The sequence below is a fragment of the Lagenorhynchus albirostris genome, chromosome X (assembly GCF_949774975.1).
Source record: "Lagenorhynchus albirostris chromosome X, mLagAlb1.1, whole genome shotgun sequence".
Classification (NCBI taxonomy): domain Eukaryota; kingdom Metazoa; phylum Chordata; class Mammalia; order Artiodactyla; family Delphinidae; genus Lagenorhynchus; species Lagenorhynchus albirostris.
This window is the reverse complement of record NC_083116.1, coordinates 22,950,144-23,022,232: the sequence shown is the minus strand read 5'-3', so window position 1 is coordinate 23,022,232 and position 72,089 is coordinate 22,950,144.

Sequence of the window (72,089 nt, the reverse complement as noted above, 5' to 3'; positions counted from 1 at the left end):
GGATGGTGTGCAAGGCCTTATTATTACATATATTAGCATCCCGGAAAGTAGCTATGGCTAGGCTTTTTGGTTTCAAGATAAAGTTAAATTTCTGGTATATGAGCCCCACTAGGCAGATTGACTGATATCAAACTCTTCAACATGCCAAAAAACAGTCATTTAAAATACCCTGTGACCTCAGTTTCCACGGTGGACTTCCTATCCAACTGTTTGCTAGGAGCATTGAAAGTAGACATACATTGTCTTCTGTTATACTATCTTCTTGTTAAAGAAATCTTATACATCTTAACATACATCAAAAGCAATAACTTAACTAAACAATCTATCATTTTGATGACACACTACTCTCTGCTAAACCTAACCAAAACTACAGCAGCTGAAAACTACAGAGATCTAAAGAAAATGAAACACTAACCAGAACTCAAGGACAGCACAAGTAGAGACTTTTTAAAAAGCACAGTTCCAGAGACCTTCAAGATGGCAGAAGAGTAAGACATGGAGATCACCTTCCTCCCCACAGATACATCAGAAATACATCTACACGTGGAACAACTCCTACAGAACACCTACTGAAGGCTGGCAGAAGACCTCAGACCTCCCAAAGGCAAGAAACTCCCCACGTACCTGGGTAGGGCAAAAGAAAAAAGAAAAACCAGAGACAAAAGAATTGGGATGGGACCTGCACCTCTGGGAGGGAGCTGTGAAGGACGAAAAGCTTCCACACACTAGGAAGCCCCTTCACTGGTGGGCATGGGGTTGGCAGAGGGGAAGCTTCGGAGCCACGGGGGAGAGCACAGCAATAGGCACACAGAGGGCAAAGCGGAGAGATTCCCGCACAGAGGATCGGTGCCGACCAGCACTAACCAGCCTGAGAGGCTTGTCTGCTCACCCTCCAGCCAGGACTGGTGGGGGCTGGGAGCTGAGGCTCCGGCCTCAGATGTCAGATCCCAGGGAGAGGACTGGGGTTGGCTGCATGAACACAGCCTGAAGGGGCTAGTGTGCCACAGCTAGCCGGGAGGGAGTCTGGGAAAAACTCTGGATCTGCCTAAGAGACAAGAGACCATTGTTTTGGGGTGCGCGAGGAGAGGGGATTAAGAGCAACGCCTAAAGAAGCTCCAGAGATGGGAGTGAGCTACGGCTATCAGCTCAGACACCAGAGACAGGCATGAGACGCTAAGGCTGCTGCTGCCGCCACCAAGAAGCCTGTGTGCGAGCACAGGTCACTATCCACACCTCCCCTCCCGGGAGCCTGTGCAGCCCGCCACTGCCAGGGTCCCGTGATCCAGGGACAACTTCCCCAGAAGAATGCACGGTGTGCCTCAGGCTGTTGCAACATCGTGTTGGCCTCTGCCGCCACAGGCTCGCCTCACATTCCATACCGCTCCCTTCCCCCCGCCACGCTCTCAGGTGACTTACACACAGAGGCGGGGCCAAACCCAAAGCTGAACCCCAGAAGCTGTGTGAACAAAAAAGAGAAAGGAAAATCTCTCCCAGCAGCCTCAGGAACAGCGGATTAAATCTCCACAGTCAACTTGATGTACCCTGCATCTCTGGAATACCTGAACAGACAATGAATCATCCCAAAATTGAGGTGGTGGACTTTGGGAGCAATGATATATATATTTTTCTACTTTTTCTCTTTTTGTGAGTGTATATTTGTATACTTCTTTGTGTGATTTTGTCTATATAGCTTTGCTTTTACCATTTGTCCTAGGGTTCTGTCTGTACTTTTTTGTTTGTTTGTTTTTTTAGTATAGATTTTAGTGCTTGTTACCACTGGTGGATTTGTTTACGGGTTTGGTTGCTCTCTTATTTCTTTCTTTTTCTTTTCTTTTTTTATTACTTTTTAATTTTTTAAATTTTTAATAATTATTTTTTTAATTATTTTATATTATTCTCCTTTTCTTTCTTTTTTGTCTCCCTTTTCTTCCGAGCCTTGTGGATGACAGGGTCTTGGTGCTCCAGCCAGAAGTCAGGCCTGTGCCTCTGGGGTGAGAGAGCTGAGTTCAGAAAATTGGTCCGCCAGAGACCTCCCGGCTCCATGTAACATCAAACAGTGAAAACTCTCCCAGAGATCTCCATCTCAATGCTAAGACCCAGCTCCACTCAATGACTAGCAAGCTACAGCGATGGACACCCTATGCCAAACAACTAGCAGGAGAGGAACACAACTCGACCCATTAGCAGACAGGCTGCCTAAACTCATAATAAGGTCACAGACACCCCAAAACACACCACCAGATGCAGTCCTGCCCACCATAAGAAAAGATCCAGCCTCATCCACCAGAACACACGCACTAGTCCCCTCCACCAGGAGTCCTGCACAACCCACTGAACCAAACTTAGCCACTGGGGACAGACACCAAAAACAATGGGAACTAGAAACATGCAGCCAGTGAAAAGAAGACTCCAAACACAGTAAGTTAAGCAAAATGAGAAGACAGAGAAACACACAGCAGATGAAGGCACAAGGAAAAACCCCACCAGACCAAACAAATGAAGAGGAAACAGGCAATCTACATGAAAAAGAATTCAGAATAATGATAGCAATGATGATCCAAAATTTTGGTAACAGAATGGAGAAAATACAAGAAATGTTTAACAAGGAAGCAGAAGAACTAAAGAGCAAACAAACAATGATGAACAACACAATAAATGAAATTAAAAATTCTCTAGAAGGAATCAATAGCAGAATAACTGAGCCAGAAGAACAGATAAGTGACCTGGAAGATAAAATAGTGGAAATAACTACTGAAGAGCAGAAGAAAGAAAAAAGAATGAAGAGAATGGAGGACAGTCTCAGAGACCTCTGGGCCAACATTAAATGCACCAACATTCAAATTATAGGGGTCCCAGAAAAAGAAGAGAAAAAGAAAGGGACTGTGAAAATATTTAAAGAGACTATAGGTGAAAACTTCCCTAATACAGGAAAGGAAATAGTTAATCAAGTCTAGGAAGCACAGAGAGTCCCATACAGGATAAATCCAAGGAGAAAGATGCCAAGACACATAGGGAACCCCCATAAGGTTAACAGCTCATCTTTCAGCAGAAATTCTGCAAGCCAGAAGGGAGTGGCAGGACATATTTAAAGTGATTCAGGAGAAAAACCTACAACCAAGATTACTCTATCCAGCAAGGATCTCATTCAGATTTGATGGAGAAATTAAAACTTTTACAGACAAGCAAAAGCTAAGAGAACTCAGCACCACCAAACCAGCATTACAACAACTGCTAAAGGAACTTCCCTAGAAAGGAAACACAAGATAAGGAAAAGACCTACAATAACAAACCCAAAACAATTAAGAAAATGGGAATAGGAACATACATATCGATAATTACCTTAAATGTAAATGGATTAAATGCTCCAACCAAAAGACATAGACTGGCTGAATGGATACAAAAAGAAGACCCGTATATATGCTGTCTACAAGAGATCCACTTCAGACCTAAGGACACATAAAGACTGAAAGTGAGGGGATGGAAAAAGATATTCCATGCAAATGGAAATCAAAAGAAAGCTGGAGTAGCAATTCTCATATCAGACAAAATAGACTTTAAAATAAAGACTATTAAAGGGACAAAAAAGGACACTACATAATGATCAAGAGATCAATCCAAGAAGAAGATATAACAATTGTAAGTATTTATGCACCCAACATAGTAGCACCTCAATACATAAGGCAAATGCTAACAGCCATAAAAGGAGAAATCGATGGTAACACAGTCAGAGTAGGGGACTTTAACACCCCACTTTCACCAATGGAAAGGTCAACCAAAATGAAAATAAATAAGTCAACACAAGCTTTAAATGATACATTAAACAAGATGGACTTAATTGATATTTATAGGACATTCCATCCAAAAACATCAGAATACACTTTTTTCTCAAGTGCTCTTGGAACTTTCTACAGGAGAGATCATATCTTGGGTCACAAATCAAGCCTTGGTAAATTCAAGAGAATTGAAATCGTATCAAGTATCTCTTCCGACCACAACGCTATGAGACTAGATATCAACTACAGGAAAAATATCTGTAAAAAATACAAACACATGGAGACTAAACAATACACGACTTAATAACCAAGAGATCACTGAAGAAATCAAAAAATACCTAGAGACAAATGACAATGAAAACAGAACAACTGAAAACCTATGGGACGAAGCAAAAGTAGTTCTGAGGGAAGTTTATAGCAATACAAACCTACCTCAAGAAACAAGAAACATCTCAAATAAACAACCTATCCTTATGCCTAAAGCAATTAGAGGAAGAAGAACTAAAAAACCCCAAAGTTAGCAGAAGGAAAGAAATCATAAAGGTCAGATCAGAAATAAATGAACAAGAAATGAAGGAAATGATATAGCAAAGATCAATAAAATTAAAAGCTGGTTCTTTGAGAAGGTAAACAAATTTGATAAACCTTTAGCCAGCCTCATCAAGAAACAAAGGGAGAAGGCTCAGATCAATAGAATTAGAACTGAAAAAGGAGAAGTAACAACTGACACCGCAGAAACACACAGGATCATGAGAGATCACTAGAAGCAACTATATGCCAATAAAATGGACAACCTGGAAGAAATGGACAGATACTTAGAAAAGCAAAACCTTCGGAGACTGAAACAGGAAGAAATAGAAAATATAGACACACCAATCATAGCACTGAAATTGAGACTGTGACTAAAAATCTTCCAACAAAAGAAAGCCCAGGACCAGATGGCTTCACAGGCGAATTCTATCAAACATTTAGAGAAGAGCTAACACCTATCCTTCTCAAAATCTTCCAAAATATAGCACAAGGAGGAATACTCCCAAACTCATTCTACGAGGCCACCATCGCCCCGATAACAAAACCAGACAAAGATGTCACAAAGAAAGAAAACTACAGGCCAATATCACTGATGAACATAGACGTAAAAATCCTCAACAAAATACTAGCAAACAGAATCCAACAGCACATTAAAAGGATCACACAACATGATCAAGTAGGGTTTATCCCAGGAATGCAAGGATTCTTCAATATACGCAAATCAAAGTGATAAACCATAGTAACAAATTGAAGGAGAAAATCCATATGATCATCTGAATAGATGCATAAAAAGCTTTTGACAAAATTCAACACCAATTTATGATGAAAAGCCCCGAGAAAGTAGGCATAGAGGGAACTTTCCTCAACATAACAAAGGCCATATATGAAAAACCCACATCCAACATTGTCCTCAAAGGTGAAAAAGTGAAACCATTTCCACTAAGATCAGTCAAGACAAGGTTGTCCACTCTCAACACTACTATTCAACATAGTTTTGGAAGTTTTAGCCACAGCAATCAGAGAAGAAAAAGAAATAAACGGAATACAAATCAGAAAAGAAGAAGTAAAGCAGTCACTGTTTCCAGATGACATGATACTATATACAGAGGATCCTAAAGATGCTACCAGAAAACTACTAGAGCTAACCAATGAATTTGGTAAAGTAGCAGGATACAAAATGAATGCACAGAAATCTCTTGCATTCCTATACACTAATGATGAAACTCTGAAAGAGAAATTAAGGAAATACTCCCATTTACCATTACAACAAAAAGAATAAAATACCTAGGAATAAACCTACCTAAGGAGACAAAAGACCTGTATGCAGAAAACTGTAAGACACTGATGAAGGAAATTAAAGATGATCCAAGCAGTTGGAGAGATATACAACGTTCTTGGACTGTAAGAATCAGCATTGTGGAAATGATAATACTACCCAAAGCAATCTACAGATTCAATGCAATCCCTATGAAACTACCACTGGCATTTTTCACAGATCTAGAACAAAAAATTTCACAATTTGTATGGAAACACAAAAGACCCCAAATAGCCAAAGCAATCTTGAGAAAGAAAAATGGAGCTGGAGGAATCAGGCTCCTGGACTTCAGACTATACTACAGAGCTACAGTAATCAAGACAGTATGGTACTGGCACAAGAAGAGAAATATAGATCAATGGTATAGGATAGGAAGCCCAGAGATAAACCCACGCACATATTGTCACCTTATTTTTGATAAAGGAGGCAAGCATATACAATAGAGAAAAGACAGCCTCTTCAATAAGTGGTGCTGGGTAAACTGGACAGCTACATGTTAAAGAATGAAATTAGAACACTCCCTAACACCATACACAAAAATAAACTCAAAATGGATTAAAGACCTAAATATAAGCCCAGACACTATTAAACTCTTAGAGGAAAACATAGGCAAAACACTCTATGACATAAATCACAGCAAGATCCTTTTTGACCCACCTCCTAGAGAAATGGAAATAAAAACATAAATAAACAAATGGGACCTAATGAAACTTAAAAGCTTTTGCACAGCAAAGGAAACCATAAACAAATCAAAAGGCAACCCTCAGAATGGGAGAAAATATTTGCAAATGAAGCAACTGACAAAGGATTAATCTCCAAAATTTACAAGCAGCTCAAGCAGCTCCATAACAAAAAAACAAACAACCCAATCCAAAAATGGGCAGAAGACCTAAATAGACATTTCTCCAAAGAAGATATACAGATTGCCAACAAACACATTAAAGGATATTCATCATCACTAATCCTTAGAGAAATGCAACAAAACTACAATGAGGTATCACCTCACACCAGTCAGAATGGCCATCATCAAAAAATCTACCAACAATAAATGCCAGCGAGGGTGTGAAGAAAAGAGAACCCACTTGCACTGTTGGTGGGAATGTAAATTGATACAGCCAATATGGAGAACAGTATGGAGGTTCCTTAAAAAAGTAAAAATAGAACTACCATATGACCCAGCAATCCCACTACTGGACATATACCCTGAGAAAACCGTAATTCAAAAAGAGTCATATACCACAATGTTCATTGCAGCTCTATTTACAATAGCCAGGAGATGGAAGCAACCTAAGTGTCCATCGACAGATGAATGGATAAATAAGATGTGGCACATATACACAATGGAATATTACTGAGCCATAAAAAGAAACAAAATTGAGTTATTTCTAGTGAGGTGGATGGACCTAGAGACTGTCATACAGAGTGAAGTAATTCAGAAAGAGAAAAACAAATACCGTATGCTAACACATATATATGGAATCTAAAATAAAAATGGTTATGAAGAACCTAGGGGCAGGACAGGAATAAAGATGCTGACGTAGAGAATGGACTTGAGGACATGGGGAAAGGCAAGGGTAAGCTGCGACAAAGTGAGAGAGTGGCATGGACATATATACACTACCAAATGTAAAAATAGATAGCAAGTGGGAAGCAGCCACGTAGCACAGGGAGTGGGAAGCAGCCACGTAGCACAGGGAGATCAGCTCTGCTTTGTGTCCACCTAGAGGGGTGGTATAGGGAGGGCTGGAGGGAGATGCAAGAGGGAGGAGATATGGGGATATATGTATATGTATAGCTGATTCACTTTATTTATAAAGCAGAAAGTAACACACCATTGTAAAGCAATTATACTCCATTAAAGATGTTAAAAAAAAAGCAGTTTCCTTTGCTACACACAACAGACTTAGAAATACGAATTCTAAGTAAACATTCTCCATCTTCTTCCTCCTACAGTTTTTCAGTTTCATGAGCTTTTGCCTGGATGTTTCTAATTTGCTAGAAATATAACATTCTAGAGACCCAGTCTCTTTGGAAATGAGTCCCACCAGGGAGCCATCTAATTTTGCAGAACTGAAAACTTTAATCATTTTACTTCCAACTCTTCTTCAAGAGCTTTAAGCTGCATGAATATAGTAAAAGTGTTAACACCTGTTAGCCATAAAATGGGCAATGCAAAAGATAATCTGTTAACTTCAAGGTATGAATTAAAGTATTGTGCACATTATGTTTTTTGAATGAAACTTTCAAGCTGGAGACTATCATAGAGTTAGTAAATCTCTTAGGTAGGTTTTTTTCTTTAATTGTTTATATAAGGCCATGTTTCCCAGAAGTATTCTCTTGTGGAACACTTGTTCTGTGAGATGCTATGCAGAAAACAATGTCTACTGAAATTCTACTTAGAGGATCCTGCACTGAACATACATCTCTAGGAGATTCAGTGCTACTATATATTAAAGACAGGGCCACAAGCAGCAGTAATAAGACACTTAATCTTGCTGAATCCAGAGATCTACAAATGTATTTCCTTAACCTAATATTCCTCCCACTCACCCCATGTGACTACTATGAAGAACTTGCTATGGAAAATATCAATAAAACAATTTCTTTCCTGAACCAGATAGGAGGCCATTGTCCATTTCAAAGACTCAGTCCTTTCCATATTCCCCAACTAATTTATTCTTCAGATAATTTTTCTTAAGAACAGTGATATTATAGAAATGCTGTCTCCCTTCAATACTGAACACTTATGTCAATGCAATAAAACATAAAGTGATACTACAACAGTCAACAGCTGGTTCCCTCTTCCCAGTACACCAATTAATAGTCAATTCTTTCATTTACTCTTTCATTCTTTCATTTCATTTCAATTCTCTTGACTCAATTTCTATCCTCAAAACAAGGTTTTATCTCTCACTTTCCTTTCACTGCCAAAGTGCTAACTGGTTGCTAGTCCCATCAAATCTTCTCAAAGGATCCACTTGTATCTACTCAAACATGATATGTATTTTCACCTCTGTGCCTCTTCTATTCACTCCAGAAAGAAATGATCTTCTTACATCTTTTCACTTGTTGAATTAACAAACTACTTATTTTTCAGTTTCATACATAACTGCTCTTGAATGTCTTTACTAGTCTCTACTTTCATAATGAATTCCTCATTTCCTTGCATTTTTCATAGAAAATTGCTTATGCAACTAATCCTGTTTAAACCTATATTTAATTTTACTTCATATTAAGATTGTTTTTTCCTATGTTTACAGACCGTAAACCTCTTGAGAGCAGAAGGCCATGAATTATTCTCCTCTGTATTATTTAGAACAGTGCCTTATACAAACTGGCATTAAATACACATTTGCTAATTGAGTCAGTAAATGTCAATAAATTTAAGTTTGAAGAGAGCTTTATTTACTTCCATGGAGAGAAACACATTTAAATTCTAGAATTTTGTAATAATAAAACACTGAATTTACTCAGAACCTGAGTAAATTCTTTCTTTAGGTTGTACACCCTTCTTTCTTTTATTTTTTTAATTCTCACAACCCCAAGTGTTTATTCTAGAGTAGGAGAATATATTTCATTTTCAAACTTTCCATGAATGATCTTTCACTTGAATTATATTTTGAATTAAATAGCACTGAATATTTTTTGTCTGAGTTATGTGATTAGCTTCTGTGATTTCACCAGCTTAAGTTAATACAGGGACATATAGGAGATATAGGGGATAAATGCAAAATGAAAACTTGACCCATAATGATTAAACAGTAATAACCATATGCTCTTCATCACTCTGTCTCTTCTCTCCCCACCCCCAACTCTGGAGTTCAGAATGCTACATAATTAAATGTAATATCAAAAGAGAAAAATAATATCATAAAATACAAGTTCAAATACTCAGGAAAAGCCCCAGTAGGCATCATCTTCTTTATTTTGTCAAAAGTGCTAACAGCAAGAACAACATCAGTAAGAGAAACCCAAAAAGATCAGCTGAAGGCAGTACTGACAATAATGAAAAGAAAGAACACAACGTTCAGGGAGTGGTATTAAGGACCCTAGGTATTTATGGGTTTGGGGATGAAGAAAAATGATAAATGCAAAATTCTTAAAGGGATAAGGGATGTAAAGCCAAAGTTCTCCTAGGTCATTTTGTCCTTCTTCAACTGTCCCATGAAAAGAATTCAATTATGAACATAAAGAGCAATAAACCATAGTCATTCCTTCAACTCAAATCTGAAAAGAATCCAATCAAAAATTAACTGTATTAGATAGCATCATCCAACAGAGTGCAGACAGAAGAAGCAAGAAGAACTACAATCCTGCAGCCTGTGGAACAAAAACCACATTCACAGAAAGATAGACAAGATGAAAAGGCAGAGGGCTATATACAAGATGAAGGAACAAGATAAAACCCCAGAAAAACAACTAAATGAAGTAGAGATAGGCAAACTTCCAGGAAAATAATTCAGAATAATGATAGTGAAGATGATCCAGGACCTCGGGAAAAGAATGGTGGCAAAGATCGAGAAGATGCAAGAAATGTTTAACAAAGACCTAGAAGAATTAAAGAACAAACAAACACAGATGAGCAATACAATACTGAAATGAAAACTACACTAGAAGGAATCAAGACCAGAATAACTGAGGCAGAAGAACGGATAAGTGACCTGGAAGACAGAATGGTGGAATTCACTGCTGCGGAACACACTAAAGAAAAAAGAATGGAAAGAAATGAATACAGCCTAAGAGACCTCTGGGACAACATTAAACACAACAACATTCGCATTATGGTGGTACAAGAAGGAGAAGAGAGAGAGAAAGGACCAGAGAAAACATTTGAAGAGATTACAGTTGAAAACTTCCCGAACATGGGAAAGGAAATAGCCACCCAAGTCCAGGAAGTGCAGCAAGTCCCATACAGGATAAACCCAAGGAGAAACATTCCGAGACACATAGTAATCAAATTGGCAAAAATTAAAGACAAAGAAAAATTATTGAAAGCAGCAAGGGAAAAATGACACGTAACATAAGAGGGAACTCCCATAAGGTTAACAGCTGATTTCTCAGCAGAAACTCTACAAGCCAGAAGGGAGTGGCATGATATACTTAAAGTGATGAAAGGGAAGAACCTACAACCAAGATTACTCTACCCTGCAAGGATCTCATTCAGATTCAATGGAGAAATCAAAAGCTTTACAGACAAGCAAAAGCTAAGAGAATTCAGCACCACCAAACCAGCTCTACAACAAATGTAAAGGAACTTCTCTAAGTGGGAAACACAAGACAAGAAAAGGACCTACAAAAACAAACCCAAAACTATTAAGAAAATGGTCATAGGAACATACATATCGATAATTACCGTAAACGTGAATGGATTAAATGCTCCAACCAAAAAACACAAGCATGCTGAATAGATTCAAAAACAAGACCCATAGGGCTTCCCTGGTGGCGCAGTGGTTGAGAGTCCGCCTGTCGATACAGAGGACGCGGGTTCGTGCCCCGGTCTGGAAAGATCCCACATGCCGTGGAGCGGCTGGGCCCGTGAGCCATGGCCGCTGAGCCTGCCCGTCCGGAGCCTGTGCTCCACAACGGGAGAGGCCACAACAGTGAGAGGCCTGCGTACTGCCAAAAAAAAAAAAAAAACAAGACCCATATATATGCTGTCTACAAGAGACTCATTTCAGACCTAGGGACACATACAGACTGAAAGTGAGGGGATGGAAAAAGATATTCCATGCAAATGGAAATCAAAAGAAGGCTGGAGTAGCTATACTCATATCAGATAAAATAGACTTTAAAATAAAGAATGTTACAAGAGACAAGGAAGGACACTACATAATGATCAAGGGATCAATCCTAGAAGAATATATAGCAGTTATAAATATATATGCACCCAACATAGGAGTACCTCAATACATAAGGCAACCGCTAACAGCTATAAAAGAGGAAATCGACAGTAACACAATAATAGTGGGGGACTTTAACACCTCACGTACACCAATGGACAGATGATCCAAAGAGAAAATTAATAAGGAAAGAGAAGCTTTAAATGACACAATAGACCAGATAGATTTAATTGATATTTATAGGATATTCCATCCCAAAAAAGCAGATTACACTTTCTTCTCAAGTGCACACGGAACATTCTAGAGGACAGATCACATCTTGGGTCACAAATCAGGCCTCGGTAAACTTAAGAAAATTGAAATCATATCAAGCATCTTTTCTGACCACAATGATATAAGATTAGAAGTGAATTACAGGGAAAAAAACATAAAAAACACAAACACATGGAGGCTAAACAATACGTTATTAAATAAACAAGAGATCACTGAAAAATCAAAGAGGAAATAAAAAAATACCTGGAGACAAATGACAATGAAAACACAATGATCCAAAAGCTATGGGATGCAGCAAAAGTAGTTCTAAGAGGGAAGTTTATAGCTATACAAGCCTACTTCAAGAAACAAGAAAAATCTCACATAAACAATGTAACCTTACACCTAAAGGAACTAGAGAACGAAGAACAAACAAAACCCAAAGTAGGCAGAAGGAAAGAAATCATAAAGATCAGAGCAGAAATAAATGAAATAGAAACAAAGAAAACAATAGCAAAGATCAATAAATCTAAAAGCTGGTTCTTTGAGAAGATAAACAAAATTGATAAACCATTAGCCAGATTCATCAAGAAAAAGTGGGAGAGGACTCAGCTCAATAAAATTAGAAATCAGAAAGGAGAAGTTACAACAGACATCGCAGAAATACAACACATCCTAAGAGACTACTACAAGCAGCTCTATGCCAAGAAAATGGACAACCTGGAAGAAATGGACAAATTCTTAGAAAGGAATAACCTTCCAAGAGTGAACCAGGAAGAAACAGAAAATATGAACAGGCCAATCACAAGCAATGAAATTGAAACTGTGATAAAAAATCTTCCAACAAACAAAAGTCCAGGAACAGATGGCTTCTCAGGTGAATTCTATCAAACATTTAGAGAAGAGCTAACACCTATCCTTCTCAAACTCTTCCAAAAAATTGCAGAGGAAGGAACACTCCCAAACTCATTCTATGAGGCCACCATCACCCTGATACCGAAACTAGATAAAGATACTACAAAAAAAGAAAAGTACAGACCAATATCACTGATAAATATAGATGCAAAAATCCTCAACAAAATACTAGCAAACAGAATCCAACAACACACTGAAAGGATCATACACCACAATCAAGTGGGATTTATCCCAGGGATGCAAGGTTTCTTTAATATAAGCAAACCGATCAATTGCGCAAACCATATTAACAAATTGAAGAATAAAAACCATATGATCATCTCAATAGATGCAGAAAAAGCTTTTGACAAAATTCAACACCCATTTATGATAAAAACTCTCCAGAAAGTGGGCATAGAGGGAACCTAACTCAACACAATAAAGGCCATATATGACAAACACACAGCAAACATCATTCTCAATGGTGAAAGACTGAAAGCATTTCCTCTAAGATCAGGAACAAGACAAGGATGTCCACTCTCACCACTATTATTCACCATAGTTTTGGAAGTTCTAGCCATGGCAATCAGAGAAGAAAAAAAATAAAAGGAATACAAATTGGAAAAGAAGAAGTAAAACTGCCACTGTTTGCAGATGACATGATACTATACATAGAGAATCGTAAAAATGCCACCAGAAAACTACTAGAGCTAATCAATGAATTTGGTAAAGCTGTAGGATACAAAATTAATGAACAGAAATCTCTTGCATTCCTATACACTAATGATGAAAAATCTGAGAGAGAAATTATGGAAACACTCCCATTTACCACTGCAACAAAAAGAATAAAATCCCTAGGAATCAACCTACCTAGGGAGACAAAAAACCTATATGCAGAAAACTATAAGACACTGCTGAAAGAAATTAAAGATGATACCAACAGATGGAGAGATATACCATGTTCTTGGATTGGAAGAATCAATACTGTGAAAATGACTCTACTACCCAAAGCAATCTACAGATTCAATGCAATCCCTATCAAATTACCAATGGCATTTTTTACGGAACTAGAACAAATCATCTTAAAATTTGTATGGAGACACAAAAGACCCCGAATAGCCAAAGCAGTCTTGAGGAAAAACGATGGAGCTGGAGGAATCATTTTCCCTGACTTCAGACTATACTACAAAGCTACAATAATCAAGACAGTATGGTACTGGCACAAAAACAGAAACACAGATCAATGGAACAAGACAGAAAGCCTAGAGATAAACCCACGCACCTATGGTCAACTAATCTATGACAAAGGAGGCAAAGATATACAATGGAGAAAAGACAGCCTCTTCAATAAGTGGTGCTGGGAAAACTGGACAGCTACATGTAAAAGAATGAAATTAGAACACTCCCTAACACCATACACAAAAATAAACTCAAAATGGATTTGAGGGCTTCCCTGGTGGAGCAGTGGTTGAGAGTCCGCTTACCGATGCAGGGGACACGGGTTCGTGCCCCGGTCCAGGAAGATCCCACATGCCATGGAGCGGCTGGGCCCATGAGCCATGGCCGCTGAGCCTGCACATCCAGAGCCTGTGCTCCGCAATGGGAGAGGCCACAACAGTGAGAGGCCTGCGTACCGCAAAAAAAAAATGGATTCGAGACCTAAATGTAAGACCAGACACTATCAAACTCTTAGAGCAAAACATAGGAAGAACACCCTTTGACATAAATCACAGCAAGATCTTTTTTGATCCATCTCCTAGAGTAATGGAAATAAAAACAAAAATAAACAAATGGGACCTAATGAAACTTCAAAGCTTTTGCACAGCAAAGGAAACCATAAACAAGACCAAAAGACAACCCTCAGAATGGGAGAAAATATTTACAAATAAATCAATGGACAAAGGATTAATCTCCAAAATATATAAACAGCTCATGCAGCTCAATATTAAAGAAACAAACAACCCAATCCAAAAATGGGCAGAAGACCTAAATCGACATTTCTCCAAAGAAGACATACAGATGGCCAAGAAGCACATGAAAAGCTGCTCAACATCACTAATTATTAGAGAAATGCAAATCAAAACTACCATGAGGTATCACCTCACACCAGGTAGAATGGGCAGCATCAGAAAATCTACCAACAATAAAGGTTGGAGAGGGTGTGGAGAAAAGCGAACCCTCTTGCACTGTTGGTGAGAATGTAAATTGATACAGCCACTATGGAGAACTGTATGGAGGTTCCTTAAAAAACTACAAATAGAATTACCATATGACCCAGCAATCCCACTACTGGGCATATACCCAGAGAAAACCATAATTCAAAAAGACACATGCACCCCAATGTTCATTGCAGCACTATTTACAATAGCCAGGTTGTGGAAGCAACCTAAATGCCCATCGGTAGACGAATGAATAAAGAAGATGTGGTACATATATACAAGGGAATATTACTCAGCCATAAAAAGGAATGAAATTGGGTCACTCGTAGAGATGTGGATGGATCTAGAGAATGTCATACACAGTGAAGTAAGTCAGAAAGAGAAAAACAAATATCCTATATTAACACATGTGTGTGGAACCTAGAAACATGGTACAGATTAACCTGTTTGCAGGGCATAAGTTGAGACACAGATGTAGAGAACAAACATATGGACACCAAGGGGGACAAACCACCATGGGGTGGGGATGGTGGTGTGCTGAATTGGGCAATTGGGATTGACATGTATACACTGATGTGTATAAAATTCATGACTAATAAGAACCTGCAGTATAAAAAACAAACAAACATAAAAACAACTAATACTGAACTTTCTTTGGGTTAGTTGTATGGAAATATGTTAATATAAATGTTTCAGACATTACATGAAATTTCTAAAAATGTTATATGTTCTGGTATAATGCTATAAGTCATAATTCTAGTTATTACTTTAAAATGTATATCTCAGAAATAACTAAATTTCCTTGTCAATTGCATTATTATGCACTTTCATCAAATCTTTAACTGTGGTCATTTTTAAGTCTTTTGTCATTTATAGACAGTTCTGGGTGTATTCTGATGCTTCTGCAAAAATATTCCTATTATAAAAGGGTTTCATCTTCAAGGAATTCATGGAAAAGACTCTGACAAGTACAGGTTTCTGGTAACTGACTATACTGGTGAACTGAATGAATAAGCATTTTCAGAACTCTAATGGAAAAGTGATGAATTCATAAAAGTGTTAACAAAAGATCAAGATGAAAAAAAAAACTAATTACATGAGATTGAGTGAACTGATGAGGATGATTATAATTTTTGTGACTTTCTGTTTGAATAAAAAATAAAAATACCACAAGGACTCAGAGGCAAAAAATATACAAAAAAATTAACTGTAAAACATAAATTCAAATTTTGAATACACAATACCCAACGGACATTAGTAAAAATAAATGGCACACTTTCTACAGTCATCATACATTGAAGTGATATAAAACCAGACAGAATATTCTAGGAAAGATATCTAACAAAACTTACACTTTATACACTTTGATTCTCTACTCCTCAAATATTCTTCACAGAGAATCATTACAAGTCCCATGTGTGATAAGCTCATTTTCCCTTATAACTCTGTCCAAAACCCCCAAGCCACCAAAATACAACATGGTTCCCAAACTCTAGGAGCCTACGATTAAAATTTAAAAAACAAACCAAATCAAAACAACAATAACAACAACAAAACACTTTGCAAAATTCTGTTTTTTGAAGAAAGGACATTCCCCAAGACGAAACATTTTCCCACTCAGTATACAAACATTGGTCCCAAAGTGCCAGCATGCTGAAGCCCTGGGAAGGCTGCCCCGGCAGCAAAATAAAACCTCTCATCTCCCTGTGGGTCACAGAACATAAATAACACCAACACAGAACTAATAAGTGGACTCATTTACCCTTTGCTGTGGCTTTCAGGAAACCTTTCATCAAATTTATTGCCAGAGCTGCTGCACATTATTGTGCTCTTTATTAGGCATTCTTCTCCCTGAAGATTAATTCAGGACTTTATGAAGCTGCGTGTTCCAGAGTAATAGATGATTGCAAGTAAGTTAAGAGGTGTCACATTCACATCACTATAGACACATGAAATTGTGGTCAAATATCTGATGACATTCTTAACATAGTATATTGGCTTAAAGTTGACATGACAACTCTCTTTTTGGACCAGTGCCAAAATGGGAATATTTAGGGACATTCAGTTTCAAAGGAGATGGATAATGCAGAATAAAAAGAGTTGTAGTATGTTCCCTCAACTACATCTATAAGATGACTATACTGTACAAATTTTAGAAAAGTATTCTGTCAAATCACAGGGTCTTGTTTCTCATCTCCCTCATATCATCTTTGCCAAAAAACAGGACTGAACTGATAAAAGTATATGTTTTATACATTTTTCTATGACCTAACTTCTATGGAAATGAATTAACACTGGTTTAACTTATACATATAAAACCAGCTTTGAATTTACAATAACATGCTGACATAAATAAAACTCTGAATTTGTCTACATGACTTCAAATTGAATCCATCCTTCCATCCATCCATCCATTCAGTAACTATTAAGTGCCTACTCTCTGTTAGGTACTCTTCCAGGTACCAGGGAAAAAAAGCTAAGTTGAGTTGCTGGTTTAAGGTCTATGTAACAAACAAATTGAAGGTTGATTAAATTGACCATTTAAATATTATTCAAGTATCTTTGCAAACAGAGCTGTATCTAAATCACAAAGCATAATGTCAAATAGACGTTTAGTAAATTCCAGTTAGCATATTCAGCATAGAGAAGCCATCTGTGTTATCTACACCTCAAAGTGGACTCTTGATAATGTTGCTTGGTCAAATTTACTGAAAACTCAAATTGCCTGTTTTTGTTTTATAATGCTTGGGATATCTGAACTCCATGTCAAAATGGTGTTTATACAGTTTTACTAAGATTAATATCTATAGGGCATGCTCTTCATCTGTAGTGCAAATAAAAACAGCATGTACTTCTCAAAGCACTTACCATGTGTCAGACACAGTTTTAAGTTCCTTGTATATTAATCAATGACTCTATGAGTTAGGTACTTTTCCCCTCATTTTACAGAGGAGGAAAAATGAGATAAAAGTTCACACAGCTAGTGAGAGTCAAAGGCAGGACTACATAGTAGGCAGAGGCAGAACTGTTAGACCTTATGTTATGAGAGAGAGAAAGAAGTGAGAAAATTTCCTATATTTTAGTTTGGTTTGGTAACTTTGAACTATAAACCTTAAATATCTCCTGAATTACCTACAGTCATGATTTCTTGAGAGCTTATTCAAGGTGCCCTGTACTTAAAAGGCATTCATTTGGAATGGAAGTAGAAATGTTTTTTAACCATTCTCCTGAAAAAGATTGCTTTACAATTGTCAGTGGTGGAGGGCATGGAGTTTTATTACATATGTCAGCTTTCCTAACTAAATGGATACAATGATGGCTCTGTAATTCTAAAATTCGAAGATTCATTCACTCACAATTAGAAAAATAGTACCTGGTAGTGAAAATTATGACCACATAGATAATACAAAATAAAAAGTATAATTAAGGGGTCTAGAAATGGACTGTCATTAATTAGTTTGAAATAAAGTCTTCATTATTTTTCTTGATTTGGCTTCACCAGTTATAGTGGGCGACACAAACTGGCTGGTTGTGGGGTTTTTTAGAATTATTATTTTAAAAGTTTCTTTCTGTAAGCCATTTTCCCCTACAAAAAAATGTTCCATTGTTTCTAGAGCAGTTTGTTCACTGCCCAACAGGAAATAAATAATAAGCCTGGACTCTCATGTTAAAAATAATGCAACTATATAGAACTAGGCTATTTCTACATGGAAATATACTGGATCAATAACTGAAAAGCCTAAATAAGTCTACTCTTTTAATCTTTGTTTCCAGATTTACCTACAGGTTTCCCTCATATTATTCCCACTGTAGTGTGGAAAGTTTTTTAGGCTATACCATTCTAACTAGTTCTTTAAAAGCTTCTCTTGGACAGGGTTACTAGCAGAAGATGCTTGCTACGCTATGAATACAGTAGGGTCCCTTTTAGCTTTATATTAGTATTATTATTTAGTTAGTATTTTCAGCTATTTATGGATCAAAGTAGGAAAATTTGGAAAACTTTTTTAAAAGGCTTGCATATTTTAGATCCAACTACGTATTTGCATATTCTTAGGGTGTTGGATATTTCTCCAAGCCTGTAGTGACACAGCAAAAATCAAAAACAAGCAAACGAACAAAATCTTAGAAATCCTGGAAAAGAGGACATATTTTTATAAAGGCCTATAAGTTATTCTAGTTGATAAAAACATCCTTTGGGTATAACATTATAAAGGTCTGAAATGTGTGAAGCAGCAACAAGATTTTAGAGATTCATATGCAGAAATGGAGAATACAGAAATCAGTTGTTATACTAACTCTTAATTGCTATGGCAAATGAGTTAATCAAATCATGTCCACTAAATTGAAATAACCATTTGATAATAACTCATCACTTTTGTCCTTCAAAAGGAAGAAGAAGACATATGCTACTTGACTTGTGGAATGGCAAGATAAGGAGCTCAGCAGAAAGCAGTGATGAAACTGGATAAATTTATCAAAACCACATATTTCAGGACTCTGGAAATTGACCAAAGGCATATAACATATTAAGAAAAGTTTATTCAAGAAAAACAACTAAACCTTAATAAGGACAATGGGAGTATATAGCATTTTAACCTGGGGCTGCACCAATCTTCAAGTCCCAGATCCATTTTTGGTAGCTCTACAAGTGCAAAGTAGACTATGAGGACTTGGCAGTCTCATGCTGGAAGGCAGCTCTCTTGATTTAGAGCAAAGAGAATAAAAATTCATGCCCCGAGGTATTGTCAAAGCCAGCTGTAATCTTGCTGACAAACAATCAGGGAAGGTTATTCATCCCTAGCTGAACATGAAGCTTTGTGTACCCAGAAAGAACTGACTTTACAAGGACTGACTGATTCACTGACTGAAATTAAAATGTGTACCCCCGTCAACACTCAGATACATTAGCAAAGTGTGGAAATCTTATTAACTTAAAAAGCTGAAACATAAAGTTTGAGCAATCACTGATTTGCCATTAAGTTATGCTGATCCAGAGGTAACCTCTATGAAAACAGTATTAAAAAATAAAAGCAACAAAATACTTTTTAAAAAATAGAGCAGAGACATCAATGACCACACAGTACATGGAATACAGACATACAGAATTAGCCTAAGCAAGATACCAAACAAATAGATCAAACAAAGAAAAACTAGTAACAACAACCAAAAGTCCATAGAAGGGATCCAAATCCATAGATACTAAGCTAAATTTTCTAAGATAATCAACTTCCAACAAAAATTTCCATGACATGCAAAGAAATAGGAAAATATGACCCATACTCAGGGAGAAAAAAAAGCAGTCAAGAGCAACTGTCTCTAATGGTGTCCAGATGTTGAACTTAGTAGAAAAAGACTTCAAAGCATCTATTATAAATGTGTTCAAAGAAATAAAGAAAACTATGCTTTAAAAATTAAGGGAACATGTTTTGACAATGACTCAATAAAGAATATAAAGACAAAATTTATTTTAAAAAATACCAAATGGAAATTTTATATTTGAATAGTACAATAACTGAAATGAGAAATTCACTAGAATGGCTCAATAGCATATTTGCGCTGACAGTGTAAAGAATCACTGGAGTTGATGATAAATCAATAAAGAGTATCTAATCTAAGGAACAGAAAAAACAGAGACACGAACAGAGCCTCAGAGACCTGAGGACAACACAAACCATATCATCATATGCATAATGAAATTCTTAGAATGAGAAGAATGGCAGAAAGAATATTTGAAAAAATAACAACCAAAATATTTACAAATTTGAGGAGAAATATTAAACTACACATCCAAGAAACTCAACTGAATCAAAATATTTATAAACATAAAGAGACTCATGCCTAGAGACATGTAAGTAAGGGGTTGAAAGACAAAGACACAGGGACGTTGTAAAACAACTATACTCCAATAAAAATTGAAGAAAAAAAAAGACACAAGGACTTCCCTGGTGGTCCACTGGTTAAAAGGCTCCATGCTTTGACTGCAGTGGTCATAGGTTTGATCCCTGGTCAGGGAAGTAAGATCCCACATGCCACGTGGCCAAAAAAAAAGAAAGAAAAACAAAAGACAAAGACACAGAGAAGCTCTTAAAGTGGCAAGAGAAAAAAAAAAAACTTATTACATACCAAAGTAAGATTAACAGCTTACTTCTAATCAGGAACAATGGAGGCCAGGAGCAGTGGGTTGGCATAGTCAATGTACAGGAAGAAAAATACTGCCTATATCCAGCAAAATTTTCTTTCAAAAATGAAGATGCAAAGAAGACATTCCTACATAAACACAGTTTGAGAGAATGTGTACCTACCAGATCTCCTTTGCAAAATATACTAAAGGAAGTCCTTCAAGATAAAAAGAAACAGCATGACACAAAGACATAAAGAGCACTGGTAAAGGTAAACATGTAAATATAAAAGAGTGCAAATGTATATTTTACTTTTTTCTTCTCATAATTATTTGTAATGACAATTGCATGAAGAAATAATTATAAAACTATACTATTGGCTTTATAACATATAAAGATATATATGACAATAACACAGAGGAGTGTGGTGAGAATAGAGCTACAATGGAGAAAATTATATACATTTACTGAAATTAGGTTGGCATCAATCTAAAGTAGATTGTAATAAGTAAAAAAGAATATTGTAAGCTACTATGTCCTAAACTGTGCCCCACCCCCCAAATTCATGTGTTAAAGCACTAACCACCAATTTGACTGTATTTGGAGATAGGGAAGGAATGATTTTAGGAACGATTGAGGTTAAATGAGATAATAAGAGTGGGGTCCTAACCCACTAGGATTGGTGGCCTTAAAAGAAGATGGGAGAGATATTTCTCTCTGTCTCCATGTGTACACACTGAGGAAAGACCATGTGAACACACAGTGAGAGAGTGGCTGTGTGCAAGCCAGGAAGAATGCTCTCCCCAGAACCCAAACATGCAGGCATCCTGATCTCAGACTTCCATACTCCAGAACTATGAGAAAATAGATTTCTATTGTTTAAGCTACTCAGCGGTATTTTGTTATAACAGCCTAAGCCAATTAAGACATACACCCTACAGTAACCTTAAGAAAAATAACTGAAAAAAATAGTAAAAGCAAACAAATAGCAAATTAAATTGGAATTAAAGTATCACAGCAAAAATAATCTATGCAACAAAATGGAAGTCAGTGAAAGAGAAAATGTAGAAACAAAAGGATGTGTAATATATAGAAAACAAACAGTAAAGTATAGACATAAATTCTCAACAAAATACTGTCAAGCTGAATCCACAAAACTTTAAAAAATATTACTTAGAATGACCAGTTATCTCTGGAATATGAGGTTGTTTTAGCCTCAAATAATTAATGTAATATACTTTATTAATAGAAAAAAAGGACAAAACCACATTATTTTCTCAATAAAGAGAAAAAAAGCATTTGACAAAATCTGACACTAATTCATAATAAAAACCCTCAACTACCTAGTAAAGAAAGGAAACTTGGTTAACCCAATAAAAGGCATCTATTAAAAACTTAAAACCAACATCATGCTTAATGGTGAAAGACTGGTTGCATGCTGTCTAAGGTTGAGAAAAAAACAAAGATGACAAAGATGTTTGCTTCTGCCACTTCTATTCAACATTATAATGGTGATTTTAGTCAGTCCAATAAGGAAAAAAAAAAGAGAGGAAAATAAAAAGCATGCAGATTAGAAAGAAAAAAACAAAAAAGACTTCATTGGGATGATTCTGTATATAAAAAACCCTAAAACAATACACTCTTATACACACACACACAATTAGAACTAAAACATACATTTAGAAAAGTTTCAGGATACAAGAACAATGTATAAAAATCAAATGTATTTCTATATACTAGCAATAGACTATCTGAAAATAAAAATAGGAAAATAATTTCATTCAAAATATCATGAAAAAAAAATACTTAGAAATAAACTTAACAAAAGAGCTGATAGATTTATATGCTGAAAGTTACAAAACACTGCTGAGAGAAATTAAAGATGATCTCAATGAAAGGAGAGAAAATTCATGTTTCTTATTTAGAGGCTCACATTGTGAAAATGGGAATTCTACTCAAATCAATCTACAGATTAATAGTGATCCTTATCAAATGAAGTTACAGAAACCTGCAGAGTAGGGAAATCAAAACTCTATCCATTCACAAACACAATGAATAAGCTGGAAAACTGTCAGAATCAAGTTACTCAGAACTCGGGAAGTCAATCAAAAACTTACAACAACCAGGGCAGTGCTTAATGAAGAAAAAAACCATGATGATTTCAAGTAAGAAAACTCTGTGACATTTTAACTTACCCTGTTAACATCCCCCCATTCTGCATTCTGCTTTGAAGATAACCACCTACATTCATATTGCAGAATACAGGTATCAGAGGAAGTCATAAAGGACTTATTCTCAAAGAATTCTGGTTCTGTGTTTTGATCTGTCTGGTGGCTCCCTAAGAGATGGACTAAAGGGCTTAAACTAATTTTTCCTGCCACAAAGCCCTCCCAAGGCTGAGGCAGCATTCTGGGCAGCATTAAAGTAAATTTATTAGCCACTGTTGCTAGGGGCAAAGGATAACAGTCAGAATAGGAAATAGACCAAAAAGCTTGGGAGGAAAGAGGATAGAAAAAGACATGCTTCCAGGAATAAGAGCTTTGAAAAACACCTGCATATCCCAGGGAATGTAGATGGCCATAGGCATGTCCAGTGACAGAGACATGCTCACAGAAGACCTGAGAAGACACTAAGCACTCAACTCTGACTTACCTTACCATGCAAGCAGGAAGTAATGGCTAAGGCAGAGTTGTAAACTGCCTGGCTAACTGCTTTGTTAAGCATTAAGGAATTCCCCAATACAGACCCAATCTGCAAACACTAGGAGAGTTCTATTTTAAACTTTCCTTTTCTTTTCCTTCTCTCTCTTTTCTTTTCTTTCCTTCTCTTCTCCTCTCTTCTTTTCTTCCTTCCTTTCCTTTCCTCTCCTTCCTTTCTTCTTTCTTTCTCTTTCTTTCTTTCTTTCTTTCTTTCCTTTCTTTCTATCTTCCTTCCTTCCTTCCTTCCTTCCTTCCTTCCTTCCTTTCTTTCTGTCTTTCTGTCTTTCTTTCTGTCTTCCAGGAGTATCAAGTAATCTGTCAAATCACTAGCTGGTACTAAACTAATGGGACAGATCCTTCAGTGGCTGCATTCAATAAAGACTACAGATTTTACAAAATTAATACAGAAAATTCACTAAACAAACAAACAAACAAGACACCCAACAATCACAGAACAGCATATAACAGCCCAGGAGAAAGGGGAGAATTTAATTTCTAGAGTTTCCACATTATAATATTCAAAATGACCACTTTTTTTTTTTTTTTTTTTGCGGAGCACAGGCTCCAGACGCACAGGCTCAGCGGCCATGGCTCACGGGCCCAGCCGCTCCGCGGCATGTGGGATCCTCCCAGACTGGGGCGCGAACCCACGTCCCCTGCATCAGCAGGCAGACTCTCAACCACTGCGCCACCAGGGAAGCCCCAAAATGACCACTTTTTAATGAAAATTTTTTGACACATGAAAAGAAAAAATAATTTGTGGCCCACTTACAGGCAAAAATATATTAATAGGAACAGTCCCTGAGGAAGTCCAGGTGTTGAAATTACTACACAAAGACATTAAATCAACTGTTTTAAATATATTCAAAGAGCTAAAGGAAGACACAAAGAATAAAAATAAAAAAGGAGGGCTTTTAATAAATTAAATAAATTAATAATTAATAAAATTAATTATTAATCTATATTAATGGACACACAAAGAATAAAATAATTTGTGATAATAACATAAAAAGGGAGGAATGGACCTATATATGAGCAAATTTTGTGTATATTAGTTGCTATTAATTCAAATTATAAATAGATATAAAATAATTTAAGTTAAAAATTAAGATATTAATTTTAACCTCAAAGTACCCAGTAAGGAAAAAAATTTTAATATACAGTAAAAGAAATGAGAAGGGAATTAAAACAGCACATTTGAAAAAAAATAGACACACAAGAAAGACAGTAATAGAGGAATTGGGGAACAAAAAAGCTGTGACATATAGAAAACAAATAGAAAAAGGGAAGAGTGGATACTTGTCAGTAATACCTTAAATATAAATTGATAAAATCCTCCAATTAAAAAGGAGAGATTGGTAGAAAAGAGAATGTACATTATTTGTCAGACTCTTTCATATCCATTATCTGATTTGATCCTGACATGTCCCCTGCAAATTTGGCATTATTATCCCTATTTGAGAACTGAGGAAACTGAGGTTGACAGGCTGAGCAACTGGTCAAGATAAAATAGATACTAGGATTTGAACCCAGGTCTGCCTGATCCCATCCACTATACTATTGAAATGTTTATTTGAAAAATGGAATTTATTGAGGCAGGAGAATGACATAAAATTCCTGATGCCCAATCTGCATCAGGATTTTCTAGGGAGTTTCTAGGCATTATAATTTTTTAGAGCATCAAAAGCGGTTCCAATGTGCATCCAGCGTCAAGAATGACTGCCAAAAGAGGAGTTGAGAGAATATAGGTCTGAGAATCAGGATGCTATGCTTTACTTTGCTCTCACTGTCACTAATTTTCCCTGTGACATCTGGCAACTCACCCAGCCATGTTGCCATGGAGCTTACATATTAAAGGGGGCAGGCAGAAAATAAAAGTTAAATATGTAATCGATATAGTATGGCAGAAAGTTACAAGTTTATGCAGAAAAATAGAGCACGGTTAGGGGACTCAAGGTGTAGAATCAAGTCAGAGCAGGACAAGGGGAATAGGGATTTCATCTAAATAGGAAGGTTACAGAGATCTCACAGAAAAGGTAAATATATATAAAAATGTTAGAAATGTATGAAGCATTATATGAGAATATAAGATAGTTTTATATGACAGTTGTAGATTCTTGATCCAAGAAGGAAAACAAAAGCTACATGCTTATTCTCATTGAAACAGCTATTGAAGAAGATGATATTTAGGTTATAACTTCACAATGTCAATCAATTTGACTTTTTAAAACCACTCTGTTGACCAATTTCCCCCAGTTGTTTGAACCTGGCATGATTAATGCTAACATAATGCTATATAGTGCCTTCCAAATCCAAGCAATTAGTTTGGTCTATCCAGTCCCCAATTAAGTGAAGACAAAAATTGGAAAAAATGATTATCTGATCATGCTTTAAAATGGTAAGTTCACTATCCCACTATGGCTATGCTATGACAATATATTCTGCTAATATTTTATAATACACTCAGTGCTATTTTCTGGCCTTATAGCTTCTGACCATGTCCATATGCCATTGCACTCAAATAACATTGAGAGATAATAAAAATGTGTTAGCTACAGTGCTGTCAACGGATTTTACTATTCATTATTCTCCTTTGTGTGCTACTCCAAGTTTCTGTACTATTTTTTTTTTTGCGGTAATGCGGGCCTCTCAGTGTTGTGGCCTCTCCCGTTGCGGAGCACAGGCTCCGGACGCGCAGGCTCAGTGGCCATGACTCACGGGCCCAGCCGCTCCGCAGCATGCGGGATCTTCCCGGACCGGGGCACGAACCCGCGTCCCCTGCATCGGCAGGCGGACTCTCAACCACTGCGCCACCAGGGAAGCCCCAAGTTTCTGTATTTTAATAGAGTCCATCAATTTCTGTACACCTTATGCATAATTATAATCATATTTGTGAGGTTTCTGAATTGATAGTACAACATTAACTGCCATGTGCTTAAAAAGCAAAAGAGTGTCTTTTTTTATTTGCTTTGTTGTTTTCAGAATTCTAGCTTTTGTCCATTTGCCTCCTTCAAGTAAACCTTATGTTACTTATGTTAGCCATCTGGGTTCCCTGGTGTTCCCAGTCTACTCAGTGACCTTCAGTGAGATCAAAAAGTCGTGTTTATGCAGTTAATACTGGACACGGGTTTAGCTACAGGCTGATATTCTGAGTGGCCTTTAAGGCTGGCTGTCTGGCTTCAGAAGTGAAGTAATCCTAATGTGGGAGAACCATCTGTTACCCCTGAGCTTTTTTCATATTGTTTTTCTTACCTGAAATTTCTTCCCTCATTCTTCTTGCTCATAGTGCTCTAGCCACTTGCTATTCCTCAAACATCTCAAATATGCTCCAGGCTTAAAACATTTATAGTTGCTGTTCCCTAGGCTTAGGAAACCCTTCCCGAGCTACCCACATGGCTAACTCTCCACTTCATTTAACCTCATCAGAGAGGCATTCGTGCACATTCGATGGAAAATACTTCTATCCCCATCCTTTCACTCTGTCTCTTAACCAGGGCAGCTGGCTTGGTCATAGTCTACTGAGCTGTAATATTAAGAATTATATGCTGAATTATCTAATAGGCAGATATACATGCTAAGGGCACCAGAAAAACAGGGTCACCAAAACGCTTTTTTAAATAATTTGGTATCATTAAGGTAGTCACCATGGGACTTCCTTAAACTCATTTTTAATTATATATTGGGGATGGGAATGGGGAACAATTTTCTTTTTAGTTCTTTGGATCCCTAAAAGTCTTACTCTTACCCTAGAACTATGTCACCATTCCTTGACAAACTATATTCCATGCTAAGAGCAAGTAGCCAACATATGTCATAAATCTTATTTAGCCACTTCAGAATGAGCATATGCTGGTTGCTTTACCTTATAAGAGGAGCGCCCTCCCTCAAGATGAAAAAAAATTAAAATACACTTTTCCCCCTGACTTCCTTATTTTAAAGATACCATGTTCAGAATCTTGTTTTATTTTTTTAAAATTATGGTGGTAACCACAAATGCCAATCAGACTCTAGTTAATCTTATTCTAGATTGATTTTGAAGGTGACTTCTCAGGATAGAGCATATACTAACCCTGAGCCGAAAGAGAAGCTAAGTAGCCTCTATCACTGTCTCTCTTAACTGTGCTTGTGTGCCCTATGATTCCAGAGGTTGCTGTTTAATAGTGAAAAGAAGAGAAATTGTGCAATTTAATGTTCTACGGACAACATGGCTAGAGCAGACACATAATCGTAGACTCTGTGAGGTACCTGATACTTATGTAATTTTTCCCATTCTAAGGCACTGTCAATCCCACAGAATTTAGTCTCTTACATTTCCCCCTTTTCATCACCATTCTTTGGAAGTATGTCACATATCACATTCTCCATCCTTTGAAACGTATGGTCTGGAACTATTCAATAGTTGCAATGCGATGATTCTGGGCTGCTGAGCACAACTGATTGGCACATTAAACTGCTAGGAGACTCTTATCTGGGGTAGACAGAATTCTTTCCAACGTACTCCTAAGGGACCCTCCAGTAATGAAAAATAGTAATTCGAAGTCCTTCCTACCTGTCTGTTGCCAGGCAGTTCTAAATGAAGTCTAAATGAAAAACTATTGTTTTTCTTTTCCCACAACCTATATTAAAGCAAATCAAGGGTAAGCCAGTAGAGGTTGGAGAATTTGACTAGACACCCTGATGTTAGCAATTTAAGAATTATTTCAAACTCTATTCATCCCCATATACAATACAATAGAGCAATTTCATGGATGCAGTCAAGTTATATTTTCTTAAACTTCTATCACTAACCTAGCTCATCAGTTTAAAAGAAAATCACACAAACCCATATACACATACACATGTATGTGTAGTGATTATTTTTTAAATAAAAATTTAGCATTATAAACCTGAAACGTATTATTAAATCTAATGGAACTTTTCATGTTTCCCCACCCATACTCTATCCAGCCAAATCTGAACACATTTTGGAGATGAGGACGTTCTAGCTAATTAAAATAAAATGAGATCCGATCCAAGATTCTGAGTGTAAAGACAGATATTTCTTCAAATAAAATTTGAAGAATTTACATTTGAAAATTGAATCTTGTCATTAAAACATTGTAAACATCATATAGTCTTTAAAATTGATGAGTTTTTAGAATGAATAAATCTGCAGTTGAATGGTAAGCATTTCAATGGCAGTATTTCCAGAGATGAAAGAAAATGATGTTGGACTGGCTTGTGTACAAGAATTGTACATTAGTGTGCTCTAATTGCCTATGGCATTATTTTATTGCTTCTGAATAATTGTTACATAGAGTTGCTTTATACATCTAAAATCCTCCTAAATTCTATCTTTAGAGGTAGCTCCATGCTGCACTGACAAGTGATTGATGGATTTGTTGTAAAACACCTGAAATTTATAAGGCATTATTATTTGGAAACACCTATGAAGATATAGTACAATTATTTTTTTAACGTTTTATTATTTGACTAACTCAAATATTATTTCCTCCAGTTTCTCCTCTACCATTCTAGCTTAACTAATAATAATTTCCTGCATTAAACCAAATGGCTCTCCAGGGATGACTGTGTTGCTTTAAAAGTTCTTTAATGGAGGACAAAAGCTGAGATCTTTTTGATTACAAGTATTTCTTTACTTTACATAGTTCCTTCTCCTAGTTGAAGATTATATCAAATAATTGTTTTGTTAAAATTTATAGTACCTTATTTGGGTTTGCATTCTGTAAGGAACCCATTTGCCAAAACAACAATCCCTTAAAGATTCGACTGTGACTCAGTTTAATACTACTTTTCTATTTTGCAGGCTTAAGACAAGAATTTCAGATTAATGAGCTATCTTTAAGTTAAAGCTCTAAACAGCCTCACATTCATAAGTCTGAAACTGTAGAGAAATCAACAGCCTTTAAGCTTTCTATTAGTAGTATATGACATGTACTCATAGCAGACCAACGACTCAAGATGGACAGCCTGAACAGCAAGAAGAAAAGGTATGAATGGAATACTAGAAGACGTTTTTATAAATTTCGAGAATAAAATCCCATGTTAATTTTATTTTCTATTACAAGTTTTTCATTCAAATGCAACATTCTATATTGATGGCAAGAGAAGTCTTTAAAAATGTATAATAGTTTGTGCTTTCTGGCATTTGGCAATTAACTCTGTTTCCAAACTGCACGCGGGAAAAAAGCAATCATTTTTAATCTTTGAATAGTTGCATTTCAGTTGTAAGGACTAGGTTTATTTTCCAACCGACAGTATGATGGCAATACTATATTTAATAAGATTATTTAATCCATTATATTAAAATGTCTTGCTATTCATAGTCTTAAATCACTGGCACATATTGAGCACTATAATGTAAGTTCCTTTATATTCTTAACTGGGTTCTAGTAAGTATACTTAAATTTTAATCTGTGAATGAATAAAGTGACATGGACATTTAAAAGGCCTCTCTCGGGCTTCCCTGGTGGCGCAGTGGTTGAGAGTCCGCCTGCCGATGCAGGGGACACGGGTTCATGCCCCGGTCCGGGAAGATCCCACATGCCGCGGAGCGGCTAGGCCCGTGAGCCATGGCTGCTGAGCCTGCTCATCTGGAGCCTGTGCTCCGCAACGGGAGAGGCCACAACAGTGAGAGGCCCGCATACAGCAAAAAAAAAAAAAAAAAAAAAAAAAAAACAATAAAAGGCCTCTCTCACATTTCATTTAGAAACAAAATAAAACTTTTTCAAAGTTCAAGGGCAAATAGTAATGGAGAAGCAATAAAAGTAGAGTGTGTTCTTATGTTTTTAATACTTCTTTGCTTATTTATCTGTTTTCTTTTGAGTGAGTATGTTTGTATGGAGGGGGACTGACAAAGGAGCATGTGGTGCCATGATTATATCAATAAGGAAAATTAACCTTGGGCGGGTAAGTAACTCACTTATGACCACACAACCATTATGTGATAGAGCTGAGACTCAAAACCAGGTCTGTTTATTTCCAAAGCCCATGCTCTTCCTTTGGTATAACATTGATTTGCCTTAAACTATGTGCTAACAATCTCAGACATGATGTGTTTAAATACAACTCCATAAAAAGAACACTTGCTTTAATAGGAAGCATATTTAGCAAGTGTTAGTTCCATCTCCCAACAACAGTAACATTAGTATCTGACATCTGTATTAGTTAAAACCATAGCCAAGGATTAAACATATCTTCTAGGTATTTATAACCTCCCCTTAGAGGGCTTAGAGCCAAGCAAGATCCTGGTGAGACTTAGGCCAATAAAAACTGAATCAATGAAATGAATTGAAAGAGCTTTCATAAGAGAAAGACAGATCCAACTCAGTTCTTACACTATTCAGAAGATCCTCAGAAAAACTCTAAGTATGGTCATTGGTATAGAATGTTGAATTTAAGAGAATGATGGGCTATGTCAAATAAATAGCAAAAGTTTAAATCCTTGTCCTGAAAGGAAACATTTGTTGACAGACCCCCTACTGCAGTCAATAGAACAACCTTTATTCTGTGCCATGATATGCAGAGTGCTCCAGTTAGGTACAATTAAGGTGAAACTCGTTTACCTTACAGCCTCTGTTTCTTCATTATCTGCAATATATTTAAGTAACAGGGCTAAGGCTAAAACAATTCAACTATATAGCAATCAGTATTTACGATGAATGGAAAAAAGAAAACTTTCAAACTGAAGATAGTATATTAGAAGACATTATCTGGGGTCCAAGATACAACTCTAATTTCCTTAAAAGGAAAATTATAGCAATTAAGTTACAGCACATATATTTGTATATCAGCTACAACATAGTTAAAATGATTTATTCAGTTCACCAGGACTGATCTTCTTAATAATCCATATGAATCTCTGTCATCATGCATTACTCTGTAACAATTGTTAAAACCCACAGAGGAGGACTTCCCTGGTGGTGCAGTGGATAAGAATCCGCCTGCCAGTGCAGAGGACACAGGTTTGAGCCCTGGTCCGGGAAGATCCCACATGCCGCGGAGCAACTAAGCCCATGCGCCACAACTACTGAGCCTGTGCTCTAGAGCCCGTTAGCCACAACTACTGAGCCCATGTGCCACAACTACTGAAGCCCACGTGCCTAGAGCCTATGTTCCATAACAAGAGAAGCCACCGCAATGAGAAGCTCCTGCACTGCAACAAAGACCCAACGCAGCCAAAAATAAATAAATAAATAAATAAATTTATTTTTAAAAAAAGAAACCCACAGAGGCAAATCAGTATGGACAAAGGAGTGGGAAGCTTAACTTTTATAAGCAATGTGCTTAGATTATTTTGAGGGGCATACCTAGACAGAAATCAAAAGTCTAGTCCAAGTTAGGCCATACTAAGATCCAGGCCTGGTTTTCCAGCTAGGTCAATCTTCTTATCCTTGTTCCCATGAATTTTCTCATCACACATCAATACAGTTTAAAAGATGGTACAGATTCTATTAGTAGTGTACCCAAAATCCTTTGCAAGTAAAATACTGTGTCATTTCATGACCCTCTAATATATCAGACATAGCCTCGTGCTTTTAGCAAATCTCCAGACTTTAGATGCCATGTGAGAAAAAGTCCAGTGAACCCACTAGTGTAATCTCTTTTCTACAGCATATTTACAATAGTCACAATTTGACTACCTTAATACCCAGTGATCATCAAACTGTGTTTTATGTAATCCCAGCCCTCTGTGGAGGAGCCTTGGGATTGGCTTGAGTAGAAAAGGTGGTAAAGAGAGGAGGCAGGACTCCACATCCCTCCGTTGCTCCTGCTTCAACCAGACACTTCTCCTTTTTTGTTTGTTTTAAAAACTGGAGTTCAAAGTAACCCTTTTTTTTTTTTTAAGGTCAGCCGCAAAAATTGTTAGACAATTGCTCTTATAGCCTATGTGTATCTCTTCCATTACTAGTGTCAATCACAACCACTACTTTCTGATATTAAGTTGATCCTATTTGTGGGTTTAATAGAGAAGGCTCAGGCAAGTAATTTCCATAATTTACTAGATGTTAAGAAATTATATAATTATGCAATGGCTCTTCTCTAACCAAAAAAAAATTATCATAGTACATAATCACACAATTCTTTGTGGATAAGCTTAGCTGGACTCTGTAGAACCATTAGTACACTTTAACATATTAGATTTACAAGACAGTTTTAACAAAGATCCAAGATTTAACTGAGCTAAGCAGAGCAAAGCAGCAATAATAAAAATCTCCATTTATAATATCTCAAGAGTTCTTTTTGGGAGTAGATGTGATGACTAATTTTATAAAACAGCTTGACCAGGCCATAGGGTGTTCAGATATTGGTAAAACATTATGCTGGATGTGTCTGTGAGGGTGTTTTTGGATGAGGCTAACATTTGAATGAGTAGACCGAGCAAAGCAGATTGCTTTCCCTAATGCAAAAAGGCTGAACATGCTTCAATCTTGGATAAAAGGTAGCTATTCCTTCCTGACCACTTGATCTGGGACATGGATCTTTTCCTGCCTGAGGACTAGAATTGAAACATCAGCCCTTCGTGGGTCTTGAGCCTGTCAGCTTTCAGACTGGAACTCACACCATCAGTTCACCTGGTTCTTAGGCTTTTGGAATCAAACTGGAACTAAACTATCAGCTGTCCTGGTTCTCAAGCCTTTGGACTCAGACTGGAACTACAGCATCGGCTCTCCTATGTCTCCAGTTGCCAACTACTCTAGAGAACCTTGCTTAATACAGTTCCTTTTACATAATTAAATTTTAGCTAAACTTCATCTAAGTAGGTCAGTGAAGTTCTAGCTCATGCAAAAGAGTAACAAGCCTTAACGCTTCCAAAGTAAAACATGAAGTCACATCATCGTTCATCTCTTTTTTTTTAAGTAGTGCGTTATTGTATATAATGAATGAAAAACAGTTGGATAGGGTTTATTTAGTTCCACAGATCATGGATGTACAGCAAATAGAACTTAATCATAAATTCAGCAGATTCTTTAGAGTTATTTGAGGAAAAATATTCAGTAAATCATGTTCACTTACAAGAAAAAGTCTTCAAAAATCATACTTTGTGTTTTTCCCTACTTCTAAGTTAAATTTTGATCATCCACTTGTAAATATTATGAATTTTATTTCAGTGTGAAAAATATCCCATTCCTTCATTAATCCAATATATATTTATTGAGCAGCTTCTATATGTCCAACATTGTACTACATTGGGTACATACTGGTTAATAAAAAAGATACGATCTCTGCTTTTATGGGCCTTACAGTTTGGTGGGGGTGAAAGGCAATAAGTAAACACACAAAGCAAGAAAAGAATTTTTACTAACTGTGGAGAGAAGAGAGTAAATCACTATTTAAGAATTCTATTTATACTTGTCCTCACTCTTCATGTAAAAATGCACTTAGCTCAAAGACATTCACATAAAGGAAAAAAAATATTTTCTAATCATCTTATTTCCAACAATAGTGCAGGCCCCTGAATGAATACTTGGTTTTAGTGACTTTTCCTTTCTGTCCCATACAGTTTCCCCAAAACCTCCTCTTGGCAACTTTTGTTCATACACTTTGCATGAAAATTACATTTTTGGCCCTATGTTATCTTAAGGGAGATAGATCACCTCTACCTACCACCTTTGAGAACTATGCCAGCAGCAGGCAGATTCCTCATAGGTTATAGCGAATAAACTGTAAGAAGAAAGGCTGTAAGAGGAAACCTACTCTAAAGGATGGCACAAATCTTTGTGGACCAAGTATTCTGCTGTTCACATAGTAGGGGACAAGAAGATGAACCAGAAAGGGATCTTGTCTTCAAATGCCCCTATTATCTAGCAGGGGTAATAAAACAAAAAACAAAACAAACAAAACAAAAACTACATGAACATATTATGCATAAAAAGAGGAGAACATTCCAGAAGAATTTTTCCTATCTGATGTTTTAGATGCCAAAATAGCAGAAACAAGGTAAAGGTGAACATCTCACTGCCCTCCCAACACCTTATAGTAGACACATATACATAAATAAAATAGTACTTCCTGTCCTTTCCTCTTCATTTTTGTTCCTTTCCACAATACCTAAAACTGACCTTCTTATACTTGATAAGGCAATCCTATATTAACATAAAAATGTATTTTATTCATTTATTTAATTGCTATGTGCTAGGCTCAGCTCTGAGCTGGAGTTGGGGATACAGGGGTTTTGTGAGTACCTACGCAGTAACTTTCAAGGATATTTTAGAAGTTCACTGTCTAGTGCTGTGCTGTTCAGTATGGTAGCCACTATATATGTGTGGCTACTAAGCAATCAAAATGTGGCTAGTCTGAATTGAGATGTGCTATAGGTATAAAAATACGTAACAGATTTTGAAGACTTAGTAAAAAAAAAGAAATGTTAAATATCTCATTACTAATTTTATATACTGATAACATGTTGAAATAATAATTTGGACATAATTTAATAAAATATATTAACATAACATCATTTCACCTGTATTTTTTTTTTTTTTACTTTTTAAGTGTCTCTGCTGGAAAATTTTAAATTACATATGTGGCTTGAGTTATATTTCTATGGGACAGTACTGGTCTAATGGGAAGAACTGATAAATAATTATAATTAAGAGTGCCAAGTACTGGAATGGGGTGTATAGAAAAATTTCTCAACAGTAATTAAGACATCAAATATCTTACTCCATATTGCACTCATCTTTATTTTCTTTTTACTGCTACACAGTCATTTATGAAAGAAGACATAAGTACAAAATCCTTGAAAGTTACTAGTGCTTTGCAGAGAGTCCCATGAAAAAAGGAGGGAATCTTCATTAAAGATATTTATTTTGCAATTATCCTAAGTTAAACCGTCTATTTCTGGTAGTTTTGCTTGAGGATCCAGTGTTTTCACTTATAATTTTCATTTTTCATTTTTTGAACAATAAGTATAGTAATCATAGTTAAATTTGCTGTGCATTTGCTAGAATTATTACCAGACACTACAAAAATACTGCACTGTTGTTCATACTCTCTCTTCCTCCCTCTCCTATCTGTTATTTAACATCTCACTCCAAACACGACTATACTTTTAAAATTTTAAGCATGCTAAAATACCACACCCCATTTAGTTTTCTCTCTCCCTCAACTTAGTCACATATCTTGTGCCCAACCTTGTTGGCTCCATTTAATCACTTCCCTATTACTCCTCAACTCATGTTGACATTTACCTCCATCATGCTATTAAAAATGTTCTCAAAATCATCAATGATTTTCAGGTCCCTAAATTCAATTGAAGCTTTCTGTTCTTATTTTACCCAACCTCCAGCATTACTGAGTACTATAAATCACTCCCTCATTCTGGGATCATTGATTATTTTTTATTTATTTATTTTTGCATCATGAAAACTCACTCTCCCAATTTCCCTCCTACCTCTCTGGCTATGACAACTCTGTCTCCTTTGTAGGCTCATCTAATTTATTCCCTCCTATTAAAAGCTGGAGTTTTCATTCTCAGCCAATTTTTCTTTTATTCTATATGTTCTCCTTAGTGAATCTAATTTATGCCCATGGCTTCCATTATCAACTGCATGCAAATGAGTTGCCAATTTCGATTTCTGGCACCAAGGACCAGATTTCCATATCCAACTGCCAACTTGGTCTCTCCACTCTGATATATCAAAAGGACTTCAATTTGAATATGTGCAAAACCAGACTCATAATCTACCACCTACCCTAAGCTGGTTCCCTTCTGGTTTCTCCTAGAAATCTCCAATTGGGTAGATCAGAAAACTGAAATCAATCTTCATAATTCTCTTCCTCAATACCTAATTTCTGTAAATTCTAACTCCCAAATATAGCTTAAATTCATGTATGCCTTTCAATCTCTACCACCGTCATCAAAATAGATCCTTTTAAATGTTTGTTGACTAGATGTAGAAATGAATGAATGTATTAATAATAAAAACAACAAGGTATGAAAGCAGAAAGTGACTTTGGGGGAGATTCAGTAGTATTCTGAATTGTCTGGTTTGTTTCAGTGAGTGCAATAATAAAACAGAAAACTATAAAGTAAGTTTGGTTTCAGGTCATGGTGAACTTCAAGTGCTATGTTTTTGAGTTTGAATTTAATTTTGTTAAGTACTAAGAGGACTTGGTTGCTTTTTTTCTTTATGTTTTGTTTTTATCAGAGGATGCACTGTACTTTGAAAAGAGTATTCATGACATGGTTTGTAACATTGATGGAAAGGAGAGAGATTAATTATCAGATTGAAGTTTAGATGCTATTGAAAAATTATAAGGAAGAGGTAGTGAGTGCCAGAATTAGGGGTTGCAATGCAAATGGAAATAGGAAATAGATCCAAGAGACACTGTACTGGTAGATTTTTCTTTATAGGACTTGTTTATATAGAGGGATAGGAGAGGGAGGAGGAATTAAAGATAATTCTGAGATTTAAACATGGATGATAGCAATAACAAAGAGAAACATTAAATCTGTGTATCCTATTGCCTAATAGACATCTCCATCTGGATATACCACATACATCAGAAAATAAACATATGAAAAAATGACCGTGTCATTCCCCCCAAATATTCCTCTCTTATATCTCCTATATTGGCAAAAGCCATCACCAGCTACCTAGAAACTTCTGGGCCATCTTTGACTCTTCCTTTTACCTGGACCATAATGTCCAGTTACTCACCATGTCTGAGTTTACCTTCTGAACCTTGCTCAGATATTTTTTTCTCTTCTTGGTAATTTCTCACATTGACTATTGCAGGAGACTCTAATCTGTATCCTTGTTTCTCCTATCTCTTTCCAAGCACTTTATGTATGGAAAATGATATAGAGCAGTGGAAAGGACTGGGGTTTGGAAGTACACGGAGCTATGTTCATATATCAACCCTGTTACCTTCAATAAATTACATAACCTCTTTGAACTCGTTTCATTAATTATAAATGGGAGTTAGCTAATTTGGGAGAGTGGAAACACATACATGTAATACATTTTGACATAATTACTGCTGAAAGTTAGTGGTTGTTATGTTTATTACTCTCATTCCACATTAGTCTCATTAACACTAACTAGCTAGGTGACACTAGCCAAACAACATAACCTGCCTAGGTTTTAGCTTCCTCATTTGTGACATTGGGAAATTAATATTTACCTTGAAGTGTTGTTGAAAGGAGAAAAGTAGAGACATAGATTTCAAAAACATAATGCATGAGAAATAGTGAATGCTCAATAAGTGTTAGTTCATTTTCTCCATTTTCAACTTTAATTATTCTAACCTCTCAAATGTCTTCCTTACTATCACAAGGTAAGCATTTTAAACAATCTAAAGGGTTAAAAATGAAAGTTAAAAATACCTCTCCCTCGGGGCTTCCCTGGTGGCGCAGTGGTTGAGAGTCCGCCTGCCGATGCAGGGGATGCGGGTTCGTGCCCCGGTCCGGGAGGATCCCACATGCCGCGGAGCGGCTGGGCCCGTGAGCCATGGCCGCTGGGCCTGCACGTCCGGAGCCTGTGCTCCGCAACGGGAGAGGCCACGGCAGTGAGAGGCCCGCGTACTGCAAAAAAAAAAAAAAAAAAAAAATACCTCTCCCTCTTTCCCAAATCTCACTTCTAAATCTCAGATATAGTTTATGAATGTATATCCCAGAGTTATGCATTTGCATCCATATTAAGTAAACAGGATAATACTAAAGCGGTAGTTCTGCACATTGACTTTTTCATTTAATAATGTATTTTGGTGATCTTTCATATCAGCACAGATAGATTTAACTTATTTTTAAAAGAAAATATAGAAATAACTAATTTTTTAAAACAACATTACTGCATCCATTGTATGGATGTACCATGATCATTTAAATTCCCCTCTTTCACTTCTTAAGGGGCATGTAGTTTGCTTCATTATTCAGCTAATATAAGCAAAGGCATAATGAAAATAAATACTTAGCTTCTTCAAACTTTTGCAAGTATATTGGCAGGATAGATTCCTAAGGTGGAATTAGCAAAATCAAATAGTATATGAATTTAAAATTCTTTGCCAATTAAAAAAATTGAGTTATCTTCTACTTAGATATTTGTAGAAACTCTTTTCATATGACAGAAATTAGGTTCTTTTTCCCTCTTAACTGATTTAAATGAAAGAATGAATAAACAAGTTTCTACTATTTTGCTTTTTTACTTTGTTTAGGGTATTTTAGCAAGCAAAATTCACCAGTGTTTATCTATAAATGTTTGTTGAACAAATGAGTTGATGAACTCTTGATTGAGCTGAATTAACACTAAACTAAAGCCTCATGAGCTCTCCTAGACAAGGATTATTTCCCTTCCCTAAACTAAAAGCCTATAATACTAAACCCTATGGGAAATCTTTCCAAGTTTCTCAAAGGCTCCATTTCACAGACTTGGAGTATATTTAAAACAAAATGAAGTTTCCTTGTTCAAATTTTGTATAGAAGTATTTATCATTAGCTGACATGAAGTTAAAACCGATTATTTATTGGGAATCCTTTCCCTCTTTGACCTCATTCAGACTTGATGGAGACAATCTGTGAACTCTCTTCTTTTATTATGACTAAACACTAAAATTCCTCTGGTGGTTCTGTGTGATTTATGTATGGCTATAAGCATAAGTCATGTAAGACAATAAAGTCTACACCACTTATAAGAATGACTCATATGCTGCCATACTGTATGTGAGATTTATCAAGAGAGTACCACTATTTTGTCACCTTGTTCCTAAACGCATAAATGAATTTTAGATAACACTTATCAGAGATGAAAACAGATAGGCTAACATTAGTTGAGCCTACCGCTTTATAGGTGAACACAGGAATGAAAAGACCTCAACAAAAAGTGTCATAATCATAGGGACATTTTTATCCAAGCAGACAATTAGATCTGCAAAAAAGGTGATAAACTCACTAGCATTTTGATTTGTGGAGGAAAAAAAAAAACGACACACATATTATTCAATAATATGAGTGATTAAGATTAGTGCCTGGCTGGGTTTGGAGGTGGGAGATTATTACAAAATTAAATTCCTTTCTTCAAGAATATATGTTATTTGTGAAATATAATGGTATGTAGTTTGTGTCATTTTTATCCCTAATATGTAAAATCCTTTATACTAGAAGGAGATATGACTTAAAACTGAGTTTAATCACAAGAACAAGAAAGCTCAGATATGACAATATTTAGGGGCTTGCTGCAGGGAAAATGGGTAATGAAATGAACAGATAATTGTACCATTAATTAAGTTTGCTGAACCCCAATCTTCTTGGAGTTAGAGGGTCCAGTTATTGTTTGACTCTGTGAAAGTCCTCTTCACTCATTCCTAGAATGAATAAGGATTTGAAAATGTTTTTAAAACCTCATAACACACCTTAACCCTGTAGATGTTTTCAGACATTGCAAAAACAGGGTTAGGACTCCCTACTTTATCCACTGAGCCCTCAGCAGGACAGTCTTTGCACTTTTAGGCCTTGTAGCTCTATTATTTCTCCAAATATGGGGTCAAGGGGACAAGAAAATTTACTTCCCTGGAAATGTTAGTTCTCTGGAGTTAGTGTGTAACAACTTCTAGAACCTCATTTGTCACACTGGCAGCTGACAGATTTCTTTTGAGTTGATAGGGGCTCCTATTACAAACCTCACTAAACAATCCCATCCCTATTTCCCTATAACTATAGCAGAATTGAGCATTTACCAGAGAGAAGTTTGGCACCAAAGGTAAAGGATTACAACATTGGGCTTCCCTGAAAAGCCCACCTTTTGAGTGCACATCTCACTGCATTTTCAGGTTGTATCTCACATTGGTTTTCAGTGCAGTGATGGTATCAGATGTGGGATATAGAGAGATGAGAGGTGGCACTTGTCTAAGAATCACTGTAGATCAGGGAAGAATAAGGATTTTTTTGTATCAAGGATCAGGCTTTGGGAAAGAGGAAGCAGAGAATCCTGCAGAGGTACAACCCTGTGGGCCTACTGGATCAGGCTTTCAATGAGGAGGGAAAAGTTTCCTATCATCTCCCCCAAGAAAAGGAATTCAATTACAGACACATTTTGTAATGAAATCAAATCTATTTGGGGAGAAGAAAAAAAAGAAATAGGAGAGAAGTTATTTCTCATATTCTGGCTGAAATCTTTGACTGGAAAAAAAAATCACATTAAATATAAAATCTATGTAAAAACAATATCAGGGAAGTCAAACTGCCAAAAGCAAAAACTACACAGTTAAAATAAAAACTGCAGGCAATTTTAAAAATATAAGCTGAACCTTCTTCTTATGATATAGCGTCTAAAAGAGAATTCTGAATTTACATATATATCTATCTATATCTATGTTTTCAATAGGATCCCCAATCTTCACCACATTATATATCACACTGAATTATACATCACATTGTAAAGTAAAACTCAAGCAGCATCCATACAGGTGAGTGTCTAGACACTTCACACTCTGACTTTTCAAATTAAGAATAAATAAAAAATATTCCATCCCAAGGAGAATTGGGCCTCTCATTTTGGGAGATTTCACAGGGTGAGAGGAAGTGAATAGCTGTATATCCACTTTCAAGCCATTCTGAAGATAACCTCAGGAGTTCAAATATCAGAAATTAAATAAATTAGTAAGTGACATACTGATGCATTTTCAAAGGAGACAGTCAGGAAGGTGACAAATGCTATAATGACAAGACGCCAATGCCTGACAACTGGCTTCACTTTTGGAACAAAGGAGAGAGTAAGATCAAGGCAGAAATATGAAAATCAAATAGAAACAGGGAGCATTTTTTAAAGGTCCCAAATTCTACATAAAGCTAGGAACAAGTCACGTGGGTCTTGTTTGAGATTCGTCCATTATGGATCAGTGGAACAGCACAGGTGGCTAGCTTAAGGGGGAAATTCTCAGCATTGGAGTAGCTTCTTTGGGATACATCTTGCTACAGCAAAAATGAAAAGATGAAAAGATTGGGCTATAATTAATCATCAACACCTTAGTATGAACAGCTTTATGGTCATCAGCGCTTTTGTATGAACATGTTTTATGACATTCAATGGCCAGTCAATTACAAATGCTCTGAATGAGATACAAGACAGAAATAGGTTTATACTTTCTAAACTCTCTTCCTGGATGGTCACATCCAATGCCAAGATTTAAAATAGTGCCTATATGCCAATGACTTTCCAAATCTCTATCTCTAGCTCTGACATTGCTCCTAAGCTCCAGATCTATGTTACAATTGTCTTTTCCTTATTTGAAAACTCTACTTGGATCTTAAACTTAATATGTCCACCTTCCACCCAGTTACTCAGGCTAAATAATGCAGGAAACATCCTTGATTCCTTTATGTTTCGAAACTCTGTTTCTTCTAGTTCATCATAAAATGCTGCTAGATCTTCTGGAAAAATACATCTCAAATCCACCTAGATATCTGAAACCCCACTGTCACCAACCTAAACTAAGCCACTGTCACATTTTACCCATGCCTTTGCAATCACGTCCTAATATATTTCCCTGCTCTCACTATTGACTTTCTACAGTACATTTTCCACTCAGCAGCCAGAGTGGCTTTTTTTAAGTGAAATAGATCCTTTCATGCCTATGCTTAAAAAAATCTTCCAGTGTCTGCCCATTATACCAAAAATAAACTCCAAACTCTAAACCATGACCTGCGAGGCCCTTGTTTGATCTATCCAAGTTCTCTGTGTTTTTATTCCTCGAATATGTAAATATCCTTTCCAACTCAGGAAAGAGTTGGAAATACATGCTTTGTATTCTCTCTACCTATAAAACATGTAAATTTTTGCAAGGATAGTTCCTTGTCTGTAAGATCACAAGTAACTGACACCTAATCAGAGAGTTCATTCCTGGCCAATTGAAATCGTCTCCTAGGCACTCTTTATCCCACGCCCACTCTTTATAGCATGTGTTACTGATTTTTTAAAATTTCTTCATTGTTTTATTTGTTTTAATTCTTGCCCCAAGATGAGAACGTAAGCTGCGTGAGAGCAAGGACCTTGTTTGCCTCATTCACTGCTTTATCTCCAGAACCTAGAACAGTGCCTTGCACAATGTAGATATCCAATGATTGAGTGAAATTACGATAGCATATGCTCTCCTTTACCTCCTAATTTAATATTATGCCATCCATATCATTCTCTATCATGTTCACGTCTTTTTTTTTCTTCATAACACATCACTTTATAGCATTTATCATTGGTTGGAAATACGACATTCATTTATTGGTTTCCTTTTTTTTTATTGTCTATTTCCTTTGGCTAAAATGGAAAAACCATGAGAGCAAGGGTCTTATCTGTCTTATTTATCATTGAATATTCAGTACCTATACCTAGAACAGTGATTGACATACAGTAAGAGCACAACAAATGTCTAGTGGTTAAATGAATGAGTTCTGATGAAAAGTTGCAGAAAGAAAAGGTACGTATTTTGGCTCCCACTCTTCAATAGCTGTGTTCCTGCAGTTGAGGACCCAGTAAGGAATAGGTATTTGGACAGTGTAATAAAAACAGTTGAAATTTATAGAGAACATTATTGACTGAAGAAAAACGCACAGCCTAAACGTTGTGAGTTAAGTTATATTCAGGGATCTTACTGAGGATTTTAGCCTGAAAGTCACCCTCTCAGAGAGCTCTGAGGAACTCTGAAGAGGTAAGGGAAGAGTCAGGATATATAGGAGTATTTGGCTGGAAAAAAACATGTAGTCAAATGTCGAAAGATTACTTCTAATCACAAAACACAGACATTTCATGCTAATGATTTTAGTTCTTTTCTATATATGGAAAGATGCAAGAATCTGGGCTCACTGAAATGACTCCTTAGATATGCATCTTAACTCTCTAGGACCAGTATCCATAGCACAGAATGCTTCCTGCTTTTCTCCATTCTGAATGGAGAAAATGGAATGGCAGGCAACATTCTCTGTCCACAATATAATTATAGCAGTCACTGTTATAAGTGTTTTACATATACTAACTCAATGTCACAATAATCCTGTGAGGGACGGTTTTGCTATCAACTCCATTTTAAGGTTCAGGAAAGTGAGGCAAAAAATTGATAGAATAAAATGTCCAAGACTGGTTTCCTATTATTATTACTATTATTATTGAATTAAGCTCTCTCCCTAATTAATAGGCCAGAATTTAAACATAGGCTATCTATCTGGAGGACTCACCCTCTAAGTGACATGCTACAATGCTTTTAACAGGGGACTTGGAACAGCCAAGTCTTAAATAAAAGTTTATTGAGAAATGGATGGATTCACTCCTATGGGCTGCCTAGGCGTGGCTGAGCTCCAGACCCTTGAGAGAGGGAGAAAGGTGGTCTTTATCATCTCTAGGTGGCCTTTAGACCCAAGAACTCTAGGGAAAGATTTTTTTCTGAATCGGCTTATTTCACCCTTGACCTCAGGATGCCCCTGATTCAGATCATCAGTGAAAAACAATTTGAGATACCATCAGTGGAAACATTTGAAAGTCATTGTTTTCCCCTATTCTGAGAAATTGTCAATGTATCCTCTATCACTTAAAAAAAAAAAAAAAAAAAAAGCAAAAAGCCTCTTTCTCTTAGCACCACCTACTTCAGCTTCCTTCCTGTGTGACTTTAGAGAGAATTCTTTCTTGAGGCAAGAAACCTCTGTGTCATTAGCACAAAGTAATCCTTAGTATAATGGGCTTTAATTGCCTTAATTATTTTATATCTGAATTACCGTACACTGCAGGACATTTAGAACCATAATAATAAAATATTTTATTATAGTGGTTTATTGAAGTACTACACTGAATGTTAACTTCTGGGAATCACTCTGAGGTCTAACAGTGCCTGTAAATCATTCTAATCTCACAGCAGAGGTTGAAGGTGCAATAGGATCTTGAGTAGGAAACGAAACATATAAACTTTTCAAATTAATTCGTATGAAAGCCTGGGGCTTTATTCTTACTCTCATCCTGCTTGAGTTATGACAAAGTTTAAATAGCCAATCCAGTCATCAGCCACATGGTAAACTACCTTTAAAATTAAAAATAAATTAATATTTTTATATTTCTAGCATTAAACTAATTATATTTTTATCCTAAGGTATCCCAGCAGCTAGTAAAAGTAAATATCAGCTCCATTATTATTCATCATCAGACGTTAGGTGGACTATTGATCTGAAGGCTACAGATATTAGAGAAAGATTGATTTTTCTAATCCAAGGCTAGAATCCATCTCCCTATAGCCTATTAGCCTATGTCTCAGTTAAGTGCTCATTAAGCAATGAGGATTGTCAGGTTTGGTGAGGGTGGTGAAAGAAAAATGGCAGATATATTATGGATGTTACATCAGTAATCATTATGACATTACATAATGACATTACATCATTATAAAGTTAGATATATTAGATGGGGGAGATAGTTTTTAGTCACATTCCAATATTGCCCACAATTGCCTCTATTGAATGCCATAACATTTTGTATCTATTTATTCAGACACACACAGTACATACAATAGCCTCACTGAAAGGGGAAACAGTCCATGTAAATAGACAAACTGGCCTCAGCAAATGGGACGTACAGAATAAGGACTTCCTTTGGAGCTTGGTCCCTGAGTATGTGACAGTTGGTTATAACCTTTCAGAAACCTGCTCCTGGCCTGTGTCACCTTCACAATGGCTGAAATACCATTGAAGGAAGTAGCATCTATGTCAATCCAAGTTTGATCAAGCAGCACAGAAAAGCTGCTATAGTCTGCTATCTCTTTTAAAAACACCATGGACAGTAATTCAGGGAGGCTGAAGCTAGAAATCTCATTTCAGGCCACATATGTCTTTAAATAGCAGAAGGCTATAAAAGAATCTATGAATAAAAGGTGAACTCAATTTTGCAAACCTGAATTACCTCACAAGTGTTAGACTATGCTTTCATTTGATTGCTCTCTCAGTGTGGTTTTTCTAAGCACCCTGAGCCTCTGTCTTGAGCCAAATTATCACTAGGCCACATTTTTGTTATACCTTACCTTCTGTCCATCCAACCCATGTGATTCATCTCTTTAAGGTCAGTGCAATGTCACCTCAATAAGGAGCTAATACAATTTGGATATATAACAAGGATACAACATTCAGGAAACACTTGTGAGAGATTTACAGTGCCTTACACTTCCCCTGCCACCCACCCCCAAGCCAACCTGATCTTCGTTGTATTTACCTAAAAAACGTATTGTGGATTATTTTGTACTTTAACTCTAATAATAACACTAATTTTCTCTTGCACTTAACATGAAAAGCTGACCCTAAAGCTCTCAGATAATGACATAAGAATCCTCAGTTTGAATGAGCTCATAAAAATGAAGATGAGCGAATAGAAAGTAATGATTATATTGTGAGTACCCATTGTACATTCATCACTCTATTACAAATATTTCATATATTTTTCCCATTTAATGCACATGAAAAGGTTGCCATTTGGTTGTTGTAACCCTTCTTGTTTTAAAGAAGAAGAAACATGCTCAGAAATGGAAATTATTGCCCCAAATCACACAACTATAAAAAATATTAGCTAAGATTTGAGCAAAAGTCTGAGTCTAAACCAACAGTACGTTCTATTTTACCACCTAGCTTGTCTCACTACCTGCCTCAAACTAGCTTCTCTGGTGCCTCTAGAAATCACAAACCACCAACAGATCAAAATTCCACAAAAACAAATTTAGATCAGATGTGAAAATAGCTTAACCTTGTATCTATGGTGACCATCTGATCTGGATAGAAAAGTTTGCATTTAAACAGAGGTCCATTACACAGTAACTATTGCAAAAGTACATTATTTTAACAATCAAACTATACTTCCCAGATCATCTCCTAATCTGGAAGTATCCCAGAATGCTAACACCAATTCAACTGAGTTTTCTTATTCAGAAGTTAAGATAACTACTCCTATACCCCTTGTTCCACCTTAAAAAACAAAACAAAAAACAGTAAAGCACAGGACTCATTTATACAAGAAGAAGAAAATAGTGTATGTCAAGAGGCTTCTTGTTAGGATTAAAATTTTATTCTTTATGCTGCTAGCTTGAAAAAAAAATTTTTGTAATTGGGTGAGTGCACAGCTCAAGAGAAGAGATGAGTAGCCTTTGAGGTACTTACATATTTTATTCTGTTAGAACTATTGTGATAGAATTTAATCTGAGTAATAATGAGGCAGCAGATAAACTTCTCCATTAGAAAATGTGTTACTTTCTTAAATAAGGCTACTTGTTCTAAATTAGTTTTTACATTCTGATTTTGAAGTCACAAATCCTTAGAACACAGTAGCCTTTTATGAAAAAACTATTTCTTTTGCTGGTAAGGATGTTCACCCAACTTGCCTCTTAGGGGTTTTCTTTTTGAGTGGCATAATCCTCCACACTTGACAATGAAGCCTAAGATTCTGTGATTCAGGAGTAATTCCACTGGGAAATTCTTATTTGCATGCAATATTCCTGAGATGAGTAATGCATTAACCCACTGCTTGCACTAATAAACTTTATACAATTTATAGAGTCAATTTTTAATCTGGCAATTCCCAGATTCCATGGCTTGTTGTAGTCAGGGGGAGGGGAGGGCAAGATTTGTAGGAGTAGAAGATTCTGATGGGAGACTATAGCGAGGAAGGATACAGATCTGGGAAAGATGCTTAATTGAGAAGAACAAAATTGAGGGTTGGGATGAGTGAGAAGATGGATAGTGAAAAATAAGGTAGGAAGGTCAAAAATAGCCTATCTACATGCCAGTTGTCAAAGTAAGACCTTGGGAATAGGCATCACAGCGTCCAACTGTGCCTCAGAAGGAAGAAGAGCTGCCTTTCCAGCTGGAAATGAGTCCATCCAAGTTGCTTTATAACTTCAGGAAATGAAAATACATAATAGTAAGTCTGAATAAAAAATGTATGCCTCAAAATGAAGATGAAAAACAGCTGTGATCTCTTTCACAACAATCATTAGACTTCACAGACAGATGGGAACAGAGATGGAATGATGGACAATCAAATGCGCTCTTAGTTCTAGCAGATTCTAAATATTGGCTGACTTTTGAAGCTTGTATGAAAATCAACCTGATAGAAACACTACATGTATTCAATGAATGTTAAAATATATTTGGCAAAAGTATTTAACTTTATTTTCCTCAAGCTTTTCCTTATTTTCCTTAGATATAGCAATTCTGTTTTCTTCAAGCCATGAAAAAAGTGAATCATTAGAATGGGAAAGACATGGAAATATGATTTTAGAGTAAAAAAGTCTTTCTTTTTTCTTTTCTCTTCCGCCAGCTACCAGTGGGAAACTTCAGATTTGATGCTTATAGAGAGCTGATCTTCAATTTAATGACTAACTGGACTGCATTTTATTCATTTGCTTTGAAAAAGATAAATATCTGTGGTATCCGGGAAAAATGCAAGAAATCTACTTATGTTGTCTTATTAGTTTGAGTGACTTTCTTTTACAAGCTTGAAGGGTCATTCAGATTGCATCCTAACACCATCATCCCCAATCTACCACCTATTACTGGCACACATGTGTTCCTGTCACATTGTGGTATCTTTGAAAATAATACTTTAAACTGCCTTCTGCGTCTGGAAGCTAATAAGTATGAACATGATTCAGGAAAGCACTGTGTTACTAAAGATGAGAATCACCACATGTAAGGCTCTGCTAGTCAAAACTCCAGGTATGGGAGCAAAGCAGTTGCAGCATAATAATAATTGATTTAAGTCAGAGAGAATTATTTGCCTTCAGTCATGCTTATGAATAATTTCGATTTACTTTTTATGCCTCAGAAAAGGGCGTCTTCCTACTTCATGTCCCGTGGTGTGGTGACATATAACACTATAGGGTACATTTTCTAGAAGCTGTTTTATTATGTATGGAGGCATAAGAAGGAGAGGGGATTACTGTGTGCCATGGATTAAACATCGACTATTTGAATGCACAGGACGGTGCCTTTAGAACATGGTGATACCTTTTTATTCCACATGCCACATGCCTCCAAATTCAGAAACATATATAGTCATTTGTAAGCAATATGCTTCCTTTGGCCAAACAGGTACCCCCTTATTCATGTAGGCTTGGTCGGACCAGGTACCTGCCAATGAAATGTTCCAAATACATCTCTGTCACTTCATTTGCTGTGCTGAATCAGCACTCTCTGGGCACAGAGTTTTCTTGGAAGTTTCTTCAAAATATTATACACTGGAGCTTCCCTGGTGGCGCAGTGGTTGAGAGTCCGCCTGCCAATGCAGGGGACACGGGTTCGTGCCCCGGTCCGGGAAGATCCCACATGCCGCGGAGCGGCTGGGCCCGTGAGCCATGGCCACTGAGCCTGCGCGTCCGGAGCCAATGGGAGAGGCTGCAACAGTGAGAGGCACGCGTACCGCAAAACAAAACAAAACAAAAATATTATACACTGGAGGGGATACTTTCACAAAGGCTGATTCAGCAAGTGGAGCAAGAGGGGAAGTGAGAGATTCATAGGGTTCTTTCAATGCTGAGCCCTGCTGACGGTAAGAGGATGATTATGCAAGTTAGCCGATGTGGACTGAACTTCCAGAGAATGAACCTCAGTCTCTTCATTTCGTTTGAAATTAACGCTCTCTGTAGCCTAGTCTATACTCTGCTACTCATAGCACAGGCCCTCTATCACACTTGCATTTGGATGACACTTTTCAAAACGTTTTCTCATTTGCCATTTCATTTGTTCTTCTTCATACAACAGTTAGGTATGCAAGTCACGTATGATTAGCTAAATTTGAGAGATAAAGAAAATAAGGCAGAGTGAGATTAAATAACTTGTCTAAGATTGCATAGTTAATTATTGGTAGAGTTGAGCCTTGATGACTATAATCCAGGTTGCTTGACTTCCATTTGATGAACTTTTCAACGTATATACTGTCTATATGTTTGGACACGTAAATTCAATATGGAGTTAGAGATGATAGAGCTAGAGCTAGGGCTAGAGTGATAGATGAATGGAGAGAGAGAGACAGAGAGAGAGAAACAGAGAGACAGAGAGAGAGAAAGAGAGAGAGAAAAGGACATTTACTATATGCCAGGGATTGTGCAAGGTTATTTAGTTACATTTATGAATAAATCTGTCTCTGTCCTCAAGGCAGAGTGAGAAAAGACAGTTTAAACTCAAATTACAACTTAAATCTCGTGACTTCTGCTGACTAACATATGAAGAAAACACAGTCTCTGATTTGTATATTTGAATGTAGGCATTAATTTCGCCCGTGATGCCAAATTATTTCTAGAGCTACTGAAAGTATTTCATTATCTCGCTCTAACTCCTGTTAAATTTTTTAAACGTAAGATCCCAAACACTGACAAGAACTTACTTAAATGTAGAGAGCTATATTTCTACAGTTACTGGGCTCTTGGGTTTACAATACGGAATACTCATTTAACACTTCTCATACATGGTACAGTCCAGAATAGTAGGTCCAATGAGAATTGATTAATTCTGCCTTTCCACAAGCAAGTAAACAACCCTCCACTCCTAACTTGTTTTTCATTTCACAAATGAACCTTTTCAATCTGTGCACATTGAGTTTCCTTAAAGCATAGCATATACCTGCATCTTACTAGCATATTCTTAACACGATCTAATTAGGGAAAACTGAAATCCATTCCTTCATTCACCAAACGATTATTGAGCACCAACTATGAGCCAGGAGCTATGCTATGTACTCCAGTCCTTGCCCTCATGCACTTATACTATAAGAGGGAGAAGACAGATTAATAAAATAACTGTAGAAACATACATTTGCAGCTGTTCCAAGTGCTGTGAAGGAAAGCTACACGTTTTATTTGATTTTATAATAGGTGTATTTGACATAGCCATGGTAGTCAGGGAAGACTTCCCTGAAGAGGCATCTGTTGAGCCAAGAGCTGAGGAATAAGGAGTTAAATAAGCAAAGAGTTTAGAGTAGACATTCCAGGCAGGAGGAAGAGCATGTATGATGATAATACAGGAGGACACTTTTGCAGACTGGATTAATAGCCCTTAGCATGGGTTGAGAAATGAACAGAATAGCAAATTCAGCAAGGCAAAATTAGACTCTATTTGAGTAAAGATCAGAGGATTTTATGTAGACGCTCCCCATCTTCTTTTGGACTACGTTCACCCTATAACAACCTCCTTTCCTGAAGGTCTATCCTTCCAATTACCCATTTTAATCTTTTATCCCATTGTTTCAAGAAATGTCTTCAATTCGATTTCATGAATGGGAGTAGAAAATGGAGGTTTATCCACGTTACCTCGATCTATTCAGCCACTGGGCATTGTCTTTGTTGGCGGTGGAAGGTGTATTTTTTCTCTAATCAGGACAGAAGTCAAAGGGGGAATCAGATTCTTTGAAACTGGTGAAATGTTTCACCTTATTCTAGAAAATCTTTACATTCCATTCCAGGTATCAGGACCTAGTCATCATACCACAAAACTAGACCTAAACTAAACACAGCTTTATAAGTCAGCAAAGCAATTTAAAAGATCAGTTTGATGTTTGACAGAGAGTCAATATGTATAGCTATGTTTTGTGATAACATGCTGAGGTAGCACTTTACTCAGCTTTGAGCCTATGCAGCAGTCCCAGAAGATGAGTAAAGTCAAATGAAAAAATGATAAGAAGCTAACAATGGAAGGCATGCTGAGGATGTGACAATAAGTGGGTAATGCATTCTCCACGGAATGCATAAGGATGTAGTGCAAAGACCAATGCCAGAAAGCCTTGCTTGCCCCTATCAGCCCAGCTAGCCTTTCCAGATGGCCTTGCCTGCTTCTTTTGATTCACATGCTACAGCCTTCTCATATCATTTACACTTCACTTATTAAGCCTCACTTATTATTTATCACTCCAGTATCTTCTTTCCCCAAGGAGATTGTAAAGTCCTTGAGGACAGAAACTATGTTTTCCTTCTACTCTTTTTGTTGTCTCAGGTACTTTCCCTAATTCTATCTATAGACAACGAAGGTACTAAACACTGTATGTGCTAGTTCAGGAAATGTATATTGTATTGGAGACCATCCAACTTATGTGGCCAAGGTTAAATGGCTAGGCAATGGTGAAGGCTGTATTTGTACCTTGGTCTAGCTGGTTCCAGTTCGTTCTGAAGTCAGACAAACCCAGACTGGAATCCTTGCTCCACTGTGGATTTATTTGTACGAATGCGGGAAAAAGATAAACTCATTAACTAAGTGCACACTATAAGCCAAGCACCATGCTAAATTCCTATTCTCATTTCTGTTTCTCATTCCCATTGGTCTTTTCACTACATCCTTATGTATTCAGTAGAGACTGATAGCCACTTATTTTCAGATCTTCAGTGTGGCTTTTATTTTTAGTCTCTTATTATTTTTCATGTAATTTCTCCTTACTAATCGATCAGAGCCGTGAACTCTCTTGCTCACACTGTTTCCTGTAGGTGTCCTGGTGAATTAGGAAAGTGCTATTATTATTCCCATACCACAGAAACAAGACACAGAAAGGGTAAGTAATCTGTCCAAGGTCACACAGTTAAAAAGCAGCAGAACTGAGATACAACCCCAACAAGTTTAACGAAGCTCATCAGTGTAGCTGATGTTGCCTCCTTAATTGTAATCAACATAATTGAACGTGTGCCAGATCGGATACTCCTGGCCTCCTGGAATGGTATGGAACGTTTTACTCTCTGCATAGGCATATTTCCCCTAAAGTCAAACTCTCAAAGTTGTCCATGACTCCATGAAAGTAAAAACACAGTTCTTAGGATGGGATGCAGAGGAGGATGGGGATATAAAGTAGTGTGGCACGTGTTCCCTGTGCTCCAAGAGCTCATGATTCACTTGAGGAGGTAAGATGGTCAAAGAGGTAAATATGGTATAAGATTCAAGACAAGATATGTTCGCTTCTACACAAGTGACTTAGAGAAGGGAGAGAGAATTCTGGCTAAGGCAGTAAGGAAAAACATCACAGAAGAAAGTGGATTTGAGTTGTGTCTTGAAATATAGGCAAGATTCTGAGAGGTAAAAAAGGGTAAAACAAACCGTGCAGGCTGCAGAGATATAGGGGGATTCAGTGTGAGCAAAGACAATGTCACTTTCCAATGTTGATACAGTGTGTGAAACATGTATAATTTCTCCTTACTGTTCCAGCATAGCTGTGAACTCTCCTGCTCACACTGTTTCCTGTAGAAGTCCCAGTGACTTAGGAAGGTTTGGCAGAAAGTTTTGCAGAGCACCTGTTTTAAGCTAGTGGTTTTCACAACCTTGCATTCAAGCATCCCAAAGCCAAAGTGAAATTAAATTAATTTGACCCTTAAAAATTACATTTGTAATAAGGAGAACTAAAGACCATAAAATGAAGATAGCACAACAAAACAGAAATCAAATTAAGAGGCTGTCCTGAAGACCTTTAAGGTGAGGAGAAGCTTTTATGCATTGCGTGTTGTTAAATCATTCAGTTCATTTCACAGTGACTTGCTTTGGATGCAGTCTAGGATGAAATGTACCTCATTGCTCCCGTGCATAATTAATATCATTCTGTAGTCTTCATCAGATAGGTCACCTCTGAATATAAAGCAATTGTATTTTTCCTGATTTTCCTCTCGCAGTGGATCCTCAAAACATGCATGAGGAACCATAGAGGAGTGTCTGAAGAACTACTGTAAGTGCTGTCCTTTAATGAACTTGACCTTACTATCTACCGCCTATTCATTCATTGATTCATGCATTCATTCCTTCATCCACCCATTACATCAATCAATATCTAATCATCCTTTTATTTGGTTACCTGAGTGCTAATTACCAACAGGCACTGTGTTAGGCATTCAGTATATGATGATGAGTAAGACGGGTTCTATCTTAAGTTTCTCACAGTCAAGTGGGAAAAACTGGTGTATAAGCAGATAAAGTAGAGTGTAACAGGCTACAAAAGTAGGATTTTCATTTTTAAAGGGCACAAGAGGTCTCATTTTAAAAACCTTTGTATTAAAAAAGAAAAAAAATGAATGCAATAAAATAAATCCAGGCAGTACAAAAGGAATTATAATAAAGAGTGGTACTATGACCCCAAACAGTCCCCCTACCCAAAGGTGAACACTATTCGCAGTTTCTTAAATTTTTTCCAAAATAATTTTTGCATGTATGCAAATACACACACACACACACACACACACACACACACACACACACACACACACATTGTGTTCATTCCTCTTCATCTTGCTTTTTTCACTTGGAATGACTTGTGGTTTTTCTTCTCCTCACTCTCTGTGATAACTAGGTGGTATTTTATTGTGTAGATATAGTCTCTTCCCATGTACATTTTGCTCGTTTTCAGGTAGTTGCTACTTCAAAACAAATAATACTCTAATAAAAAGCTTTGTGTTTATCATTGTGCAATACATTCCTAATGGTGGAAGTTTTGTATAACAGGTTAAGTGACTATTATGTTTGGACACACATTTCCCAATTGCTTTTCAAAACTATGGTTTGCTTTAATTTTATTGTAGTACTAGGAATGTCTGGAGGTGGGAGCAACTAATTTTTCCTGGAAACTAGGGAAGATTTTTAAAACGAAGGGAATTTGAGTAGGGTATTAAGGAATGAGTTCACCAGGTGAAGCATATGCACAGGGACACTCTAGGTAAAGAGCATGAAGTTGAAGACACTTGAAAGAACACAGTGTGCTCAGAGAAAGTTGACAAGTTCCCTGTAGCTGTAGAGCATGGTGATGAGAAAGTAAGGGCAAGAAATGAGATTGAAAGGGCAGGTTGGAACCAGAAAATGAATGACTTTGCTAAAAAGTTTAGAATTTTTCCTGCAAATGAAAGGAAGCTTTGGACATTTTTGAGCAGAAAGAGACATGATCAAATATTTTTTGAAAGTTTATTCAGGCAGCAATGTTTAAAATGGCTGCAAAAAGGGGACAAGGGTACTAGTTAGAAAGGCATTACAATAATTGGGTAAGGAAATATCTTTGTTAATAGAGACTTATTCACAAAAGTTACCCTAATGTAAAATTTCCTACTCTATCCTGGGACCCCTAAAGGCTGCACTCTAAGATAGTGGGTGGATAGTACTCTACCACCTTAATACGTTGGTCTTGAAGTACTAGTGACCCCAGATGTCAGGCAGGAGGAAAGTAATTCCTTTCTGGAGATAGATGTCATTCGAAGTATAAAATGATTTCTAAAAGTATTTTTCAAATAAAATGCATGGAAAATAATCAATGATGAGGCATATGACAATCATTGCAATTATCGGATTTAGACTGTAAAACAACTATGCTTACTATAGTCATGGAAATAAAATCCGTACTTTTAAAAACATAGCAATGAACTGGACACTATAAAACAGATAATACAGATTTGAAAATTAACCAAACAGAAATTACAGAACTGAAAAATGTAATAATAAAAATTAAAAATTTATTGAATGAAGTTAACAGAAAAATAGACACAGTTAAAGGGAGAATGATCTAGATTCTAGAATGTAGGTTAGAAGAATTTACGAAAAGAAGTACAAACATATGAAAAAAGGAAAGGCTTAATAAGTTTCAAAGGGTTAAATAAAAAAATATATGTTAAAAAATAGAATGAACAGCTTGTCTGTCACTCAACTTAAGAAATATAATATCACCAGTGTCACTGTAACCCTTTGTGTGTCCCCTCTTTGCTTTAATGTCTCTCCCCACAAGAAGTAAACACCATCCTAAGTTTCATGCCAATTATTCCATTGCCTTTATTATTTTATCACATTTATATGCTTACATAAATATAACTATTGAGGTTTGCCCATGTTTTGAATTTTCTATATATGAAATCATATTGTTTGTATTATTTTGGTTTATTTTTGTCTCTCGGCATTATGTTATGTTTTGAAATTCATGCATGTTGATGAATGCATCTGTTGTCACTGTTGTATAATATTTTCTTGTGTATGAAAATACCACAATTTATATATCTCTTTTACCATTGACAGAACTTTGTGGGGTTTATTTTTTCCATAAGTGTTGCTACTAGCATTCGGCTACGTGACTCCTAATAGAAATGTATAAGAGTTTCTCCAGGGAGGAAATATTTTAAGGAGTGGAACCCCTAGGTTGTAGGATATGCCCATATAGGTAATGCCAAATTATTTTCAAGAGTGGGTAATAATTTACATTGCCACTATGTATGAGAATTCCAATTTCTCAACATCATTGCTAATGTTACCTATGGTCAGATATTAAAATTTAGCTCAATCAGGTTGATGTGGAAAAAATTATTGCACTGTAGTTTTAGTCTGAATTTCTCTGATTAAAAATTAAACATATTTTCAGGTTTATGGACATTGTGTTTTCTCTTCTGCCTGTTTTGTCTTTCAACATTTTTTTTAAAAAAAAACAGACTGTCTTCTTTCAGAATCAGAGAAGTTCTTTACATATTTTGAATTCTAATTGATTGTCCATTAGAAATGCTGCGTTCCAATAAAATTTTATTTGTGGGAGAATTTGATTTATTTCATCTTAAGAGGTTGAGAAGTAGTCAAGCATAGGGATTTTTCACATCTCCAAGGGAATTTTCATATGCATGCAGAGTTGAGAAACACTACTAGATCTATTTTTTTTCTTAAATTGATCTATTGAAGACTGAATTCTCTAACCTTAATGGCTTTTAATAAAGTATTTATCAATTTCTATGCAAAGGCTGTGCATATCTTTTGTTATATTTGTTCCTGGGTTTTAATAGCATTATTAAAAATGAAAATGGTGTCTTTTTAAATGTTTTCTTATATTTGTTGTTAATGTATAGAAATGCAGTTGAATTTTTGTACAGTGGTCTTATATCTGGTTCCTTGAAAGAACATTTTATATATTTTTTAATGCCAGAGCATTTTGAAATTTAATATACTTTCTTTTTAGAGTGGTTTTTGATATACAGAAAAACTGAGTGGAAAGTACAGAGAGTTCCCATATTGCCCTCCCCCCAATTACATACACACAGTTTCCCCTATTTTTAACATCTTGCGTTAGTGTGGTACACTTATTACAATTGATGAGCCAACACTGATGCATTACTATTAACAAAGTGCCATAGTTTACATTAGGATTCGCTGTGTGTTGTACATTACATGAGTTTTGGCAAATGTATAATGACGTGTATACACCATTACAGAATCATGCAGAAGAGTTTCACTGCCCTAAAATTCCCTGAACCCCATGTATTCTTCCCGCCTTCCCCTGAAGCCCTAGTAACAACTGATATTTTTACTATGTCCAGTTTTGTCTTTTCCATAATGTCATATAGTTGGAATCACATGGTAAACAGCCTTTTCAAATTGGCTTCTTCCACTTAGCAATATGTATTTAAATTTCCTTCATGTCTTTTTGTGGCTTGATAGCTCATTTCTCGTTAGTGCTGAATAGGATTCCATTGCCTGGATGTACCACAGATTATTTATCCATTCACCTACTAAAGGACATCTTGGTTGCTTCTAAGATTTAGCAATTATGAATAAAGCTTCTATAAACATCCATGTACAGGTTTTTGTGTGTACAGAAGTTTTCAACTCCTTTGGGTAAATACAAAGGAGTATGATTGCTACATCCTATGGTAAGAGTATGTTTAGTTTTGTGAGAAATTGCCAAACTGTCTCCCAAAGTGGCTGTACCATTTTTCATTCCTACCATCAATAAATGGAAGTTCTTGATGCTCAGTATCCTTACCAACAATTGGTGTTTTTGTACTTTTGGATTATAACCATTGTAATAGGCGTGCAGTGGTATCTCATTGTTTAATCTGCATTTCCCTAATGATGTAGGATATGGAACATCTTTTCATATACTTATTTGTCATCTGTATTTCTTCTTTGGTGAGGTGTCTATTAAGGTATTTGGCTCATTTTTAAATTGGGCTGTTAGCTTCATTGTTGAATTTTGAGATTTTATATTTTGGATAAAAGTCCTTTATCATATGTGTCTTTTTCAAATGTTTTCTCCTAGTCTGCAGCTTGTCTTTTAATTCTCGTGACGTTGTCTGTAGCAGAGCAGAAGTTTTTAATTTTGATGAATCCAAATTATCAATTATTTTTCTTTCACAGATCGTGCTTTTGTACTGTATCTAAAAAGTCATTGATAAACCCAAGGTCACCTATATTCTCTCCTACATCATCTTCTGGAGTTTTATAGTTCTGTATTTTACAGATAGGCCTATGATTCATTTTGAGTTAATTTTTATGAAAGGTATAAGGTTTGTCTTCAGATTCATTTCCTTCTATCTGTCTCTCTTTCTTTCTCTCTGTTTTTTTTTTTTCTTGCATATGGATGTCCAGTTGTCCTGGCACCAATTGTTGAACATTTTTCTTTACATTTTAATAATTTTAATTTTTCTGATTATTATTGTGAATCTTTAAGTTTTCTATATAAACATTCATAGTATCTGGCAATAATGAGACTTCGTTTCTTCTCTTTTAACTTTATATGTTCTTTCTATACCTTTTCCAAATGCACTGGCTAGGGCCTCCAGTACTATGTTAAATTGATGTGGTGATAAGATGCATGCTACTTTATTCCTAGTTTTAAAAGGAATGCTTTTAACACTTCACTGTAGATTATGATGTTTGTTGCAGATTTTTCAAACATTTCATTCGTATATAATTCATGTAACATAAAATTAACCCTTTTAAAGTATATATTTTAGTGCCTTTTAGTATATTCAGAGAGTACAACCATCGTCACTATCTAACTCAAGAATATTTTCATCACTCAAACATAAACCCCTTATTCACTACACATTCTCCCCAACCCCCGTCCCTGGAAATCACTAATCTATTTTCTGTCTATATGGATTTGACTACTCTGTACATTTCATATAAATAGAATCATAAAATATGGGGCATTTTGTTTCTGGCTTCTTTCACTTAATGTTTTAAAGCTTATCCATGTTGTAGCAAGTATCAGTAATTTATTAGCTTTTATTGTTGAATACTACTTCATTATATAGATACACCACTATTTTAAAGTCAAATCATCAGTTGATGGACATTTGGGGTGTTTCTACTTTTGGGCTTTTTTGAATAATGTTGCTATGAATGATTATTGTACAGGTTTTTGCGTGTACATATGTTTTCAATTCTCTCAGATGTATACCCAGGTCATATGGCAACTCTATATTTAACTTTTTGAGGAACTTGCAAACTATTTTCCAAACCAGCTGTGCTGCAGATCTTATAAATAGCTTTTATTAAAGTTAGAGAAGTTCCTTTCCATTTCTAGTTTGCTAAATTATGTTAAAATTATGAATGGATGTTGAATTCTACCATTTTTTGTCTTTATTGAGTTAATTGTATGTTTTTTTCCTCCATAATTCATAAATGTAGCAAATTACATTAGTAGATTTTCTAATGTTGAATCAAACTAGCATTCTTGGAATAAATCCACCTAGGTTATAATGGTTTGACTAATTTATACATGTCTGGAATTCAGGCATTAATAACTTAGTGGGAATTTTTGCATTAATGTTAATGAATAGGGGGACCAATACATTTTCTTTTCTCATTTTATCCTTTTCCTGTGTTGGCATAATTATACTGCTTTTTTATAAAATTGGTTTGGACTTTTCCCTCCTCTTTTTCTGTTCCTTTAAAGGTTGGAATATCCTATTTTTTCTCCCAGTTTTATTGAGAAATAATTGACATACATCACTGTATATGTTTAAGGTAAACGGCATGATGGTTTAATTTACATATATTGTGAAATCGTTACCACAATAGGTTGAGCTAATATCCATCTTCTCACATCATATAATTTTTTTACAAAGAAAGAAGAAAAGAAAAAAGGGAAAAAAACCTTTCTCTTTCTGATGTGGACTCTTAGGATTTACTCTCTTAACATTTATCTTAAAAGTGGAATTGTACCTTTTGACCACCTGCCTCCAATCCCCCCTCCCCTGCCCATTTCTTGAATGTTTGTAGAACATACTCATAAAACTGCCTCAGTTTAGTGGTTCTTGTGTGGCGACTTTTAAATACTGATTCCATTCCATTAATAACTGTGTAAGATCAATAAGATATTTTTTTCTTGTATCAGTTTCAGTAGTTTTATTTCACCCATGTTTTCAAAATTATTAGGGTAAAGTTATTCATAATATTCTCTAGGCATCTTTTAATATCTCCTGCATTACATCTTCTCCTATTTTCTTTTTTTTTTTTTCTCTTTTGCGGTACGCGGGCCTCTTACTGCCGCAGCCCCTCCCGCTGCGGAGCACAGGCTCGTGACGCGCAGGCTCAGCGGCCATGGCTCACGGGCCCAGCCACTCCGCGGCATGTGGGATCCTCCCGGACCGGGGCACGAACCCGTGGCCCCTGAATCAGCAGGCGGACTCCCAACCACTGCGCCACCAAGGAAGCCCTCTTTTCCTATTTTCTAATGACATAAACCTGGTCCAGGAATTCTGGTTTCCAGCATATATCCAGGCAAAACCGTAACCAGGAGTGTAGATATGTTTGAAATTTAGGAAGAAGTGAGATACCAGGAAGTCTGAAATGACCTCACTATCTTCTGATTCTTCCAGAAAATCACGGTTGTTTAAAAAAAAATAAGTGATAGGGAAATACATGATTTGAAAAGTTACAGTCTCTTACAATCTTTTTTCCGGGTGTAATCACTGTTAACACTTTGGAATATAGTTTTCCCAGATATTATTTATTTCTATAGGAATGAGAACACAGTAAATATGCTCTTTGAAAACTTTTCTTTTTTTTTTTTTTTTTTTTACTTAATATACCTTGGCTATATTTTCATGGTCTAAATCCTGGAATTTAAGCATATGATAGGTTGCATATTAGAAGGCCAATCTAGTTTCATTTCCATCATAACTCTTCTCTCTTGTATATTCCAGCTCACTGTTACCTCTCCCTTCTTTGACCTCCTTTGTCTTATTATTTAATCTCTGATATACCATCTTCCATTTTATTTAATACATTGGTCTCTTACTGTTTCATACGAACCAGTACTGTTTCCTTAGTAAGACTAATTTTTTTCTTGTATCCCACCATCACAGTAAGAATGCAGTGGACGCTCATCTACTTGTTAACTTAATTTGATCTTAAAAGTCTGGGCTTCTTGAATTCAGCAGGCAAAGGCATACAAATGATGTTCATACGAAAGTTCTCCTTAACTAACCAGGAAATTTTTTTTCGCTCCATTCTTGAAGAAAGAGACCCTGCTGTGCTCACATTCTGCACAGCCGCCAGCACATTGCCAAATCTCAATAAATGTTAAACAAGAAAAGCTGAGATATATTAAACATCTCTCTGCAGTTCATTCCATCTGCAGATGTCAGTATTTATTCTAACCAAAGCTTTCTCTGGCCTACAGCTGATTTTCAAAAAGGGATTCATCTGTTCATCTGTCCTTTCATTTTAAGCCAAATGTGTTCACAGGAAGGGGTGGGGCCAGTGGCATAAATAGTTCAATATTCCTAATCATGTTTTTTGTTCATTAACAAATAGAAATAGTCTTACACTAAATTTTTTAAAAAAGCTTTTCAACAGTTGATGAGCTTTCCCAATACATTCTCATTCACTTGTGCTACTAAACTTTAAGATATATGTATAGCGTACTTAATATACTTAGCATAGAAGATACATCTTTTAACATCTTCTGGCAGCGTTCTCCTTTCTGTACCTAAGAGAATGGCCTCAGGTATGAAGTATCCTGTTCTGAAAAGTCCCTCAGCATTGCTTCCTTGCTTGTGCTACACTAAACTCTATGTGTTTTATTAATATCCTTGTGATTCCCTTATCTTTCAGATAGCTGTATAATAGAACCTCTCTGCTACTGCTGAGAGGCAAGTATTTCCTGCCACATGAATTTGGTTCTGAATGTGCAGTCTTCTCAACAAGAATGCCAAATGCATCTATGGTTCCCTCCCCGGTTATGTATACTACAGGCTTCTAACAGGATAGTGTCCAGATAGTTCTTGCTGAGGTGTAGACTAAAGGTCTTATAAGAAAAGGATTTGCAACTTGACATGGGCAGGAGCCTTCATGGCCAGTTGTGTGTGTGCCTCTCTTTCTAGAGGAGAGCTTTGAAATCTTTCATACAGAACGTGTTTGGAATAAATGCCAATGCATGGTGATTCTTAAGTTCCTCTGGCCTAGGTAAGATGTAAATTACTGTAGTGAGATTTCAAACTGAGTCTTAGTATCCAAAACCCTCTAGGTCAGAGTCCCTCCAGCAAGCACCTCCAATCTTACTCTACAACTGTGAAGCATGTTAAAAACAGAACATGTCATGCTCTATATGGCGCCTGCTTCTTACATGTTCTACAACCACATCAGATGAGCCAACAGTATTTTCTCTGGTAGTCTTGTTGGGAAATGTGGAGAGAAAATGCACTTATGGATGGCATTAGAGGGATATAGATCCTTTTAGTTTAAACAAAACGTACAGCACATTAGAAGTGGTAGAAGTGGAGTCACTTCAATATTTTTTAAAATTTTTCTAAGATTTACATTTATTCTTTAAAAAAACACAAACTAAGTGACGATACTTGCTCTACAAAAGTGGAGAATAAAGATGGTGACTTCTGGTTAAACATGGCAGATTAAATATTTTAAAATAATGAAAATTAAATAAAAATCATAATACTGAAGAAAAAAGAAAAAAACAATAGAGGAGAAATGCAAATAACCCAGAGGAATAGTAACAGATATAATAGAACTTAGGAAGCTAAAAGCTAAGCCTCTGAGAGGAGGGAAGGAATGTGATGGAGGATAGCAATGAAACAAGTACATTTGTGTTCAGAACCTAAGAATGGTCAGAAGTTACAATCACCAGGCAGTTCTGAAGGTTTGGATGCGGTCATGGTTCAAAAAAAAAGACAAGTAGAGTGTTTGGTAATCTGTATAAAGAGCACACTAAGACTTCCAGATCTATTCCCTATTCCAACATAAAACAGGGAAGATTGAAACGAGGGGATCCTAGACCTGTGGATCATGGCACAGCCAAGAATGAGGATGCCACAACTGAAACTAGGATATTATCTGGGAATCTACATCCTGAGTGATGGGAAGCTCTCAGCCCTTTCTCTCTCTCAACTTCTAGAGCACTGGCAACCAAGACTAAACTACCAGGAAAGGGATTGGTGGGTGGATTTCTGCCTGGGCTGGTTGACTGACCCAGGAAAGATAACACATATGCACACATTGCAATCAGCTTTTCAGTGCCTCACTCCTAAATATGAAAACTCCTAAAATGAAAACTTCTAAAATGAAAAATAGACCAAAACAAACAAAAAAGGGAGTTTAGAGGAAACAGTACAGGGAGCAAAACAGGATGTCATCATCATCATCATCATCATCATCACCATGAACAGAACAATGAAAAAACTCCATAGAATGGATGGAAGAAGTTGTTTTTTTGTTTTTTTTTTTTTTTTGCGGTACACGGGCCTCTCACTGTTGTGGCCTCTCCCTTTGCGGAGCACAGGCTCCGGACGCGCAGGCTTAGCGGCCACGGCTCACGGGCCCAGCCGCTCTGCGGCATGTGGCATCTTCCCGGACCGGGGCACGAACCCGTGTCCCCTGCATCGGCAGGCAGACTCTCAACCACTGCGCCACCAGGGAAGCCCTGGAAGAAGTAGTTGAAACTGCACAGAAAGCAAGTAAAATGTCAGACTTTGGAAACAACAGAAAATATGGAAAAATAGATCAGTTCTGGAGGTCCTACTTCATAATTAAATTTCCACAAAAGCCTGAAAAGTAATCACAGGGGAGGAAATTATTAATAAAACAATAAAATGGAATTTCCCATAACAGAAGGACATGAGTTTCCAGAATGAAGGTGCCAACCAAATATAATAAATGAAAGAAAACTTACACAAAGTCACATTACTGTGAAATTTCAGAGAGCTGAGGTGATGAGAAGATCCTAAAAGCTTCCCTAGAGGAAACAAAACAAACAAACAGAAAAACAAAGTAACACACAAAAGATGAAACAATAAGTTTTCTCAACAGGAACAGCTGGATGGTAGATGATACTGGAGAAGTGTTTTCGAAATCCAAAAGACAAATAATTTTCAACCTAAAAATTGTATCTCACTAAAGCATCAAACAAGTGAAAAGTAATGCTTGAGATGATGCTTAAGAGAATTCGTCATATCCCAAACTAAGTCAAGAGATAATATCTAAAACTAAAAATTAAAAAATGCAAGTATTAGCATGTTATTTAGAAATAGCAAGATAAATATCAAAAGAAACATCTAAAAGAGTTGAAAGCTAGTAGCTTGGGGAATGGTACTTGAGGGTGGAGATGGGGTGGAGAGGTAGACTGCTTTTTTTCTTTCTTTCACTTTTTAAGGAATGGTCATGTATTATTTATAAAAAATAAAAACTACATAAAAAAGAAATATTATGACTTCAAAGGGGAGTTTATTTTTGAGCCTCAACATCAAGTCGTCCCAGTCTTAAGGTAACTACATAATTGATATGAAGAACCTAGCCAGCTTTTATTGATATAAACCTTTCCAGAATAATCCAGCAGGTTTTTAATGCTTTACTCACTAAAGTGAGATTTTATGCTAGTTGAATACCAGTGATATAGAAAGGTCCTAAATAATTTTGAGTTGCAAAAGTAAGCACTGGACTTTTAGCTTCAGAAATGTCCTTTTGAGAAATCTTCCTATTGTGCCTCCCATAAAAACTCTCTGCTCTTGGTTAGCCTAAGTAGATGTGTGGCACCTCTATCACTGAAAATTTCTTACTAACCTTCCTAAGAAAGACACTATTCCAATAAAAAATACTAACTATAATCCAGCTCTGATTAAAACTTTATACAGAGAGGGGAGTTAGGATCTCCTATGTGTGATAATGTGAGAATTCTTCATGTATAGCCTGTGGGAAGGGATGGTATAAAAAACAGCCTGGAGTGAGGAAACTGGCATCCTTTTGAGATTAATGTGGCGCTCCTGTATCCATTCTAACAAAACTGTTTTGTAGAGTTTCAGCAGCAAATGTAGTGGACATAGTACAGTTTGGTCACTAACAAACTCTATAATCTTGGATAAGTGACTTAAGCTCCATTTCATCTGTATAATGGAGGATGGAATATTATCTACATCACAGAGTTAGTGTAAGGATTACATGAGATAATATATGTAAGGTGTTCAATGCACTACATGACACAGAGTTCATGCAATGTTGTTTCTTAGTTCCTTCTTAAAATCCCTCCAACTTGAGATTTATTCTTATGAGTGACTTATTTTCTACAAGTTATTTAGCCTGTAGTCACTACAAGGATGCTATTTCCTAAATCCTTACTTCTCTCCTTTAAAAGTTTAGGAAAATGCTGGGGATACTATTTTACATTTAAATAGCCCCCTTCCTAGAGAGTACACAGGAGGAAAATACAGTGATTGAAATCTTGAAGTTTTTAACATTACCAAACATCATATAGGAAAATACTTTAAAATATATAGCAACAGATAATCAGCACATCTTGACACATATTCATTACTGATAGGAACCTACCATAAAACTTTTTATATGGTAAAAAATGGATTGCATTTATATGGGCTGCAGCTTCTTACCTAGGTTTGGTCTGTATTTCAAAGTGAGTCTTAATATCTGAAACTCTCCAAGTGAGAGTCCCTCCATCACGTCCTTCCAATCTTACTCTACAACTGTGATGCACTTTAAAGTCATTGTGTCTAGAGTTGTTACACCTTTTTTAAACACTTTGAAGAAAAATGCAGCTATAATGTAAAATCCTTGCATTTGTAAAACCTTCCTTTCATCCACCTGCAATATTGCATTCTTTCTCCACACAGACAGAGTGTCTTGTATGCTTTCTTACTTCTACTTTATGACCTTCTCTGATACTTTTATGTCTTCTCCCTTCTCTTGGACTTGTATTTGGCAAGGTCCCTGATGATCCAATTCAATATTTATTTATTGTTCAGTACTTGATAGTGGGACTCATATTAGATGAAAAGAAAAGAGCTGCCTTTAAAGGACCTACACAAAAAAGAAGAGATGGCTTAGGTCCACTACTGTTGGTTGAATCCTTAAAAAGTCTTATCTAGAAGTATGTGAGATCTGGAAGATAACAATATAGCTCAGTGCCTAGCCTATAGTATGTGCTCAATAAATTTGCTATTAGTCCTTCCCAGAATAATTAATTACATATTCTTTATTTACTGTTATCTATTATTTATATTTAGTTTTTTTTTCTTATTTGGATTACTGTTTGTTTTCAGTACCCTTTAAGTTTGTTAGGACCACAATCCCTGATTCCAATGCTACTCTGCAGAACACTACATATAGTACACTTCCGACAGTAAGTTCTCAGTCAGTGCTGCTGTAGGTTATTGTGAAGGAATTTTTGAGTATCTCTCTGCCCATGGTATAATTACATCCTGGTTCTCTTCCTGTATTTCCAGTTCATTCAACCTCACCTCTGGCAGTATGTTTTTTTTTTGTTGTTGTTGTTTTTTCCATCTGAGTGCTGCCAGAGCCAGCAGAGTAAGTGACCATATATGTGGAATATTTGAGGGTCTCAGAAAGGTGTCTATCTTATACACCATCCCTGTTATTTTCCTATTATTTTTCAGTTCACATAGCAACATCATGCCCATTGATTACTACAAAATAGATTCTCCTTTGACAAATAAGAAAATTTAGGTTCAGAAACTTAAATGGTTTGTCCAAGGCCATTTAGTTAATAAATGTTGGAGCTGGAATTAAAGCTCCAAACCCAAGCAGGTTTCTTGCTCTAAGTATACTATAATTTTTTAAATACATCTATCACTCAAAAAAAGAGATAATTTATTTCCTATGTTTCCTTCTGAAATGAAAATTATAGAGATGATAACTGCATACAAGGCCGATTACTACCAAATCTTTAATATAAAAGACTTGAGCCTCTGTTTTTCTGTAAAATTTCCAGCTTGCTTAGGATGCTACATCCTTGATTCATGTTAGGGATTTAAATATGGACCAGAGCCTTGAGCACAAAAGTGTTATGAATTCATATATGAAGGCACAGCACCCCTGTCCTACAGCACACTTCCTGATGCTAATGTCAGTGTAGAGACTAGGGAAGCTAGATTGCTACATGAGGCCTCCTCCTTCGTGACCGAGAGGAGCTTTTCCTTTTCTTATCTATACTTTTTCTGGCTGTAATGTCATTTACCCCCAACCTCTCCCAATTCCATTCTTTCTCTCATTTCTCAGCCCAGCTTTGTTTGGTCAACTGCATTAAATTTCTCATTTGTTCTCCAAAGGGAAAACAAGTCAGGAAGGGGAACAGAGAGGGAGAGAATGACTAGATCTCAACGACTGAAATCTTTATACTCCATTTTCCATTTCAAACCCAGAAAGGGTGATAGACAAGCCTTAGCTTGTCTATTAAGGGTACAGCATAGCAAAAAGATGATCCCAAGAAATACCTAATTTAGGTAAAACTCACACGGGGCTAATCTGAGTCTTGGGAAAGTCAGAAGATTTCGTTTCATCAGCTGGCCTCTAGTTCTCTCTAGGACACTAGAATAATTCACATTAATGTTGATAGCCCCATTCTTTCAACCTGCACGACAGAGAAGAATATTGTTCAGCTACCTGTTCTATAGAGATGTGTGAAAATTGGTCAGCAGTTCTCTTGGTTTGCCCTACACAAACCACTGAGGCATTTTTTTTTCTTGTAAAGAGCTTAAGAGCTCCTAGTACTTTGAAAATTACAAAATGAAATACTTCATAGTAGATTTTCGCTGGAAGCAGAATATCAGTAAAGACAGCAAAGTGGCAGGCTCTCGGACAATGCATATTAGTACAGCCCAAAGCTATCTAAAGAAGAGTTTCTGGGTGAAATGAGGTTTGGTAGTGTGTGGGATACAATTTGAAAGTGCTAGTAGTGAGGAAGGGAAGGGGGGGAATGGGTGGTAATTGAGAAAAGAATTTGTAGCGTTCTGATGGTTAAGTGGCAGACTTTATTTTAGTACAGCATATCTAAGAAAGGCTTTATGATCATAATCGGACCCTAAAATACCTAATGAAAAAATTGTGTCATTGCCTTGAAGCACCTATTTTAATTTAAGTGGTTCAAAGATTAGCCGTAGCTCATTAGAAATTCTGTTGGTAGGGGAGGCAGGTCCCTGGACTTGCATTTGGAAATAGTTCATTGAACAGATTTCCAAGGATCCTACTGCACAGCCAGAGCTGTCTAAAAATATCAGTAGCAGTTTATAGGAAAATGGAATGGGCTATGGAAATTAGAATGTGTAACAGCTAGGGTAGCAATAAGCAAGGAGGTTAAATTGCCCTTTGCACAGAATTACAGAACGAACCACACCTAATTTCTGTGGTGTGTAAATAAAAGGGACAAAAAAATGAAACCGTATACCATCCACCTTAGGCTTAGATTCTTGTCAAACTCTTAATATATTTTTTTCAGTACCTTTCTAAAATGCCCTCCGGAGGGGGTGGGATCACGGTGGTGGAATAGGAAGACTCTGAGCTCATGTTTTCCCTCAGACAAACCAAAACTACAACGACAAAGAGAGCGATGCTCACTGAAATTGACGCGGGGGACTAGCAGAACAGCTCTTCCACAACCAAGCTGCAAAGAAAGGTACACACAAAGTTTGGTAGGAAGGGAGGAAAAGCCATCTGGTTGGAACCTGTACCCTAGCGGGGGACACAGAAGAGGAGGGGGATATCACAAGCTCAGGGATAGTCCCTAAGGAGTGAGGGGTTCGAGCCCCAACTTAGCACCCCAACCCTGAGGCCAGACACCAAAAAAACAAGACCCATTAGCTGGCCTGAAACCAGTGGGGCTTACCGGAGAGCATAAGAAACCAAGACTCTGCTCTTGAAAAGTGCACGCAGGCTCGTTTGTTCCCAGTCCCAGCACAGAGGCAGCAGATTGAAAACCACCTGGTGCCCTGGCCAGCTTGCCAGGATCACCCCAGCATGCATGCCAGCCCACACCAGGCCCCTGCTCCAGTAATCATTCCTCTTAAGGTGGATCCAGCTCAGGTCCCGGCCATGCCTCTAGCCAGAAGAGAGATCACCACTGGCTCTGTACACACACACACACACACACACACACACACACACACACACACACCGGCGAAGAAGTGAAGCCCGCGTGGGCCCCACTGCCACCCTGTGCAAGGGTACACCGAGGAAGGAACTGAGCCAGATCAGGCTAGAGCCCTGCCTCTAGCCAGGGCAAAGACCTCAGAAGTGCAGCTCCATCTCTTGGGCCTCAACCCCACCTCTGAACAAGGCAGAGATCCAGAGCCAGCTCACGTGTGGATCCCCTCAGGTTGTGGCCATGCCCCCAACCAAGACAGAAACGAGCATCATGCCAGGGAGAAGCTCAACTCCCTCAGGCTCCTACTTCAGCCCCTCAGGCCTCAAGGCCTTCCAGCCTCTTCTCCCAGTCTCTGCTGTGAGGACCACTGCCAGGCTGACTTTTGGCAGAGGTGGACCTCTACTGGCCGCACGCAGAATCTAAGTGCTGCGCGCTGGCTCCGCCCCTATTACAACCCTATGGTCCTGTTAAAAAATAAATGGAAGAGCAAGCTATCATTCAATCAACAGCCAGGAAAAACAACAAATCTTATTAAAATAAGACAAACAACAAAAAGTGTACGTTTGTAAGGAACCACAATAAAATGACTTTTTAATGGCAAAATTAGCTCATCAAAAGAAATAGAATAGTGATCCTGTACTATTCGTGCTAGTCAGAAAGAGAAAAACAATACCATATGTTAACACATATATATGGAATCTAAAAAAAAAAAAAAGGTTCTGATGAACCTAGGGGCAGGACAGGAATAAAGACGTAGACGTAGAGAATGGACTTGAGGACACGGGGAGGGGGGAGGGTAAGCTGGGATGAAGTGAGAGAATGGCATGGACATATATATACTACCAAATGTAAAATAGCTAGTGGGAAGCAGCCGCATAGCACAGGGAGATCAGCTCGGTGCTTTGTGACCACCTAGAGGGGTGGGATAGGGAGGGTGGGATGGAGACACAAGAGGGAGGGGATATGGGGATATATGTATACGTATAGCTGATTCACTTTGTTATAAAGCAGAAACTAACACAACATTGTAAAGCAATTATTCTCCAGTAAAGAAGTTAAAAGAAAAAAAAGAAGAAAAAAATAATACGGGATTTCTATTTTTAGTAATCTGTTCCATGCACTAAGAGACACAGTTTGTTGTATTGTGGTCAGTCGATAACTGGTAATCACAGTTAATAGGACGAGATTCAGCAATTCAGTAAAGCAAGACGAGGATTAGAATGTCATTCACACAGAGGAAGAGGATGCACTTAAACAGAAGAAATAGTGCATTTGCTGACCCTGGCACTATGGTCCTGAACAGAGAAGACTTCTAAAGGCAAACATTGTAAAATATTCAACTGCATACACTAATGGTCTTAGGGTAGATGCTCTTATTGAATCAAGTAGGGTTTGAAAACAGAAAACAGCATGAACTTGTCCTTTGTTCTTCCATTATTGTAAATATTAATTGATTTTAGTCTTCAACTGTAAAACAAATGAGTCATGTAGCATCTGCAACAGAGGGAGATTACATATGAAGTCTGTATTGAAAGAAGCCTGGTGTGCCTGTTTTTGTCACGATCTCACTTTGGGCCACAAGTTCTTTGAGTCTAGAGGTTATGTGTTACTCATTTTTGTGTCACCCTAGAGTCTCTTATGGAGTATCTAACATAGTCTCATAAACTGTTGGCATTAAGCTGTCATGTTAATCAATAAAGAAGCACTTGCATTTTCAGGATTCAAAGCTAGTAAAAAAAAAAGGGTATTTACATACGATTCTGGGTTTTAGTCAATATATAAGAATTGTTTGTAGTTAATATGTTAGGTGTCCAAAAGCGCATTGACATACCCAAGAATCTTCGGGAAGTTTCTTGACTATTTTAAACATACTCCAGTAAATCTAGTTAATTACCTTAGAAATTAACATAGTTAATTTACTTAGAAAATATTTTTTCTACATGGGTAGTTAAAAAGGTAATCTAGTTAACCTATGTGTGAGTTATTAATAACTTATAATAGAGGTGTTTGAATTTGTGCGATTCTATACATATGCAGCACTGAATCTCACATGTTGAAGAGAGGTTGATTATGGTTGGAAAAGGCAGTCTCATGTGCACAGCGTTTTGACCCCTTGGCCTGGAACACTGCCTCACCAACAGATAAAGAGCCCACAAAGCCTCTGCTGGGCTTATCTCCTTGTGTGGGAACACCTGATTGTTCCCTCGTTCTGCTTAAGTGAGTACAGTACAGTACAGTGGACTTCAGGCACACTCTCAGCTTTCAGTACTTCGGACTCCTTTGGGAGAGAGAGAGGTCCTTCTGCTGAGGAATGAGGTTGCCAGTAGATCCATTGCTTTTCACTGGCTGCCTGGGCCACGTGCTACGCATTGGGACCAATGTCCACTGTTGAGCTGAGCTTGCTCTGTCTCTTCTCTAGGTGAATAAAAGCTTAGTCCATCCAGTGCTTGACTGTGCTGTGTTTTCCTTGGCAACTCTGATACCAAGATGCAGTGGGCAGAAACATTTGGGCTTCTATAACCTGGTGGCTGGCGTTGTAATGACCTTTGCTAATCCTTCATGTAATCAAAATCCTTCCTTGGCATTGGTGACCAATGCATGGTGTTCTTCTCAACAACTATAATAGTGATGATGAGATGATACCGGGGCAAATGATAATGGAAACTATAAGGGTTTCAGAAGTCAAATATCACAGTCTGTGTATAAAACTTCTTTCTATGCCAAAAGAAATATCAATTTGTTAAGGATCCATGTAAGTGTGAACTAAAAAACAGAATAAATAGTTAAAAGCTTTAGTTAAAATGTGTTTAACGGGGCTTCCCTGGTGGCACAGTGGTTAAGAATCCTCCTGCCAATGCAGGGGACACCGGTTCAATCCCTGGTCCAGGAAGATCCCACATGCCGCGGAGCAACTAAGCCTGTGCGCCACAACTGCTGAGCCTGCACTCTAGAGCCTGTGAGCCACAACTACTGAGCCCAAGTGCTGCAACTACTGAAGCCTGCGTGCCTAGAGCCCATGCTCCACAACAAGAGAAGCCACCACAATGAGAAGTCCGTGCACTGCAATGAAGAGTGGTCCCCACTCCCTGCAACTAGAGGAGGCCCATGTGCAGCAACGAAGACCCAACACAGCCCAAAATAATAAATAAATAAATAATTTTTTTAAAAATGTGTTTAATAATTGATTGTGAAATGTGAGAATAACAAGTTGAAAATATTCATATTTTCCTGTAATCCACAGTACAGAAGGAAACTACAGAATTAGCTGTCATACTTAATGCTTGAAATTTTAAATTTGGAGAGTGAGCCATGAGACATCATTTTTACCTCCCTTCTTAAATGATGACAAAGTCCTCTCCATCAAATTGACTGCCTTGCATATCTCCTTCAGCTTCAATATTAATGTTCTCAGAAGCCCCCAAATTTGGAAGGGCTCGAAGAGTCAATCTGTCCTTGC